A 60,948-nucleotide genomic window follows, 5' to 3' on the forward strand; every position below is an offset into this window, starting at 1 on the left:
AAGGAGAACAGGACTAACAGAGTGTCATTGTGTCAAGGAGAACAGGGCTAACAGAGTGTCATTGTGTCGAGCAGAACAGGACTAACAGAGTGTCATTGTGTCGAGGAGAACAGGGCTAACATAGTGTCATTGTGTCGAGCAGAACAGGACTAACAGAGTGTCATTGTGTCAAAGAGAACAGGACTAACAGAGTGTCATTGTGTCAAACAGAACAGGGCTAACAGAGTGTTATTGTGTCGAGCAGCACAGGACTAACAGAGTGTCATTGTGTCGAGCAGAACAGGGCTAACAGAGTGTCATTGTGTCGAGGAGAACAGGACTAACAGAGTGTCATTGTGTTGAGCAGAACAGGGCTAACAGAGTGTCATTGTGTCGAGGAGAACAGGGATAACAGAGTGTCATTGTGTCGAACAGAACAGGACTAACAGAGTGTCATTGTGTATGGATAACAGGTCTAACAGAGTGTCATTGTGTCGAGCAGAACAGGGCTAACAGAGTGTCATTGTGTCGAGCAGAACAGGACTAACAGAGTGTCATTGTGTCGAGCAGAACAGGACTAACAGAGTGTCATTGTGTCGAGCAGAACAGGGCTAACAGAGTGTCATTGTGTCGAGGAGAACAGGGCTAACAGAGTGTCATTGTGTCGAGCAGAACAGGGCTAACAGAGTGTCATTGTGTCGAGCAGAACAGGGCTAACAGAGTGTCATTGTGTCGAGCAGAACAGGACTAACAGAGTGTCATTGTGTCAAGGAGAACAGGACTAACAGAGTGTCATTGTGTCAAGGAGAACAGGACTAACAGAGTGTCATTGTGTCAAGGAGAACAGGGCTAACAGAGTGTCATTGTGTCGAGCAGAACAGGACTAACAGAGTGTCATTGTGTCGAGGAGAACAGGGCTAACATAGTGTCATTGTGTCGAGCAGAACAGGACTAACAGAGTGTCATTGTGTCGAACAGAACAGGGCTAACAGAGTGTCATTGTGTCGAGCAGAACAGGACTAACAGAGTGTCATTGTGTCGAGCAGAACAGGACTAACAGAGTGTCATTGTGTCGAACAGAACAGGACTAACAGAGTGTCATTGTGTCGAGCAGAACAGGGCTAACAGAGTGTCATTGTGTCGAGCAGAACAGGACTAACAGAGTGTCATTGTGTCGAGCAGAACAGGGCTAACAGAGTGTCATTGTGTCGAGCAGAACAGGGCTAACAGAGTGTCATTGTGTCGAGGAGAACAGGGCTAACAGAGTGTCATTGTGTCGAGCAGAACAGGGCTAACAGAGTGTCATTGTGTTGAGCAGAACAGGACTAACAGAGTGTCATTGTGTCGAGCAGAACAGGACTAACAGAGTGTCATTGTGTCGAGCAGAACAGGACTAACAGAGTGTCATTGTGTCGAACAGAACAGGGCTAACAGAGTGTCATTGTGTCGAGCAGAACAGGACTAACAGAGTGTCATTGTGTCGAGGAGAACAGGGCTAACAGAGTGTCATTGTGTCGAGCAGAACAGGACTAACAGAGTGTCATTGTGTCGAGCAGAACAGGGCTAACAGAGTGTCATTGTGTCGAGCAGAACAGGGCTAACAGAGTGTCATTGTGTCGAGGAGAACAGGGCTAACAGAGTGTCATTGTGTCGAGCAGAACAGGGCTAACAGAGTGTCATTGTGTCGAGCAGAACAGGGCTAACAGAGTGTCATTGTGTCGAGCAGAACAGGACTAACAGAGTGTCATTGTGTCAAGGAGAACAGGACTAACAGAGTGTCATTGTGTCAAGGAGAACAGGACTAACAGAGTGTCATTGTGTCAAGGAGAACAGGGCTAACAGAGTGTCATTGTGTCGAGCAGAACAGGACTAACAGAGTGTCATTGTGTCGAGGAGAACAGGGCTAACATAGTGTCATTGTGTCGAGCAGAACAGGACTAACAGAGTGTCATTGTGTCAAACAGAACAGGACTAACAGAGTGTCATTGTGTCAAACAGAACAGGGCTAACAGAGTGTTATTGTGTCGAGGAGAACAGGGCTAACATAGTGTCATTGTGTCGAGCAGAACAGGACTAACAGAGTGTCATTGTGTCGAACAGAACAGGGCTAACAGAGTGTCATTGTGTCGAGCAGAACAGGACTAACAGAGTGTCATTGTGTCGAGCAGAACAGGACTAACAGAGTGTCATTGTGTCGAACAGAACAGGACTAACAGAGTGTCATTGTGTCGAGCAGAACAGGGCTAACAGAGTGTCATTGTGTCGAGCAGAACAGGACTAACAGAGTGTCATTGTGTCGAGCAGAACAGGGCTAACAGAGTGTCATTGTGTCGAGCAGAACAGGGCTAACAGAGTGTCATTGTGTCGAGGAGAACAGGGCTAACAGAGTGTCATTGTGTCGAGCACAACAGGGCTAACAGAGTGTCATTGTGTCGAGCAGAACAGGGCTAACAGAGTGTCATTGTGTCGAGCAGAACAGGACTAACAGAGTGTCATTGTGTCAAGGAGAACAGGACTAACAGAGTGTCATTGTGTCAAGGAGATCAGGACTAACAGAGTGTCATTGTGTCAAGGAGAACAGGGCTAACAGAGTGTCATTGTGTCGAGCAGAACAGGACTAACAGAGTGTCATTGTGTCGAGGAGAACAGGGCTAACATAGTGTCATTGTGTCAAGGAGAACAGGACTAACAGAGTGTCATTGTGTCAAGGAGAACAGGACTAACAGAGTGTCATTGTGTCAAGGAGAACAGGGCTAACAGAGTGTCATTGTGTCGAGCAGAACAGGACTAACAGAGTGTCATTGTGTCGAGGAGAACAGGGCTAACATAGTGTCATTGTGTCGAGCAGAACAGGACTAACAGAGTGTCATTGTGTCAAACAGAACAGGACTAACAGAGTGTCATTGTGTCAAACAGAACAGGGCTAACAGAGTGTTATTGTGTCGAGCAGCACAGGACTAACAGAGTGTCATTGTGTCGAGCAGAACAGGGCTAACAGAGTGTCATTGTGTCGAGGAGAACAGGACTAACAGAGTGTCATTGTGTTGAGCAGAACAGGGCTAACAGAGTGTCATTGTGTCGAGGAGAACAGGGCTAACAGAGTGTCATTGTGTCGAACAGAACAGGACTAACAGAGTGTCATTGTGTATGGATAACAGGTCTAACAGAGTGTCATTGTGTCGAGGAGAACAGGGCTAACAGAGTGACATTGTGTCGAGGAGAACAGGGCTAACAGAGTGTCATTGTGTTGAGCAGAACAGGACTAACAGAGTGTCATTGTGTCAAGGAGAACAGGACTAACAGAGTGTTATTGTGTCGAGCAGAACAGGACTAACAGAGTGTCATTGTGTCGAGGAGAACAGGACTAACAGAGTGTCATTGTGTCGAGCAGAACAGGGCTAACAGAGTGTCATTGTGTCGAGCAGAACAGGGCTAACAGAGTGTCATTGTGTCGAGGAGAACAGGGCTAACAGAGTGTCATTGTGTCGAGCAGAACAGGACTAACAGAGTGTCATTGTGTCCAACAGAACAGGACTAACAGAGTGTCATTGTGTCGAGGAGAACAGGACTAACAGAGTGTCATTGTGTCGAGCAGAACAGGGCTAACAGAGTGTCATTGTGTCCAACAGAACAGGACTAACAGAGTGTCATTGTGTCGAGCAGAACAGGACTAACAGAGTGTCATTGTGTCGAGCAGAACAGGGCTAACAGAGTGTCATTGTGTCGAGCAGAACAGGACTAACAGAGTGTCATTGTGTCGAGCAGAACAGGACTAACAGAGTGTCATTGTGTCGTGCAGAACAGGGCTAACAGAGTGTCATTGTGTCGAACAGAACAGGACTAACAGAGTGTCATTGTGTATGGATAACAGGTCTAACAGAGTGTCATTGTGTCGAGGAGAACAGGGCTAACAGAGTGACATTGTGTCGAGCAGAACAGGGCTAACAGAGTGTCATTGTGTCGAGCAGAACAGGACTAACAGAGTGTCATTGTGTCGAGCAGAACAGGGCTAACAGAGTGTCATTGTGTCGAGCAGAACAGGGCTAACAGAGTGTCATTGTGTCGAGGAGAACAGGGCTAACAGAGTGTCATTGTGTCGAGCACAACAGGGCTAACAGAGTGTCATTGTGTCGAGCAGAACAGGGCTAACAGAGTGTCATTGTGTCGAGCAGAATAGGACTAACAGAGTGTCATTGTGTCAAGGAGAACAGGACTAACAGAGTGTCATTGTGTCAAGGAGATCAGGACTAACAGAGTGTCATTGTGTCAAGGAGAACAGGGCTAACAGAGTGTCATTGTGTCGAGCAGAACAGGACTAACAGAGTGTCATTGTGTCGAGGAGAACAGGGCTAACATAGTGTCATTGTGTCAAGGAGAACAGGACTAACAGAGTGTCATTGTGTCAAGGAGAACAGGACTAACAGAGTGTCATTGTGTCAAGGAGAACAGGGCTAACAGAGTGTCATTGTGTCGAGCAGAACAGGACTAACAGAGTGTCATTGTGTCGAGGAGAACAGGGCTAACATAGTGTCATTGTGTCGAGCAGAACAGGACTAACAGAGTGTCATTGTGTCAAACAGAACAGGACTAACAGAGTGTCATTGTGTCAAACAGAACAGGGCTAACAGAGTGTTATTGTGTCGAGCAGCACAGGACTAACAGAGTGTCATTGTGTCGAGCAGAACAGGGCTAACAGAGTGTCATTGTGTCGAGGAGAACAGGACTAACAGAGTGTCATTGTGTTGAGCAGAACAGGGCTAACAGAGTGTCATTGTGTCGAGGAGAACAGGGCTAACAGAGTGTCATTGTGTCGAACAGAACAGGACTAACAGAGTGTCATTGTGTATGGATAACAGGTCTAACAGAGTGTCATTGTGTCGAGGAGAACAGGGCTAACAGAGTGACATTGTGTCGAGGAGAACAGGGCTAACAGAGTGTCATTGTGTTGAGCAGAACAGGACTAACAGAGTGTCATTGTGTCAAGGAGAACAGGACTAACAGAGTGTTATTGTGTCGAGCAGAACAGGACTAACAGAGTGTCATTGTGTCGAGGAGAACAGGACTAACAGAGTGTCATTGTGTCGAGCAGAACAGGGCTAACAGAGTGTCATTGTGTCGAGCAGAACAGGGCTAACAGAGTGTCATTGTGTCGAGGAGAACAGGGCTAACAGAGTGTCATTGTGTCGAGCAGAACAGGACTAACAGAGTGTCATTGTGTCCAACAGAACAGGACTAACAGAGTGTCATTGTGTCGAGGAGAACAGGACTAACAGAGTGTCATTGTGTCGAGCAGAACAGGGCTAACAGAGTGTCATTGTGTCCAACAGAACAGGACTAACAGAGTGTCATTGTGTCGAGCAGAACAGGACTAACAGAGTGTCATTGTGTCGAGCAGAACAGGGCTAACAGAGTGTCATTGTGTCGAGCAGAACAGGACTAACAGAGTGTCATTGTGTCGAGCAGAACAGGACTAACAGAGTGTCATTGTGTCGTGCAGAACAGGGCTAACAGAGTGTCATTGTGTCGAACAGAACAGGACTAACAGAGTGTCATTGTGTATGGATAACAGGTCTAACAGAGTGTCATTGTGTCGAGGAGAACAGGGCTAACAGAGTGACATTGTGTCGAGGAGAACAGGGATAACAGAGTGTCATTGTGTTGAACAGAACAGGACTAACAGAGTGTCATTGTGTATGGATAACAGGTCTAACAGAGTGTCATTGTGTCGAGCAGAACAGGGCTAACAGAGTGTCATTGTGTCGAGGAGAACAGGGCTAACAGAGTGTCATTGTGTCGAGCAGAACAGGGCTAACAGAGTGTCATTGTGTCGAGCAGAACAGGGCTAACAGAGTGTCATTGTGTCGAGCAGAACAGGACTAACAGAGTGTCATTGTGTCAAGGAGAACAGGACTAACAGAGTGTCATTGTGTCAAGGAGAACAGGACTAACAGAGTGTCATTGTGTCAAGGAGAACAGGGCTAACAGAGTGTCATTGTGTCGAGCAGAACAGGACTAACAGAGTGTCATTGTGTCGAGGAGAACAGGGCTAACATAGTGTCATTGTGTCGAGCAGAACAGGACTAACAGAGTGTCATTGTGTCGAACAGAACAGGGCTAACAGAGTGTCATTGTGTCGAGCAGAACAGGACTAACAGAGTGTCATTGTGTCGAGCAGAACAGGACTAACAGAGTGTCATTGTGTCGAACAGAACAGGACTAACAGAGTGTCATTGTGTCGAGCAGAACAGGGCTAACAGAGTGTCATTGTGTCGAGCAGAACAGGACTAACAGAGTGTCATTGTGTCGAGCAGAACAGGGCTAACAGAGTGTCATTGTGTCGAGCAGAACAGGGCTAACAGAGTGTCATTGTGTCGAGGAGAACAGGGCTAACAGAGTGTCATTGTGTCGAGCAGAACAGGGCTAACAGAGTGTCATTGTGTTGAGCAGAACAGGACTAACAGAGTGTCATTGTGTCGAGCAGAACAGGACTAACAGAGTGTCATTGTGTCGAGCAGAACAGGACTAACAGAGTGTCATTGTGTCGAACAGAACAGGGCTAACAGAGTGTCATTGTGTCGAGCAGAACAGGACTAACAGAGTGTCATTGTGTCGAGCAGAACAGGGCTAACAGAGTGTCATTGTGTCGAGCAGAACAGGACTAACAGAGTGTCATTGTGTCGAGCAGAACAGGGCTAACAGAGTGTCATTGTGTCGAGCAGAACAGGGCTAACAGAGTGTCATTGTGTCGAGGAGAACAGGGCTAACAGAGTGTCATTGTGTCGAGCAGAACAGGGCTAACAGAGTGTCATTGTGTCGAGCAGAACAGGGCTAACAGAGTGTCATTGTGTCGAGCAGAACGGGACTAACAGAGTGTCATTGTGTCAAGGAGAACAGGACTAACAGAGTGTCATTGTGTCAAGGAGAACAGGACTAACAGAGTGTCATTGTGTCAAGGAGAACAGGGCTAACAGAGTGTCATTGTGTCGAGCAGAACAGGACTAACAGAGTGTCATTGTGTCGAGGAGAACAGGGCTAACATAGTGTCATTGTGTCGAGCAGAACAGGACTAACAGAGTGTCATTGTGTCAAACAGAACAGGACTAACAGAGTGTCATTGTGTCAAACAGAACAGGGCTAACAGAGTGTTATTGTGTCGAGGAGAACAGGGCTAACATAGTGTCATTGTGTCGAGCAGAACAGGACTAACAGAGTGTCATTGTGTCGAACAGAACAGGGCTAACAGAGTGTCATTGTGTCGAGCAGAACAGGACTAACAGAGTGTCATTGTGTCGAGCAGAACAGGACTAACAGAGTGTCATTGTGTCGAACAGAACAGGACTAACAGAGTGTCATTGTGTCGAGCAGAACAGGGCTAACAGAGTGTCATTGTGTCGAGCAGAACAGGACTAACAGAGTGTCATTGTGTCGAGCAGAACAGGGCTAACAGAGTGTCATTGTGTCGAGCAGAACAGGGCTAACAGAGTGTCATTGTGTCGAGGAGAACAGGGCTAACAGAGTGTCATTGTGTCGAGCACAACAGGGCTAACAGAGTGTCATTGTGTCGAGCAGAACAGGGCTAACAGAGTGTCATTGTGTCGAGCAGAACAGGACTAACAGAGTGTCATTGTGTCAAGGAGAACAGGACTAACAGAGTGTCATTGTGTCAAGGAGATCAGGACTAACAGAGTGTCATTGTGTCAAGGAGAACAGGGCTAACAGAGTGTCATTGTGTCGAGCAGAACAGGACTAACAGAGTGTCATTGTGTCGAGGAGAACAGGGCTAACATAGTGTCATTGTGTCAAGGAGAACAGGACTAACAGAGTGTCATTGTGTCAAGGAGAACAGGACTAACAGAGTGTCATTGTGTCAAGGAGAACAGGGCTAACAGAGTGTCATTGTGTCGAGCAGAACAGGACTAACAGAGTGTCATTGTGTCGAGGAGAACAGGGCTAACATAGTGTCATTGTGTCGAGCAGAACAGGACTAACAGAGTGTCATTGTGTCAAACAGAACAGGACTAACAGAGTGTCATTGTGTCAAACAGAACAGGGCTAACAGAGTGTTATTGTGTCGAGCAGCACAGGACTAACAGAGTGTCATTGTGTCGAGCAGAACAGGGCTAACAGAGTGTCATTGTGTCGAGGAGAACAGGACTAACAGAGTGTCATTGTGTTGAGCAGAACAGGGCTAACAGAGTGTCATTGTGTCGAGGAGAACAGGGCTAACAGAGTGTCATTGTGTCGAACAGAACAGGACTAACAGAGTGTCATTGTGTATGGATAACAGGTCTAACAGAGTGTCATTGTGTCGAGGAGAACAGGGCTAACAGAGTGACATTGTGTCGAGGAGAACAGGGCTAACAGAGTGTCATTGTGTTGAGCAGAACAGGACTAACAGAGTGTCATTGTGTCAAGGAGAACAGGACTAACAGAGTGTTATTGTGTCGAGCAGAACAGGACTAACAGAGTGTCATTGTGTCGAGGAGAACAGGACTAACAGAGTGTCATTGTGTCGAGCAGAACAGGGCTAACAGAGTGTCATTGTGTCGAGCAGAACAGGGCTAACAGAGTGTCATTGTGTCGAGGAGAACAGGGCTAACAGAGTGTCATTGTGTCGAGCAGAACAGGACTAACAGAGTGTCATTGTGTCCAACAGAACAGGACTAACAGAGTGTCATTGTGTCGAGGAGAACAGGACTAACAGAGTGTCATTGTGTCGAGCAGAACAGGGCTAACAGAGTGTCATTGTGTCCAACAGAACAGGACTAACAGAGTGTCATTGTGTCGAGCAGAACAGGACTAACAGAGTGTCATTGTGTCGAGCAGAACAGGGCTAACAGAGTGTCATTGTGTCGAGCAGAACAGGACTAACAGAGTGTCATTGTGTCGAGCAGAACAGGACTAACAGAGTGTCATTGTGTCGTGCAGAACAGGGCTAACAGAGTGTCATTGTGTCGAACAGAACAGGACAAACAGTGTCATTGTGTATGGATAACAGGTCTAACAGAGTGTCATTGTGTCGAGGAGAACAGGGCTAACAGAGTGACATTGTGTCGAGGAGAACAGGGATAACAGAGTGTCATTGTGTTGAGCAGAACAGGACTAACAGAGTGTCATTGTGTCAAGGAGAACAGGACTAACAGAGTGTTATTGTGTCGAGCAGAACAGGACTAACAGAGTGTCATTGTGTCGAGGAGAACAGGGCTAACAGAGTGTCATTGTGTCGAGCAGAACAGGGCTAACAGAGTGTCATTGTGTCGAGGAGAACAGGACTAACAGAGTGTCATTGTGTCGAGCAGAACAGGGCTAACAGAGTGTCATTGTGTCGAGCAGAACAGGGATAACAGAGTGTCATTGTGTCGAGCAGAACAGGACTAACAGAGTGTCATTGTGTCAAGGAGAACAGGGCTAACAGAGTGTCATTGTGTCGAGCAGAACAGGGCTAACAGAGTGTCATTGTGTCGAGGAGAACAGGGCTAACAGAGTGTCATTGTGTCGAGCAAAACAGGGCTAACAGAGTGTCATTGTGTCGAGCAGAACAGGGCTAACAGAGTGTCATTGTGTCGAGGAGAACAGGGCTAACACAGTGTCATTGTGTTGAGGAGAACAGGGCTAACAGAGTGTCATTGTGTCGAACAGAACAGGACTAACAGAGTGTCATTGTGTCAAGGAGAACAGGACTAACAGAGTGTTATTGTGTCGAGCAGAACAGGACTAACAGAGTGTCATTGTGTCGAGGAGAACAGGGCTAACAGAGTGTCATTGTGTCGAGCAGAACAGGGCTAACAGAGTGTCATTGTGTCGAGGAGAACAGGACTAACAGAGTGTCATTGTGTCGAGCAGAACAGGGCTAACAGAGTGTCATTGTGTCGAGCAGAACAGGGCTAACAGAGTGTCATTGTGTCGAGGAGAACAGGGCTAACAGAGTGTCATTGTGTTGAGGAGAACAGGACTAACAGAGTGTCATTGTGTCGAGGAGAACAGGACTAACAGAGTGTCATTGTGTCGAGCAGAACAGGACTAACAGAGTGTCATTGTGTCCAACAGAACAGGACTAACAGAGTGTCATTGTGTCGAGGAGAACAGGACTAACAGAGTGTCATTGTGTCGAGCAGAACAGGACTAACAGAGTGTCATTGTGTCGAGCAGAACAGGGCTAACAGAGTGTCATTGTGTCGAACAGAACAGGACTAACAGAGTGTCATTGTGTATGGATAACAGGTCTAACAGAGTGTCATTGTGTCGAGGAGAACAGGGCTAACAGAGTGACATTGTGTCGAGGAGAACAGGGATAACAGAGTGTCATTGTGTTGAGCAGAACAGGACTAACAGAGTGTCATTGTGTCAAGGAGAACAGGACTAACAGAGTGTTATTGTGTCGAGCAGAACAGGACTAACAGAGTGTCATTGTGTCGAGGAGAACAGGGCTAACAGAGTGTCATTGTGTCGAGCAGAACAGGGCTAACAGAGTGTCATTGTGTCGAGGAGAACAGGACTAACAGAGTGTCATTGTGTCGAGCAGAACAGGGCTAACAGAGTGTCATTGTGTCGAGCAGAACAGGGCTAACAGAGTGTCATTGTGTCGAGCAGAACAGGACTAACAGAGTGTCATTGTGTCAAGGAGAACAGGGCTAACAGAGTGTCATTGTGTCGAGCAGAACAGGGCTAACAGAGTGTCATTGTGTCGAGGAGAACAGGGCTAACAGAGTGTCATTGTGTCGAGCAGAACAGGGCTAACAGAGTGTCATTGTGTCGAGCAGAACAGGGCTAACAGTGTCATTGTGTCGAGGAGAACAGGGCTAACACAGTGTCATTGTGTTGAGGAGAACAGGGCTAACAGAGTGTCATTGTGTCGAACAGAACAGGACTAACAGAGTGTCATTGTGTCAAGGAGAACAGGACTAACAGAGTGTTATTGTGTCGAGCAGAACAGGACTAACAGAGTGTCATTGTGTCGAGGAGAACAGGGCTAACAGAGTGTCATTGTGTCGAGCAGAACAGGGCTAACAGAGTGTCATTGTGTCGAGGAGAACAGGACTAACAGAGTGTCATTGTGTCGAGCAGAACAGGGCTAACAGAGTGTCATTGTGTCGAGCAGAACAGGGCTAACAGAGTGTCATTGTGTCGAGGAGAACAGGGCTAACAGAGTGTCATTGTGTTGAGGAGAACAGGACTAACAGAGTGTCATTGTGTCGAGCAGAACAGGACTAACAGAGTGTCATTGTGTCCAACAGAACAGGACTAACAGAGTGTCTTTGTGTCGAGGAGAACAGGACTAACAGAGTGTCATTGTGTCGAGCAGAACAGGACTAACAGAGTGTCATTGTGTCGAGCAGAACAGGGCTAACAGAGTGTCATTGTGTCGAGCAGAACAGGACTAACAGAGTGTCATTGTGTCGAGCAGAACAGGACTAACAGAGTGTCATTGTGTCGAGGAGAACAGGGCTAACAGAGTGTCATTGTGTCAAGGAGAACAGGACTAACAGAGTGTCATTGTGTCGAGGAGAACAGGACTAACAGAGTGTCATTGTGTCGAGGAGAACAGGGCTAACAGAGTGTCATTGTGTCGAGGATTACAGGGCTAACAGAGTGTAATTGTGTCGAGGAGAACAGTACTAACAGAGTGTCATTGTGTCGAGGAGAACAGGACTAACAGAGTGTCATTGTGTCGAGTAGAACAGGACTAACAGAGTGTCATTGTGTCGAGGAGGACAGGGCTAACAGAGTGTCATTGTGTCAAGGATTACAGGGTTAACAGAGTGTTATTGTGTCGAGGAGAACAGGACTAACAGAGTGTTATTGTGTCAAGGAGAACAGGACTAACAGAGTGTTATTGTGTCAAGGAGAACAGGACTAACAGAGTGTTATTGTGTCAAGGAGAACAGGGCTAACAGAGTGTCATTGTGTCAAGGATTACAGGGCTAACAGAGTGTTATTGTGTCAAGGAGAACAGGACTAACAGAGTGTTATTGTGTCAAGGAGAACAGGACTAACAGAGTGTTATTGTGTCAAGGAGAACAGGACTAACAGAGTGTTATTGTGTCAAGGAGAACAGGACTAACAGAGTGTCATTGTGTCAAGGATTACAGGGCTAACAGAGTGTCATTGTGTCGAGGAGAACAGGACTAACAGAGTGTTATTGTGTCAAGGAGAACAGGGCTAACAGAGTGTTATTGTGTCAAGGAGAACAGGACTAACAGAGTGTTATTGTGTCAAGGAGAACAGGACTAACAGAGTGTCATTGTGTCGAGCAGAACAGGGCTAACAGAGTGTCATTGTGTCGAACAGAACAGGACTAACAGAGTGTCATTGTGTATGGATAACAGGTCTAACAGAGTGTCATTGTGTCGAGGAGAACAGGGCTAACAGAGTGACATTGTGTCGAGGAGAACAGGGCTAACAGAGTGTCATTGTGTTGAGCAGAACAGGACTAACAGAGTGTCATTGTGTCAAGGAGAACAGGACTAACAGAGTGTTATTGTGTCGAGCAGAACAGGACTAAAAGAGTGTCATTGTGTCGAGGAGAACAGGGCTAACAGAGTGTCATTGTGTCGAGCAGAACAGGGCTAACAGAGTGTCATTGTGTCGAGGAGAACAGGACTAACAGAGTGTTATTGTGTCAAGGAGAACAGGACTAACAGAGTGTTATTGTGTCAAGGAGAACAGGACTAACAGAGTGTTATTGTGTCAAGGAGAACAGGGCTAACAGAGTGTCATTGTGTCAAGGATTACAGGGCTAACAGAGTGTTATTGTGTCAAGGAGAACAGGGCTAACAGAGTGTTATTGTGTCAAGGAGAACAGGACTAACAGAGTGTTATTGTGTCAAGGAGAACAGGACTAACAGAGTGTTATTGTGTCAAGGAGAACAGGACTAACAGAGTGTTATTGTGTCAAGGAGAACAGGACTAACAGAGTGTCATTGTGTCAAGGATTACAGGGCTAACAGAGTGTCATTGTGTCGAGGAGAACAGGACTAACAGAGTGTTATTGTGTCAAGGAGAACAGGGCTAACAGAGTGTTATTGTGTCAAGGAGAACAGGACTAACAGAGTGTTATTGTGTCAAGGAGAACAGGACTAACAGAGTGTCATTGTGTCGAGCAGAACAGGGCTAACAGAGTGTCATTGTGTCGAACAGAACAGGACTAACAGAGTGTCATTGTGTATGGATAACAGGTCTAACAGAGTGTCATTGTGTCAAGGAGAACAGGGCTAACAGAGTGACATTGTGTCGAGGAGAACAGGGCTAACAGAGTGTCATTGTGTTGAGCAGAACAGGACTAACAGAGTGTCATTGTGTCAAGGAGAACAGGACTAACAGAGTGTTATTGTGTCGAGCAGAACAGGACTAACAGAGTGTCATTGTGTCGAGGAGAACAGGGCTAACAGAGTGTCATTGTGTCGAGCACAACAGGGCTAACAGAGTGTCATTGTGTCGAGGAGAACAGGACTAACAGAGTGTCATTGTGTCGAGCAGAACAGGGCTAACAGAGTGTCATTGTGTCGAGCAGAACAGGGCTAACAGAGTGTCATTGTGTCGAGGAGAACAGGGCTAACAGAGTGTCATTGTGTTGAGGAGAACAGGACTAACAGAGTGTCATTGTGTCGAGGAGAACAGGACTAACAGAGTGTCATTGTGTCGAGCAGAACAGGACTAACAGAGTGTCATTGTGTCCAACAGAACAGGACTAACAGAGTGTCATTGTGTATGGATAACAGGTCTAACAGAGTGTCATTGTGTCGAGGAGAACAGGGCTAACAGAGTGACATTGTGTCGAGGAGAACAGGACTAACAGAGTGTCATTGTGTCCAACAGAACAGGACTAACAGAGTGTCATTGTGTCGAGGAGAACAGGACTAACAGAGTGTCATTGTGTCGAGCAGAACAGGGCTAACAGAGTGTCATTGTGTCCAACAGAACAGGACTAACAGAGTGTCATTGTGTCGAGCAGAACAGGACTAACAGAGTGTCATTGTGTCGAGCAGAACAGGGCTAACAGAGTGTCATTGTGTCGAGCAGAACAGGACTAACAGAGTGTCATTGTGTCGAGCAGAACAGGACTAACAGAGTGTCATTGTGTCGTGCAGAACAGGGCTAACAGAGTGTCATTGTGTCGAACAGAACAGGACTAACAGTGTCATTGTGTATGGATAACAGGTCTAACAGAGTGTCATTGTGTCGAGGAGAACAGGGCTAACAGAGTGACATTGTGTCGAGGAGAACAGGGATAACAGAGTGTCATTGTGTTGAGCAGAACAGGACTAACAGAGTGTCATTGTGTCAAGGAGAACAGGACTAACAGAGTGTTATTGTGTCGAGCAGAACAGGACTAACAGAGTGTCATTGTGTCGAGGAGAACAGGGCTAACAGAGTGTCATTGTGTCGAGCAGAACAGGGCTAACAGAGTGTCATTGTGTCGAGGAGAACAGGACTAACAGAGTGTCATTGTGTCGAGCAGAACAGGGCTAACAGAGTGTCATTGTGTCGAGCAGAACAGGGATAACAGAGTGTCATTGTGTCGAGCAGAACAGGACTAACAGAGTGTCATTGTGTCAAGGAGAACAGGGCTAACAGAGTGTCATTGTGTCGAGCAGAACAGGGCTAACAGAGTGTCATTGTGTCGAGGAGAACAGGGCTAACAGAGTGTCATTGTGTCGAGCAAAACAGGGCTAACAGAGTGTCATTGTGTCGAGCAGAACAGGGCTAACAGAGTGTCATTGTGTCGAGGAGAACAGGGCTAACACAGTGTCATTGTGTTGAGGAGAACAGGGCTAACAGAGTGTCATTGTGTCGAACAGAACAGGACTAACAGAGTGTCATTGTGTCAAGGAGAACAGGACTAACAGAGTGTTATTGTGTCGAGCAGAACAGGACTAACAGAGTGTCATTGTGTCGAGGAGAACAGGGCTAACAGAGTGTCATTGTGTCGAGCAGAACAGGGCTAACAGAGTGTCATTGTGTCGAGGAGAACAGGACTAACAGAGTGTCATTGTGTCGAGCAGAACAGGGCTAACAGAGTGTCATTGTGTCGAGCAGAACAGGGCTAACAGAGTGTCATTGTGTCGAGGAGAACAGGGCTAACAGAGTGTCATTGTGTTGAGGAGAACAGGACTAACAGAGTGTCATTGTGTCGAGGAGAACAGGACTAACAGAGTGTCATTGTGTCGAGCAGAACAGGACTAACAGAGTGTCATTGTGTCCAACAGAACAGGACTAACAGAGTGTCATTGTGTCGAGGAGAACAGGACTAACAGAGTGTCATTGTGTCGAGCAGAACAGGACTAACAGAGTGTCATTGTGTCGAGCAGAACAGGGCTAACAGAGTGTCATTGTGTCGAACAGAACAGGACTAACAGAGTGTCATTGTGTATGGATAACAGGTCTAACAGAGTGTCATTGTGTCGAGGAGAACAGGGCTAACAGAGTGACATTGTGTCGAGGAGAACAGGGATAACAGAGTGTCATTGTGTTGAGCAGAACAGGACTAACAGAGTGTCATTGTGTCAAGGAGAACAGGACTAACAGAGTGTTATTGTGTCGAGCAGAACAGGACTAACAGAGTGTCATTGTGTCGAGGAGAACAGGGCTAACAGAGTGTCATTGTGTCGAGCAGAACAGGGCTAACAGAGTGTCATTGTGTCGAGGAGAACAGGACTAACAGAGTGTCATTGTGTCGAGCAGAACAGGGCTAACAGAGTGTCATTGTGTCGAGCAGAACAGGGCTAACAGAGTGTCATTGTGTCGAGCAGAACAGGACTAACAGAGTGTCATTGTGTCAAGGAGAACAGGGCTAACAGAGTGTCATTGTGTCGAGCAGAACAGGGCTAACAGAGTGTCATTGTGTCGAGGAGAACAGGGCTAACAGAGTGTCATTGTGTCGAGCAGAACAGGGCTAACAGAGTGTCATTGTGTCGAGCAGAACAGGGCTAACAGTGTCATTGTGTCGAGGAGAACAGGGCTAACACAGTGTCATTGTGTTGAGGAGAACAGGGCTAACAGAGTGTCATTGTGTCGAACAGAACAGGACTAACAGAGTGTCATTGTGTCAAGGAGAACAGGACTAACAGAGTGTTATTGTGTCGAGCAGAACAGGACTAACAGAGTGTCATTGTGTCGAGGAGAACAGGGCTAACAGAGTGTCATTGTGTCGAGCAGAACAGGGCTAACAGAGTGTCATTGTGTCGAGGAGAACAGGACTAACAGAGTGTCATTGTGTCGAGCAGAACAGGGCTAACAGAGTGTCATTGTGTCGAGCAGAACAGGGCTAACAGAGTGTCATTGTGTCGAGGAGAACAGGGCTAACAGAGTGTCATTGTGTTGAGGAGAACAGGACTAACAGAGTGTCATTGTGTCGAGCAGAACAGGACTAACAGAGTGTCATTGTGTCCAACAGAACAGGACTAACAGAGTGTCTTTGTGTCGAGGAGAACAGGACTAACAGAGTGTCATTGTGTCGAGCAGAACAGGACTAACAGAGTGTCATTGTGTCGAGCAGAACAGGGCTAACAGAGTGTCATTGTGTCGAGCAGAACAGGACTAACAGAGTGTCATTGTGTCGAGCAGAACAGGACTAACAGAGTGTCATTGTGTCGAGGAGAACAGGGCTAACAGAGTGTCATTGTGTCAAGGAGAACAGGACTAACAGAGTGTCATTGTGTCGAGGAGAACAGGACTAACAGAGTGTCATTGTGTCGAGGAGAACAGGGCTAACAGAGTGTCATTGTGTCGAGGATTACAGGGCTAACAGAGTGTAATTGTGTCGAGGAGAACAGTACTAACAGAGTGTCATTGTGTCGAGGAGAACAGGACTAACAGAGTGTCATTGTGTCGAGTAGAACAGGACTAACAGAGTGTCATTGTGTCGAGGAGGACAGGGCTAACAGAGTGTCATTGTGTCAAGGATTACAGGGTTAACAGAGTGTTATTGTGTCGAGGAGAACAGGACTAACAGAGTGTTATTGTGTCAAGGAGAACAGGACTAACAGAGTGTTATTGTGTCAAGGAGAACAGGACTAACAGAGTGTTATTGTGTCAAGGAGAACAGGGCTAACAGAGTGTCATTGTGTCAAGGATTACAGGGCTAACAGAGTGTTATTGTGTCAAGGAGAACAGGACTAACAGAGTGTTATTGTGTCAAGGAGAACAGGACTAACAGAGTGTTATTGTGTCAAGGAGAACAGGACTAACAGAGTGTTATTGTGTCAAGGAGAACAGGACTAACAGAGTGTCATTGTGTCAAGGATTACAGGGCTAACAGAGTGTCATTGTGTCGAGGAGAACAGGACTAACAGAGTGTTATTGTGTCAAGGAGAACAGGGCTAACAGAGTGTTATTGTGTCAAGGAGAACAGGACTAACAGAGTGTTATTGTGTCAAGGAGAACAGGACTAACAGAGTGTCATTGTGTCGAGCAGAACAGGGCTAACAGAGTGTCATTGTGTCGAACAGAACAGGACTAACAGAGTGTCATTGTGTATGGATAACAGGTCTAACAGAGTGTCATTGTGTCGAGGAGAACAGGGCTAACAGAGTGACATTGTGTCGAGGAGAACAGGGCTAACAGAGTGTCATTGTGTTGAGCAGAACAGGACTAACAGAGTGTCATTGTGTCAAGGAGAACAGGACTAACAGAGTGTTATTGTGTCGAGCAGAACAGGGCTAACAGAGTGTCATTGTGTCGAGGAGAACAGGACTAACAGAGTGTTATTGTGTCAAGGAGAACAGGACTAACAGAGTGTTATTGTGTCAAGGAGAACAGGACTAACAGAGTGTTATTGTGTCAAGGAGAACAGGGCTAACAGAGTGTCATTGTGTCAAGGATTACAGGGCTAACAGAGTGTTATTGTGTCAAGGAGAACAGGGCTAACAGAGTGTTATTGTGTCAAGGAGAACAGGACTAACAGAGTGTTATTGTGTCAAGGAGAACAGGACTAACAGAGTGTTATTGTGTCAAGGAGAACAGGACTAACAGAGTGTTATTGTGTCAAGGAGAACAGGACTAACAGAGTGTCATTGTGTCAAGGATTACAGGGCTAACAGAGTGTCATTGTGTCGAGGAGAACAGGACTAACAGAGTGTTATTGTGTCAAGGAGAACAGGGCTAACAGAGTGTTATTGTGTCAAGGAGAACAGGACTAACAGAGTGTTATTGTGTCAAGGAGAACAGGACTAACAGAGTGTCATTGTGTCGAGCAGAACAGGGCTAACAGAGTGTCATTGTGTCGAACAGAACAGGACTAACAGAGTGTCATTGTGTATGGATAACAGGTCTAACAGAGTGTCATTGTGTCAAGGAGAACAGGGCTAACAGAGTGACATTGTGTCGAGGAGAACAGGGCTAACAGAGTGTCATTGTGTTGAGCAGAACAGGACTAACAGAGTGTCATTGTGTCAAGGAGAACAGGAATAACAGAGTGTTATTGTGTCGAGCAGAACAGGACTAACAGAGTGTCATTGTGTCGAGGAGAACAGGGCTAACAGAGTGTCATTGTGTCGAGCACAACAGGGCTAACAGAGTGTCATTGTGTCGAGGAGAACAGGACTAACAGAGTGTCATTGTGTCGAGCAGAACAGGGCTAACAGAGTGTCATTGTGTCGAGCAGAACAGGGCTAACAGAGTGTCATTGTGTCGAGGAGAACAGGGCTAACAGAGTGTCATTGTGTTGAGGAGAACAGGACTAACAGAGTGTCATTGTGTCGAGGAGAACAGGACTAACAGAGTGTCATTGTGTCGAGCAGAACAGGACTAACAGAGTGTCATTGTGTCCAACAGAACAGGACTAACAGAGTGTCATTGTGTATGGATAACAGGTCTAACAGAGTGTCATTGTGTCGAGGAGAACAGGGCTAACAGAGTGACATTGTGTCGAGGAGAACAGGGCTAACAGAGTGTCATTGTGTTGAGCAGAACAGGACTAACAGAGTGTCATTGTGTCAAGGAGAACAGGACTAACAGAGTGTCATTGTGTCGAGGAGAACAGGACTAACAGAGTGTCATTGTGTCGAGCAGAACAGGGCTAACAGAGTGTCATTGTGTCGAGCAGAACAGGGCTAACAGAGTGTCATTGTGTCGAGGAGAACAGGGCTAACAGAGTGTCATTGTGTTGAGGAGAACAGGACTAACAGAGTGTCATTGTGTCGAGGAGAACAGGACTAACAGAGTGTCATTGTGTCGAGCAGAACAGGACTAACAGAGTGTCATTGTGTCCAACAGAACAGGACTAACAGAGTGTCATTGTGTCGAGGAGAACAGGACTAACAGAGTGTCATTGTGTCGAGCAGAACAGGACTAACAGAGTGTCATTGTGTCGAGCAGAACAGGGCTAACAGAGTGTCATTGTGTCGAGCAGAACAGGACTAACAGAGTGTCATTGTGTCGAGCAGAACAGGACTAACAGAGTGTCATTGTGTCGAGGAGAACAGGGCTAACAGAGTGTCATTGTGTCAAGGAGAACAGGACTAACAGAGTGTCATTGTGTCGAGGAGAACAGGACTAACAGAGTGTCATTGTGTCGAGGAGAACAGGGCTAACAGAGTGTCATTGTGTCGAGGATTACAGGGCTAACAGAGTGTCATTGTGTCGAGGAGAACAGGACTAACAGAGTGTCATTGTGTCGAGGAGAACAGGACTAACAGAGTGTCATTGTGTCGAGGAGAACAGGACTAACAGAGTGTCATTGTGTCGAGGAGAACAGGGCTAACAGAGTGTCATTGTGTCAAGGATTACAGGGCTAACAGAGTGTTATTGTGTCGAGGAGAACAGGACTAACAGAGTGTTATTGTGTCAAGGAGAACAGGACTAACAGAGTGTTATTGTGTCAAGGAGAACAGGACTAACAGAGTGTTATTGTGTCAAGGAGAACAGGGCTAACAGAGTGTCATTGTGTCAAGGATTACAGGGCTAACAGAGTGTTATTGTGTCAAGGAGAACAGGACTAACAGAGTGTTATTGTGTCAAGGAGAACAGGACTAACAGAGTGTTATTTTGTCAAGGAGAACAGGACTAACAGAGTGTTATTGTGTCAAGGAGAACAGGACTAACAGAGTGTCATTGTGTCAAGGATTACAGGGCTAACAGAGTGTCATTGTGTCGAGGAGAACAGGACTAACAGAGTGTTATTGTGTCAAGGAGAACAGGGCTAACAGAGTGTTATTGTGTCAAGGAGAACAGGACTAACAGAGTGTTATTGTGTCAAGGAGAACAGGACTAACAGAGTGTTATTGTGTCAAGGAGAACAGGACTAACAGAGTGTTATTGTGTCAAGGAGAACAGGACTAACAGAGTGTCATTGTGTCGAGGAGAACAGGACTAACAGAGTGTCATTGTGTCAAGAATTACAGGGCTAACAGAGTGTTATTGTGTCGAGGAGAACAGGACTAACAGAGTGTTATTGTGTCAAGGAGAACAGGACTAACAGAGTGTTATTGTGTCAAGGAGAACAGGGCTAACAGAGTGTCATTGTGTCGAGGAGAACAGGACTAACAGAGTGTTATTGTGTCAAGGAGAACAGGACTAACAGAGTGTCATTGTGTCGAGCAGAACAGGACTAACAGAGTGTCATTGATTCGAGGAGAACAGGGCTAACAGAGTGTCATTGTGTCAAGGATTACAGGGCTAACAGATTGTCATTATGGATGGATAACAGGTCTAACAGGGTGTCATTGTTACAGAATTGAAATCTGTGCTGAAATAGAGAGAAGAGCAAAGGGGAAAAGTAGAAGGGTGTAATGTCTTTGACTCACTCAGCTGACCCCAAGTTAAAGCAGTGTCTACAGCTCACCCTCTAATGATACTCATATGGTCTACAGCCCACCCTCTAATGATACTCATATGGTCTACAGCCCATCCTCTAATGATACTCATATTTACATTTACATTTAAGTCATTTAGCAGACGCTCTTATCCAGAGCGACTTACAAATTGGAAAGTTCATACATATTCATCCTGGTCCCCCCGTGGGAATTGAACCCTGGTCCCCCCGTGGGAATTGAACCCACAACCCTGGCGTTGCAAGCGCCATGCTCTACCAACTGAGCCACACGGGTTCACACGGGTTCATATGGTCTACAGCCCACCCTCTAATGATACTCATATGGTCTACAGCCCACCCTCTAATTATACTCATATGGTCTACAGCTCACCCTCTACTGATACTCATATGGTCTACAGCCCATCCTCTAATGATACTCATATGGTCTACAGCCCATCCTCTAATGATACTCATATGGTCTACAGCCCACCCTCTAATGATACTCATATGGTCTACAGCTCACCCTCTAATGATACTCATATGGTCTACAGCCCACCCTCTAATGATACTCATATGGTCTACAGCCCACCCTCTAATGATACTCATATGGTCTACAGCCCATCCTCTAATGATACTCATATGGTCTACAGCTCACCCTCTAATGATACTCATATGGTCTACAGCCCACCCTCTAATGATACTCATATGGTCTACAGCCCAGCCTCTAATGATACTCATATGGTCTACAGCCCATCCTCTAATGATACTCATATGGTCTACACCCCATCCTCTAATGATACTCACATGGTCTACAGCTCACCCTCTTTCTTCTCATTTCCTCAATAATCTCTTCTCTGCAACATTCTCTCTGCTTCCTCCTTATACTGGTGTCCTCTATATCCAATCAAATTAAAATTTCAATTTCTCTGTCGGCATGCCAACTCTGAATACCATAAAATTGTCTGAGCTCAAAAATCCTTGACACTCTTCTCCTACAAGTGTTTTACAAATCTCATACTACCAATTCTCATATGGGGTGCTGTACTAGGAAAATGTGATCCTTTCTGTTCTACAATTACGGAATGTATTGTTAGACAACGTAGAGGATAGCAGCCACTCTTGTCCTCTAGGTCCGTATGGAAGTCCCATTGACCTCCTTATGGACTAGGGGAATGTATAGAGGATGCAAACAAACATCTAACATGTTGAATCATCACCTTGCACACTTAATGCAAATAGGGATTCAACTATGCACTCTTCGGAAAAAAAGGTGCTATCTAGAATCTAAAAGGGTTCTTCAGCTTTTTTTGGTTCCAGGTAGAAACCGTTTGGGTTCTACGTAAAACCCTACATGGAACCCAAAAGGGTTCTACCTGGAACCAGAAAGGGTTCTCCTATGGGGATAGCTGAAGAACCCTTTTGGAACCCTTTTTTCTAACAGTACAGATAGAGAGCCAAGGTGCCATGTCAATGTGAAAACTGATATCCTGTTAGATGTCATCTAGCGTAGTAATGCTTTGTCATCCCTCTAGCCATCTCTCCCTCTAGCCATCTCTCCCTCTAGCCATCTCCCCCTCTAGCCATCTCTCCCTCTAGGCATCTCTCCCTCTAGCCATCTCTCCCTCTAGCCATCTCCCCCTCTAGCCATCTCTCCCTCTAGCCATCTCTCCCTCTAGCCATCTCTCCCTCTAGCCATCTCCCCCTCTAGCCATCTCCCCCTCTAGCCATCTCTCCCTCTCGCCATCTCTCCCTCTAGCCATCTCTCCCTCTAGCCATCTCCCCCTCTAGCCATCTCTCCCTCTAGCCATCTCTCCCTCTAGCCATCTCTCCCTCTAACCATCTCCCCCTCTAGCCATCTCTCCCTCTAGCCATCTCCCCCTCTAGCCATCTCCCCCTCTAGCCATCTCTCCCTCTCGCCATCTCTCCCTCTAGCCATCTCTCCCTCTAGCCATCTCTCCCTCTAGCCATCTCTCCCTCTAGCCATCTCCCCCTCTAGCCATCTCTCCCTCTAGCCATCTCTCCCTCTAGCCATCTCTCCCTCTTGCCATCTCCCCCTCTAGCCATCTCTCCCTCTAGCCATCTCCCCCTCTAGCCATCTCTCCCTCTAACCATCTCTCCTCTAGCCATCTCCCCCTCTAGCCATCTCTCCCTCTAACCATCTCCCCCTCTAGCCATCTCTCCCTCTAGCCATCTCCCCCTCTAGCCATCTCTCCCTCTCGCCATCTCTCCCTCTAGCCATCTCTCCCTCTAGCCATCTCTCCCTCTCGCCATCTCTCCCTCTAGCCATCTCTCCCTCTCGCCATCTCTCCCTCTAGCCATCTCTCCCTCTCGCCATCTCTCCCTCTAGCCATCTCCCCCTCTAGCCATCTCCCCCTCTAGCCATCTCTCCCTCTAGCCATCTCTCCCTCTCGCCATCTCTCCCTTTGGCCATCTCTCCCTCTAACCATCTCTCCCTCTAGCCATCTCCCCCTCTAGCCATCTCCCCCTCTAGCCATCTCCCCCTCTAGCCATCTCTCCCTCTCGCCATCTCTCCCTCTCGCCATCTCTCCCTCTAGCCATCTCTCCCTCTAGCCATCTCTCCCTCTAGCCATCTCTCCCTCTAGCCATCTCTCCCTCTAGCCATCTCTCCCTCTCGCCATCTCTCCCTCTCGCCATCTCTCCCTCTAGCCATCACTCCCTCTCGCCATCTCTCGCTCTCGCCGTCTCTCCCTCTAGCCAACTCTCCCTCTAGCCATCTCTCCCTCTAGCCATCTCTCCCTCTCGCCATCTCTCCCTCTCGCCATCTCTCCCTCTAGCCATCTCTCCCTCTCGCCATCTCTCCCTCTCGCCATCTCTCCCTCTAGCCATCTCTCCCTCTAGCCATCTCTCCCTCTCGCCATCTCTCCCTATCTCCATCTCTCCCTCTAGCCATCTCTCCTTCTCGCCCTCTCTCCCTCTCGCCATCTCTCCCTCTCGCCATCTCTCCCTCTAGCCATCTCTCCCTCTAGCCATCTCTCCCTCTCGCCATCTCTCCCTATCTCCATCTCTCCCTCTAGCCATCTCTCCTTCTCGCCCTCTCTCCTTCTCGCCATCTCTCCCTCTAGCCATCTCTCCCTCTAGCCATCTCTCCCTATAGCCATCTCTCCCTCTAGCCATCTCTCCCTCTAGCCATCTCTCCCTCTCACCATCTCTCCCTCTCCCTCTAGCCATCTCTCCCTCTAGCCATCTCTCCCTCTAGCCATGTCTCCCTCTAGCCATCTCTCCCTCTAGCCATCTCCCCCTCTAGCCATCTCTCCCTCTAGCCATCTCTCCCTCTAGCCATCTCTCCCTCTCGCCATCTCTCCCTCTCGCCATCTCTCCCTCTAGCCATCACTCCCTCTCGCCATCTCTCCCTCTCGCCATCTCTCCCTCTAGCCATCTCTCCCTCTAGCCATCTCTCCCTCTAGCCATCTCTCCCTCTCGCCATCTCTCCCTCTAGCCATCTCTCCCTCTAGCCATCTCTCCCTCTCGCCATCTCTCCCTCTCGCCATCTCTCCCTCTAGCCATCTCTCCCTCTAGCCATCTCTCCCTCTCGCCATCTCTCCCTATCTCCATCTCTCCCTCTAGCCATCTCTCCTTCTCGCCCTCTCTCCTTCTCGCCATCTCTCCCTCTAGCCATCTCTCCCTCTAGCCATCTCTCCCTATAGCCATCTCTCCCTCTAGCCATCTCTCCCTCTAGCCATCTCTCCCTCTCACCATCTCTCCCTCTCGCCTTCTCTCCCTCTAGCCATCTCTCCCTCTAGCCATCTCTCCCCCTAGCCACCTCTCCCTCTATTCATCTCTCCCTCTAGCCATCTCTCCCTCTAGCCATCTCTCCCTCTAACCATCTCTCCCTCTCGCCATCCTCCCTCTAGCCATCTCTCCCTCTAGCCATCTCCCCCTCTCGCCATCTCCATCTCTCCCTCTCGCCATTTCTCCCTCTCGCCATCTCTCCCTCTCCATCTCTCCCTATCGCCATCTCTCCCTCTAGCCATCTCTCCCTCTAGCCATCTCTCCCTCTCGCCATCTCCCTATCTCCATCTCTCCCCCTAGCCATCTCTCCCTCTCGCCATCTCCCTATCTTCATCTCTGCCTCTCGCCGTCTGACAGACAAACAGCACACCCCCTTATTTCTTTGTAGCCCAAAAACATCACAAACAGAAAGAAAGAAATCCCACATACACTCACCAACACAAATAACATGTTAGCTCCTGATCCTGTCTCCTTTAGTAACTCAACATTTCACATCATTCAGATATTTTTTCTTAAACGAGGGATTTTGTGAAAATATATTCCTTTTTTTTCATTGGTAGAGACGAGGGGGGTACAGGTACACGACACAAACTCATACAATCTCATACTCAGTTCACATTTTCCTGCTGGCTGCCAGTCAAAAATAAAAAACATTAAAAAAGGAAATATAAAGACCATGAACACAACCAGTCAGGATGTTTTCATCTGATTGTCAAACAAATCACTTGAAAAAGCAGTTGACCTTCGCACGTTCATTCAAAATAATTCTAGCATCCTAACAGAGAACTGTGCACCTGCCAACATTCCTTCAAATCAAATCAAATACAGGTAATGATGGCACAAGAGGGTAGGGCTGCCGTCTTATCGGCTCTTAACCAAAGTTAAGTGCAGTAGTTCGCACATTCAGTTTTGCGCGAATGCTGCCATCTATCCACGGTTTCTGGTTGGGGAAGGTTTTAATAGTCACATGGGTACAACATATCTTATACACTTCTTGATGAAATCAGTAACCGTCTCAGTGTACACCTCAATATTATTCTCGGAAACTACCCAGAACATATCCCAGTCCGTGTGATCAAAACAATCTTGAAGCGTGGATTTCGATTGGTCAGACCAGCGTTGAACAGTCCTTAGCACGGGTACTTCCTGTTTGAGTTTCTGACTATAGGAAGGGTGGAGCAAAATGGAGTCATGGTCAGATTTTCCAAAGGAGGGTGGGGGAGGGCTTTGTATGCATGAAGTTGGAATAACAATGGTTGAGTGTTCTTCCAGCACGAGTACTACAGTCGATATGCAGTCGATATGCAAAACTTTTCTTTGTTAAAATCCCCAGCTACAATAAATGCAGCCTCAGGATATACGGTTTACCGTTTGTATAAGGTCTAGGTAAGTTCCTTGAGGGCCGTCGTGGTATCGATTTGAGGGGGGATATACGGGGCTGTGACAATAACTGAAGAGAATTATCTTGGGAGATAATACGTTCGGCATTTGATTGTGAGGTATTCTAGGTCAGGTGAACAAAAGGACTTGAGTTTCTGTATGTTATCACAATCACACCAACAGTAGTTAATCGCCTTTCTTCCCCGAGAGTTCTTTATTCCTGTCTGTGTGATGTACTGAGAACCCAGCTGGCTGTATGGACAGGGACAGTATATCCAGAGAGAACCATTATTCCGTGAAACAGAGTATGGTACAGTCCCTGATGTCTATCTGGAAGGAGTTCCTCGCCCTGAGCTCATCTACTTTATTGTCCAGAGACTGAACATTACTCTGAAGTGGTGTATGGTGTGCATGCCTCCTGAGTCAGATTAGAAGTCCACTCCGAATACCTCTTCTCTGCCGGCGGTGACTTGGAGAAACCTCTGGGATAAGTTCAATTGTCCTGGAGTGTACGAACAAAGAATCCAATTCGGGAAAGTTGTATTCCTGGTCGTAATGCTGCTCTGATATCCAAAAGTTATTTCCAGCTGTATGTAATAACACAACAACAGCAAAAACGTCCTGGGCTAATATTGTAAGAAATACAAGCAGAGCTTCCATGTCTGTAGGCACCGTCTTACAATTAGCAAGTAGCTGAAACTATCTCACCAGAGGAAGCGCCTTTCTGTCTTACTATACACTCAGTAGGTATACCCATCTAGTACCGGTCGGACCAGTAGTTGTTGTGTAATGCATTTGTTTTATTTAATGACTTTATTATTTAATTCCAAGTCATAATCTCATCTCTGCTGTCTGACAAAAACACAATTTTGTAGTTCTTCAAAGTAAATAAGGCTTACTTTTATGATTGCTGCATACCAACTATAAACCCCTTTGATCATGTATTTTTAGGTAGAGATACCAAGCTAAGCAACATCTGCTCTCTATATCCCCTCATGATCGCGCATTATCTCTTCCGTAGCAGCCTAAAAGAAAGACAGACCGGACAGGTAGATCAGCAATGGATTATGGTCATTGTAGTTAATTACCACGTTTTATTCGCTAAACTATGTAGAATACGTGTAATAATGGAGCTGTGAGTCGGGAAGCAGGTGCAGGTGAAACATTTAATAAAACAACAAACCATGAATGAGACAATTCCATGTGGCTACACACCGGTGCAAAAGAATATTACCAACTGGTGAATGAAAATAAGAGGCTGACATATAAAGGGGAGGAAATTATGAAGGCAATGAAGTCCAGGTGTGAGTCATAATGATTAACAGGTGCGCGTAATGATGAAACCCAGGACCGTTGGTCGGCGACGTCGTATGCCAGAGGGGAGGAGCAGGAGAAGATGTGACAATACTGGACTGTTGGAAACTACAACTCTCTACTACATCGCAGAGTTCAGGCTGGATCTGATTTATCTCTAGAGAAACTGTGCATTGAGCTCACAGAAGAAAAAAACTAACAAATTCAAATAATTGAACCGATGTCGGTCAATTAGTTGTTCAAAAGCCGAAAAATAACAGAAATGTTGGTTAATAGCTCAGCACTAATGCAAATGTAAGTAAGATTTGAAATGATTATGTTTTAGTCAAATATTAGATATGTTTGGGCTTCTTGCGGTCAATTTGCAGTGTACAAATGATTTTTAATTATGTTCTGGCCCCGACCATCGCTCAAGGAAAAGAAAAAGATCGGTCCGCAGCTTAATCTAGTAATGATCCCTGGTTTAAGGGATATATCAGTGAAGAATTCGTCTTCCAGGGCAATATGTATTTCTGTACTCAGCCAGGGGGCAGAAGAATCATTTCTAAACAAACAGGATGGGGCGAAATGCTAGTGCCTGGAAATACAATTTAAACTTGTGTCCTCCTACGTCTTTCCCTCTTTGTTAATTTTGCCATAACTTGCCATATACTATACATTTCGTAACCTCACTATGAACTGTATCCCAATATCCAGAAGGGGGAGACATGGGAAGCATTGAACTATAGAAATTCAGCCATGGCAATATATTCATTTTGACAATTACTTATTCTGCCGGTTAAAGCAATTGGGATATTCCATCTACTGAGGCAGATTGAATTGATTGTAGAGTTCTGTTAAAGTTCTGGCGATGGTTTTAACAAAGAAAGAACATATATTTACCCCCAAATATTTAAAATGGGAAATATTGTAATTTATAAAATGATAAAACAAACAATTTTTTACTGGGTTTCATCTCTTGATGCATCCACATAAACCATTTCACATTTCACCTTTTAAAAACAAAACAATCAACTCATCAATGTGAAAAAAAAGTATCAAAGCCATAATGCTATATAATGTAATTACAGTATAATATTGCTGCACACCATCAGTGCCTGGTAGACTTGGATTTGAACTTAAAGTGAATGGCATTGTAGCAGATCCCCTCTAGAATGAGACTTCAAAGGTTCTTCCAGGACACCAATGTAATGTGGCCACAGCACAGCTACAAGAGTAGACAAACCAGCACAGCAAATATGGATGTACAGTACAGACAGTCGCAGAGTCTTTCTTGAGCATATAAACCCAGTGACATAATTATTGGCAAGGATATTGTCATGCTAAATTCGATTAGTAAAACCAATGAACAGCTGATTGCCAATCTGAACTGTGGCAGAAGCAAATAATCTGTTAAATATGAAAAGGAAAACCGTCCGGACAGGATACATGGACTGTGTACCAAATAACACCCTATTCCCTACATAGTGCATTACTATTGACCAGACTAGGGGCCCTGGTCAAACGTATTGCACTACATAGGGAATAATGTGCCATTTGGGATGCAAGCAGAGACTCCTTATCCGGATCCATTACAGTTTAATTATACAGCCTATTGTGCCCTTTCAAACTAGAGGAGGACGATATCCTCTTTATCTCTGTAGCGTTGATCAAACTTGCAGGAAGAGGAAGAAGGACTCACAGCGCTAGTTATCATAGAAGTAACATAAAAGCTGAAGTGAACTTGAGTGGATCCCCTGTATGATATTCAAAGTCTGAAGTATGAACCAGTCCTACATGACTTGACGGTGGTGGGTCTTCTTCACTGAGCAATATGACTTACAATAGAAGCCATACAGATGTTCTGTCTTCATTTGATCACTCTGTTGTTCCTGCACGGCAGGAAATGCAAACTTGTAGTGTATTCGGTTTTTTCAAAGGCTTCTAAAGTTTGTAATTTCCACTAAACATTTTAGACTTGATTTTCCCTAATGAAAAATGTGTCAACCCCTACAAGACATGTCCATTAATTATAATACACATAATAATTCACATTTCCTGTTGCTGCAGGATTATTGTCCTGCTGTGAGCAACGGATCAAATTAAGACAGAGCACATCTGTATGGAAGCTAAAGTAAACTTGAGTCTCCTGTTGTGTGATTTGATATTTAGACCTGAAGATCAAGGTGAGGTGATGATGGTGGTTCTCTTCTTTCAGAATGTATCCACGTTGTCAAGGGCAGACCTAAACATTGTCTACATGGTTGTGTATAAGGCTAAAACCAATATCTAATTTAAAATGGCTGTAATGATTGAGGCAGAAGCCATTATATTCACTTGAGCAGCTTCTTGATCCTTTATCCCACACATGCATGTACGCACACACACACCCACGCACCCGCACACTGGTCTCATCATATCTCGATCAGACTCTCCTCCTCCTCAGGTTCTGGCTCGGCTGCGGGAGCTGGCTCCTCGCTCTCCACCTTCTGTCCTTCTGCCTCCTGGGATTCTGCCTCCTGGGATTCTGCCTCCTGGGATTCTGCCTCCTGGGATTCTGCCTCCTGGGATTCTGCCTCCTGGGATTCTGCCTCCTGTCCTTCTGCCTCCTGTCCTTCTGCCTCCTGGGATTCTGCCTCCTGGGATTCTGCCTCCTGGGATTCTGACTCCTGTCCTTCTGACTCTGTCCTTCCAGGCCGGTAGACAAAGTAGTACTCCTTGAGGGGCTGACTGTGGTGGAGACTGGACTTGATAGTGAGGGGGAACTCCTCAGGGGCCAGGGGTTGGTGGTGGCCCTCCACCAGCACACTCAGGCTGTAAAATAGAATATAACAGAATATAACAGAATAGAATTGAACAGAACAGAACAGAACAGAACAGAACAGAACATACCAGAATACAACATAATATAATATAATAGAATAGAACAGAACAAAACCGAATAGAATAGAATAGAATATAATAGACTTGAACATAACAGAATACAACATAATAGAATAGAACAGAACAAAACAGAATAGAATAGAATAGAATGGAATATAATTGAACATAACAGAATACAACATAATAGAATAGAACAGAACAAAACAGAATATACCAATATAACAGAATAGAAGAGAACAGAATAGAACAGTAATCAACAGAATATAACAGAACAGAATAGAATAGAACATAATATAATGGAATAGAATACAACAGAACACAATACAACAGAATACAACAGAATAGAATGGAACAGAACAGAATATACTATAATATAATAGAACAGAAGTGAACATAATAGAACAGAATACAACAGAATATAATAGAAAATAATAAAATTGAATAGAATACAACAGAATACAACAGAATATAACAGAACAAAATAGAATAGAATGTAATATAACAGAATAGAATGGAATAGATTAGAACAGAATAGAATAGAATGCAATAAATAGTTTATTTTCATTTTGTGAGACAGGGTCAGCATAAACATATTGGCATGCACAGGGTCAGCCACGGAGCAACGCCCCTGGATGGAGAGAGCTGTTTTGGAGTGGTTAAGTGCCTTATTCAAGGGCACAACGGCAGGAGATTGTACCTGTAGGACTCTGGCTCTGCCACCTCAAACTTGTCAGCACACTGGGCACACAGGTCCTGGGCTGTGGTGTTGGGGCGGACCCTCAGGGTCTTATTGTTAAACCCCGCCTCCAGGAATGACACGTTGATGAAGTCCTGCAACGGAACAGAGCAGAAAGAGGACATGAAATATCATATAACAATTTGTTTTATTGTCAACATAATGGCAATACAATTTCAAAGAATACTGATATAGTCATAATGATAAAATATCAAAATACTGCAGTGACATTTTCTATTCTATTACTCTGAGTCCAGCCTGACTGGACAACCGTGCCTAGTTCAGGGGGGGTCTCCTTTCCAACCTTAACCCTAACTCTAACCCTAGCTCTAGCTCTAGCTATATTCCTAACCATAACCTTAACCCTAACCCCATCTTTAGCTATATCCCTAACCCTAACCCTAACCTAGCCTTAACCCTAACCCTAGCTCTAGCTACATTCCTAACCCTAACCTAACCTTAACCCTTAACCCTAACCCTAGCTCTAGCTATATCCCTATCCCTAACCTAGCTTTAAACCTTAATCTTTATCCTTAACCCTTATCCCTAACCTTTATCCCTAACCCTTAATCCTTATCCCACCTTACCCCTAACCCTTATGCCTAACACATATCCCTATCCCTAACCCTAATCCTAACTCTGGCCTTAACCCCAACCCGTATCCCTAACCCTAACCCTCTGTGTGTGCTACCCTAGTGGTACTGACCTGAACAGATGAACGTGACACGCTGGCTTTGTTCAGGGTGCGTCTCTTCTCCCAGCGGTGGATAGAGTTCTGGATCTCCAGACTGAGCTGCCGTGTCACCACCTGCTTCTCATAGTTCTTTATGTGCTCCAACACTCCATACGTAGTCGTCAGGTAGTAGGAGCCTGGTGACACACACAAGATAGTCATCATTATGAGGCACATACACTGCATATAACCTTGGTACTATGTGTGCATCAGTGCTGTTATGTGTGTGTTTGTATGTGTGTGTGTGTGTGTGTGTGTGTGTGTGTGCGTGGATCGAATTTAGTTTGTCCCTACCCTCTCCTAGCTGCAGTGCAGGGTCCATCAGCTCCATCATGTACTCCACATCCAGTAGCAGGAAGGCCATGTTGCACCTGGCCAGGACGTACATCAGCACCGGGAGGAAGTCATCTGCACCATGGGCTCTCCCTGCTGGAAACGTCAACCACCATCTTAGTCAGTTCACCTGACACTCAGGTATTTGTGAGGCAGTAATGATCAATCAACATCAACTTCAATCTCCTCTCTCGGTCAGGTATTTGTAGACACTGGTGTCGTCCGGCAGTAATAATCAATCATTATCAAAGTCAATCTGCGCTCGTAAACTAGCCCTGATTTTCATGCTTCATGACTTTCGTTTGGAGATAGTGGAGTCCTAATTAAAAAGAGGCTTGGGAGGATGGCATCGTGAGACAACTCTTACGCTAACAAACAACATGACAAAGTTCATTATAATTCAACCACCAAAATCTGCCCAGCAACAAAGACGGCTCCTCACCTGGACAGCCTATAGACATGGATTCATAGATGATCTTGCAGGTCTTAAGGAGCAGATCAATCTTCTTCTGAGGGGAGTATTCCTGGTGGAGGGTCATCAACTTCAGCTGGATCTAAGATAGATGGACGGACGGACGGACATATGGATGGATAGATGGATGTACTTTGTTAATTCCTGACGTGAAATTCATGTCATACAGCAGCAGACAAAACCCACACTGTACAAGACAAAAACAGAATGCAGGGTCAGGGGCCATGTTAAGGTGAGTGCCCCGGTCAACAGTAAAGCACTACATAGGAACCATTAAGGGACCATTTCAGATGCAGCCCATTACTGTCTACCTTCTCCATGACAGGGGTCTCTGGGACGCTGGTGGAGATCCCCAGTTCTGTGGTGGTGGTACCCAGGACGACACTCTGGTTCTCCCTCAGTCTCTTCAGACAGCCATCCCTGGCGTGGATGTCTTTCAGGCCTGAATACACAGCCTCCCTCAGAGGCTTCAGCATAGCCTTACACAGGGCAGCCTCAATAATCACCTCTGGAGAGGAACACGACAAAACACACTGGTTAGAAATCAGTGGGCACCATTTCTAGTTGAGAAGAGAGCTTGTTGCAGGCAGCTACGTATTGATTTGACTTTAACTTAGATTCCCTGTCTACTCTATGCGCTCTGACTAAGTTCTTTCTGCCTGCAGTTATAGTTCTTTCTGGACAAAAGATAACCAAATGTTTATTACTTTAGTCTGAATACGATCCCCACTTGAATATATACAGTATTTATACGTACACTGTGTAAGAAAACCTGACATTCAGCATTCATGCTGGAGGAAAAATAAGTTATTATATTTAAGCAGTAAGGCCAGAGGGGGTGTGGTATATGGCCAATATACCACAACTAAGGGACGTTCTTAGGCGCGACGTGGCATCTGGACATAGCACTTAGCCGTGGAATATTGGCCATATATCAAAACCCCCCGAGGTGCCTTATTACTATTATAAACTGGTTACCAATATAATTAGAGCAGTAAAAATAAATGTTTTGTCATATGGTCTGATATACCACGGCTGTCAGCCAATCAGCATTCAGGGCTCAACCCACCCAGTTGATAATAATCCATTGACGCACCCGTGCGTCCATCTAAGTAACGTAATTTAAAAAAATCCCCAACAAATTATGCAAAATGCATCATACAAGGATGATTTCTGTATTTTCAAAGTTACATATCTTGAAAACTTGATTGCTGACAAGCAAAACATTTGTCAACAATAAACTAATGAAACAAATATCAAAATATCGTTCTTGGGTGGAGTTTATCTTTAATCTAGAGTTTTTTGCATGGGTTGTGTCTCAATCCACCACATCCGCCTACACTATATTTACAAAACTATGTGGACATCCCTTCAAATTAGTGGATTTGGCTATTTCAGCCACACCCGTTACTGACAAGTGTACACATCCACGCAAATGTCTGCCCTGCTAGAGCTGCCCCGGTCAACTGTAAGTGCTGTTATTGTGAAGTGGCAATGTCTAGGAGCAACAACAGCTCAGCGTGAAATGGTAGACCACACAAGCTAACAGAACAGGACCGTTGAGTGCTGAAATGCGTAAAAATCTTTGGTTGCAACACTCACTACCGAGTTCCAAACTACCACTGGAAGCAACGTCAGCACAATAACTTTTTGTCTGGAGCATCATGAAATGGGTTTCTATGGCTAAGCAGCCGCACACAAGCCTAAGATCACCATGCGCAATGCCAAGCGTCGGCTGGAGTGGTGTAAAGCTCATTGCCATTGGACTCTGGAGCAGTGGAAACTTGTTCTCTGCAGTGATGAATCTCGTTTCACCATCTGGCAGTCCGACAGACTAATCTGGGTTTGGCGGAGGCAAGGAGAATGCTACCTGCCCGAATGCGTAGTGCCAACTGTAGAGGTTGGTGGAGAAGGATGGTCTGGTGCTGTTTTTGATGTTTCGGGCTAGGCCCCTTAGTTCCAGTGAAGGGACATCTTAACGCTACAGCATACAATGACATTCTAGACAATTCTGTGCTTCCAACTTTGTGGCAACAGTTTGGGGAAGGCCCTTTCCTGTTTCAGCATGACAACGCCCTCGTGCACAAAGCAAGGTCCGTACAGAAATTGTTTGCCGAGATTGATCTGGAAGAACTTGACTGGCCTGCACAGAGCCCTTACCTCACCTTTGGGATGATTTGGAATGCCGACTGCGAGCCAGACCTAATCGCCCAACATCAATGTGCCCGACCTCACTAATGCTCTTGTGGCTGAATGGAAGCAAGTCCCCGCAGTAATGTTCCAACATCTAGTGAAAAGCCTTCCCAGAAGAGGGGAGGCTGTTATAGCAGCAAAGGGGGGACCAACTCCATATTAATGCCCATGATTTTGGAATGAGATGTTCGACGAAAAGGTGTCCACATACTTTTGGTCATGTAGTGTATGTCGGCTTATTAGAATATTATCCTCACTTGCATATATACTGCATTTATATGTAAGAAAACCTGACATCCAGCATTCACGGTGGAGGCCAAATAAGTTTGATATTAAACGCAATTCAACCATCAAAATGTTAACAGTGACAACCCTCATAAACAACCATGTTGTCTGTCCCTGTTGTAATTTCACAGGTGTCACTAGAAAGTCTCATTTCCAATGCACACAGCGAAGACTGTGATATACAACTGTCTCCTGTTTGACAGTAAATAAGGGGAACATGTCACACATGTTAATTTGAAGATTAGTGAGAACTGAAGCATTCATGTGATAGAAAGTGTTCATGTGTACGTACACACGACTGTAAGTCGCTTTGGATAAAAGTGTCTGCTAATGGAATGTATTATTACTATTATTAAGTTATTTATATAGCCACGGCCAAGTAGAAACTGTATCAGACAAATAAAATGTTACTTTTTTTTGGGGGGGGGGTGTCTCAAAATAAGGAGCAAGAGGAACTCAGTATTTTGAGTGTGTAAAGAGTCTTGAAAATGGTGTGTCTAACGCTGTGTATTGACAGATGCATGTTGAGTATATCAAGGAGAATTAAGCATGCCCAGGGAATCGAACCCAGAATCCTTCCATTGCAACGCTATGCTCTACTAACTGCAGTAACTCCAAGATTACAACTGCTAGACTATGTTACTGTATCTAGCCTCTAATTAGACTGTATCTCACCTAATTTGTCCTCTGTGTAGATGTTGGGCTCCAGTAGGTTCTGTAGCTCAGTGCTCTGGATGAGGTAACTCTTCAGCTGGGTCATCATCTGCCTGATCTCCTGCAGCAGCTCAGTGCTGGAGCTGTGCTTCCCCATGGTCTCCAGGATATACACCCTGGGGTCAGATACATACATTGATTAGTACATCAAGGGTGTCCAAATCGATTACAAAATTAGGGACATTGAACAAATGTAAATTACATTTTCCATTGGCCATTAGACAGAGATATGAACAAGATTCAGTTGTGAGTCAAAATATGTGTGACCCTAATCAGCCCTAGCAACCATCAACTAAGCGATTCTGAAACATCTGTGTTGAACGGATCTTCTACCTGTAGTCCTTCACCAGGGTGCCGAAGTAGGAGCTCCCGTCCCTGGACAGCTCTAGGATTCTCTTCTGGAGCTTGTGGTCGATGTTCATGAAGTTAGTGAACACGCTGGAGAGGCGGTGCTTGGCTCGGTCCAGCATGATGGTAGGGGTCCTCTTCATCGACACCTGGAGGTTATTATTGATTTTGAATGATAAGTGTTTTATTTTGATTGTGTTACAGGAAAATGTCATACAGATTCACATACAGTAACAAAGTCACAGAGGCAATTTAATGGGTACAGAAATGAAGCTTTTAGTTAGGTTACTGTATGATGTTAGTTATACAGTTCGTAATAATGTTAAATGGGAAGTTAAGGGGACTTCCTGGTGAAATAAATCAATTAAGATATATGAACCTTGGTGTTGTTGGTCCCACCGGTCCCTACAGCCCTGCTGGCCACAGTGTCAGCCTCCTCCTCTGTACTGCTGGTAGAGTAGGAGTCATGTTCCAGGGCAGGGAAGACAGCTTCACCATCAGGGGAGTACAAGGACACATCTATCCCCCTGGCCTCCCCCACGGGGATGGAGGTCGGCCTCGAGGCAGGCGAGGTGGTGCTGGAGTTCTGGGGGGTATCAGATGATGAATTGATTGACAGATGTCCTCCACTTATCACATTTCGGGAGAGAGGACTGGTGGGCGTGAACTGAGAGGGTTTCTTCTTCCTGGGAGGCGGGACTGGATGTGCGGCCCTCTTCGTCAGTGGGGCTGTAGCCACGGTAACAACCTCACAGATGTTTGAAGCCCTTGATGTCCCTTTGTTCTGCAGTGTCTCTGTCTCACCAGCATGGGATTCCACTCCTAACTTCTCCTCTGCCATGTTAGTGGTGTTATCGATGCAGACCAGTGAAGCAACAGGCACTGGACCAACACCGCCCTCCTGTCCCGGGATTGAGGGACGGTTCTCTGAGGGTTTCCGCCGAAGGGGTACGAGTGGTATCCTGTGTGGGGGTGGTCGGGGTGCTGGGTGTTTCTGTCCTGTTGTTCCTCCGTGCGGTGACAGTGGCTGTAGAGGCTGAGTAGCTGCTACTGAGTCAGTAACAGTAACTGACATCGCTTTCTCCAAGACGAGTTGAGAAGCAGCTCCCTCTCCCTCAGTGTCTTTGCTGCTGTCTCCTTCCACTTTCTGACCTGCTGCCTTGGCTATTACTATTCGCGGTGGCGGTGGAGACCTGGGGGAGACACTTTCCCCTCTGGCACCCTGCTTAGCCCCCTGTGACAGAATCAAGCCCTCTGGGACATTTGGGGGCCTGGGTGGGGGGCGTTTGAACTTGGGGGGTACCTGCACCTGCACCAGGCCTGGGGTGTTCAGACTCTGGCTCCTGTGGATGGGAACTGGGACGAGGGTGGCGGCCTCCAGGCTGCTGCAGTACTCCTCGATGAAGATGGGGTTGATGTACCACAGACGGTCATTACTTTTCCCGGTGGACAGCTGGATTTCACAGGACGAACTGCTGTGGTCCTGACCCTGGTCATCACGTTTGACCATTTCTGAGGCGCTGTGAAGCTGAGAACCCCAGAAATCTGTGAGGAGAAAGAAATAGTTCATTGTGATTACAGAGAACATTTCAAAGTAATGCTTTATTTCTGTGTGCTGGTGATCTTTTTCATAGAGGTGAGAAAGAAAGAGTTACCAGTCCACCACCAGTAAGAGTTACCAGTCCACCATCAGTAAGAGTTACCAGTCCACCACCAGTAAGAGTTACCAGTCCACCACCAGTAAGAGTTACCAGTCCACCATCAGTAAGAGTTACCAGTCCACCACCAGTAAGAGTTACCAGTCCACCATCAGTAAGAGTTACCAGTCCACCACCAGTAAGAGTTACCAGTCCACCACCAGTAAGAGTTACCAGTCCACCATCAGTAAGAGTTACCAGTCCACCACCAGTAAGAGTTACCAGTCTACCACCAGTAAGAGTTACCAGTCCACCATCAGTAAGAGTTACCAGTCCACCACCAGTAAGAGTTACCAGTCCACCACCAGTAAGAGTTACCAGTCCACCACCAGTAAGAGTTACCAGTCCACCACCAGTAAGAGTTACCAGTCCACCATCAGTAAGAGTTACCAGTCCACCATCAGTAAGAGTTACCAGTCCACCACCAGTAAGAGTTACCAGTCTACCACCAGTAAGAGTTACCAGTCCACCATCAGTAAGAGTTACCAGTCCACCACCAGTAAGAGTTACCAGTCTACCACCAGTAAGAGTTACCAGTCTACCACCAGTAAGAGTTACCAGTCCACCATCAGTAAGAGTTACCAGTCCACCACCAGTAAGAGTTACCAGTCTACCACCAGTAAGAGTTACCAGTTTACCACTAGTAAGAGTTACCAGTCCACCACCAGTAAGAGTTACCAGTCTACCACCAGTAAGAGTTACCAGTCTACCACCAGTAAGAGTTACCAGTCTACCACCAGTAAGAGTTACCAGTCCACCACCAGTAAGAGTTACCAGTCCACCACCAGTAAGAGTTACCAGTCTACCACCAGTAAGAGTTACCAGTCTACCACCAGTAAGAGTTACCAGTCTACCACCAGTAAGAGTTACCAGTCTACCATCAGAAAGAGTTACCAGTCCACCATCACTAGGGCTGAACTCTGACACTATTATCGTCAGATAATTATATTTTTATTTTCACAAAATAACCAGCTTTATCAAAGACAACTGGTTGATGATGAGCGATCAGTATTCACAATGCAGAGAGGAACTAAATACATTAGACTATAAAGGGATCTTTGTTCTATGATTAATTGGGAGGGGTTTGTTTCATAGCTATTAAAGGAGGAAGCTAGCCCATATAGCGCGCACACACACACACACACACACACACACACACACACACACACACACACACACACACACACTGTACTTGTGCGTGTGACATTAAAACTTGAAACAAACACACAGTCCACACACTCACTCACGCTGTTGAGACACTTCACCTCCATTTCACTCACAGGGTCTTTCTCTAGTCAACCTTGCCTGAAAGTGATATAATGACATGCTACAGAGGTGTTCAGAATGTCCCACTACCTACCTGAGCCTAATGTCGATATCATCTCTATATCTTCGTACTTGGTTGCTTGGACGATGATCTGAGGCAACCTCAGGGTGCAGGGTAGAATATCCCTGGAAGATAATTAATCACATCATTATTAATTTATTATAAAAAATATTTTCAAGGGCGAGATGTAGGATCTTCATTTGATCAGCCTGTTGCAGGAGAACATTCCTGTAATTCAGGACATTTTAAACTTGTAGTGTATTTGAGGTTGAAAAAGGCTTCTGAAGTTTCTAATTTCCACTTTGAAATTTCAGACTTGATTTTCCCTTATGAAATATGTATCAACCCCTACTAAAATGTCCATGAATTATAATCCACATAATAATTCACACTTGCTGTTACTGCAGGATTATTTTCCTGCTGTATCAAACTGGCTCAAATTAAGATCCTACATCTGTAGGATCTGCAGGATAGTCTTGTCTTACCGGCTGACACAGTAGATACTACAGGATACTATATGTTGAACTACAGGATCTGATGGGGATAGTCTTGTCTTACCGGCTGACACAGTAGAAGGCGATGAGTTTGAAGATGTTGTCAAAGACCAGAACAGACCCTTCCAGGTAGATCACTGGTAGAGGAGGGAGAGGGTGTTATAACACAATATTATATGAATACTGACATTCTACATCAGAATGATCTCTTAGTCATGCAGTAGAGATAGATTGGGACCGAGAGGTTGCACACATGATTCAAGAGATGAAACTGCAAACATACTTTTCAACAGATTTTCTCTCTCTCTCTCACTCTCTCTCTCTCTCTCTCTCTCTCTCTCTCTCTCTCTCTCACTCACTCACTCACTCACTCACTCACACACACACATCCCTATGCTGTGACCAGGGTCTGGTGAGCTCAAAGTATCAGGAAGTCCTGTAGTGTCAACATCCAGCACAAGACAGGAAGCTTGTGGTCACACAGCACCCTCACCCTCCCACCCATCTCCCCCACAGGAGTCATACATAGAGCTTGTCACATAGAGCAGCTGTGTGGATGGATGGACTAGCATAATGTGTTCTGTATGTGTAGATGGATGGGCTAGCATCACGTGTTCTGTGTGTGGATTGATGGATGGGCTAGCATTACGTGTTCTGTGTGTGGTTTGATGGATGGGCTAGCATCACGTGTTCTGTGTGTGGTTTGATGGATGGGCTAGCATCACGTGTTCTGTGTGTGGTTTGATGGATGGGCTAGCATCACGTGTTCTGTGTGTGGTTTGATGGATGGGCTAGCATCACGTGTTCTGTGTGTGGTTTGATGGATGGGCTAGCATCACGTGTTCTGTGTGTGGTTTGATGGGCGGGCTAGCATCACGTGTTCTGTGTGTGGTTTGATGGATGGGCTAGCATCACGTGTTCTGTGTGTGGTTTGATGGATGGGCTAGCATCACGTGTTCTGTGTGTGGGTTGATGGATGGGCTAGCATCACGTGTTCTGTGTGTGGTTTGATGGATGGGCTAGCATCACGTGTTCTGTGTGTGGTTTGATGGATGGGCTAGCATCACGTGTTCTGTGTGTGGTTTGATGGATGGGCTAGCATCACGTGTTCTGTGTGTGGTTTGATGGATGGGCTAGCATCACGTGTTCTGTGTGTGGGTTGATGGATGGGCTAGCATCACGTGTTCTGTGTGTGGTTTGATGGATGGGCTAGCATCACGTGTTCTGTGTGTGGTTTGATGGGCGGGCTAGCATCACGTGTTCTGTGTGTGGTTTGATGGATGGGCTAGCATCACGTGTTCTGTGTGTGGTTAGATGGATGGGCTAGCATCACGTGTTCTGTGTGTGGTCTGATGGATGGGCTAGCATCACGTGTTCTGTGTGTGGTCTGATGGATGGGCTAGCATCACGTGTTCTGTGTGTGGTTTGATGGATGGGCTAGCATCACGTGTTCTGTGTGTGGTTTGATGGGCGGGCTAGCATCACGTGTTCTGTGTGTGGTTTGATGGATGGGCTAGCATCACGTGTTCTGTGTGTGGTTTGATGGGCGGGCTAGCATCACGTGTTCTGTGTGTGGTTTGATAGATGGGCTAGCATCATGTGTTCTGTTTGTGTAGATGGATGGATGGACTACCACCATGTGTTCTGTGTGTGTAGATAGATGGGCTAGCATCATGTGTTCTGTGTGTAGATAGATGGGCTAGCATCACGTGTTCTGTGTGTGGTTTGATGGATGGACTAAAATCATGTGTTCTGTGTGTGTGGATAGATGGGCTAGCATCATGTGTTCTGTGTGTGTGGATAGATGGGCTAGAATCATGTGTTCTGTGTGTGGATTGATGGATGGGCTAGCGTCATGTGTTCTGTGTGTGGATTGATGGATGGCGTAGCAGGACTGATGGCTGTAACACAGATAGTCCCCATACTTTTTTACCACAGACTGTTCACCAGGATCTGAGGACAGGGCACAGACATTTCAGTGGGAGACTGTTGAGGCTTAGGGTTAGGATAGATCCAGTTACAAGCCTGGATTTATCCTAACCCTATATAGACCTTCTCTGGTTAGGATACTCACGTGACTTCTCCTCCTTAATCAGAACATCCTGGACCTGAAGCTCCTCCTGCTTGTCAGATACACATACTGACAGCACCATGGATTTCTGGTCGGGGCTTTTACGCACTAAAAATATCTGTGGGTACACAAAGTAATGCTTTAAATATCTATTATCATACAACAAATATACATGAGGAAATCTTTCAAAGATGGCTGCCCCTACATGTGTTTTGTAAGTATTTTTGATGAGTATGTGACCAATGAATGAGTGTGTAAACGATTTGTACAGCTACATCACAGTTGGTCGGCTGCAGAACAGTCGACCACAGATACATCATGTGCCTATGTGTTTGTGTAAAGAACATGTTAGTAACTCTCACCCCAGGGATTTCTTTCTTCAGTATGAGTGTGGTCCTCTCCTGGGCCATACCCAGCTGCAACCACACCGGGCAAGTTTTGATCAGTTTCTCCAGGATACTGATGCTAGGTCGTGGGGCTGTGGCTTGGGTTGGAGATGGGGCTGGTGATGAGGCCGAAGCTGGGGCGGGCTTGGGAGCTAGAGGGACTAGTGGGGAGGGTAGAGGGGGGGAGGAGGACTTCATGGATAGAAGTGGGGGTCTGGGGAGTGCTGGAGAGGAGGGTTTGGCTATCGAGTGAGGGTGAGGTACGGGGGGTCTCGGCTGGTGTGGACCAGAGAGTTTTCGACGTGCTGAGGGTCTAGGAAGAGGGGGTGAGGAGATCTTTGAGAAAGGAGGAACACGGGGAGACGGAGGTACAGAGGGTTTTGAGAGAGGAGGAATGGGGGGAGTGGACAGAGGGGGTTTTGCTATAGGAGGTACGTGGGGAGAAGAGATAGGAAGTGAGGAGGGTTTTGAGATGGGAGCTACAGTGGGAGCAGAGATGAGCATAGATGAGGGATTTGGGACCGGCTGAGATGAAGGTGCTGGTAGGGTTAGTTCTGAAGAGGAGAGCTCTGGGACTAAAGAGGACAAATGTAAGGGGAGGGGAGGAGCAGAGACATCCAGGATGTCAGGAAGGGGGAGTGTAGAGGGCTCTGAGACTTGAGGGGGTACTGGTGTGGGGAGGGGAGGAGTAGATGTCTCTGGGACATCAGGTACCAGGGGTGTGGGGAGTGGGGGAGTTGAGGTCTCTAAGACTTGAGGGGGTAGTGATGTGACAAGGGTGGACGTAGAGATGTCCGGGACATCGGGGACTAGGGTTCTGGATAAGGGGGGAGTGCATTCCTTAGGGACAGCGGCATTGGGGACATCAGTTGTGTCAGTGGCATCAATGGCCAAGTCAATTTGAGAAGGGAGTGGTTCAGAAGCTGAATGAAGGGGCGGTGTGGGTGAGGAGGGTGAGGAGGGTATGAGGGGTGAAGGGAGGAGGTGGGAGGAGTCCAGGTAGACAGGTGGAGCGGGGTCAGTTGGGTCAGGGGGAGTTGGGTCAGGGGGTGGGGGGGGTTTGGAAGGGAGAGTGGGAGGAGCCATCAGGGGTGGTCCTGAGGAGAGGGCAGGTCTGGGAGGGGGGAATAGTGCTGTTGATCCTGAAGAAAAAGCAGGGGTGAGGGGGGTTCTAGGTGGGGAGCGAGGCTCAGCATTCACCCTATAGAGAGAGATGAGAGATATGAGAGAAAGATAGGAAAGAGAGAGAGAAAGACTAAAATAATGTTGTTCGAAAAAAGGGTCCAGCTGCCAGGACCACAAATATAAATTCCATCTAGACACAGTTGCCCTGGAGCAGGTATTCCCGAACTGAGGCACGCGCAATGCTATCGGGGGTACACCAAATAAAATTGTGATTCACATTTTTTTAGATTTAAGAAAATATTTTCAAACAGTACATTTATATTTTCCAATGGGGCTATACATTTGGGTGAGGTTTTTTTCTCACCTGAGTAGCCTCATTTCACTGCCAAAAATAAAATTAAACCATCTAGTGTTCAGCGAAATAACAACACAATGTTAAATACAGGTAGCCTTGTCAAATAATTAACATCCAATCACATTAACCGTTACTCTCTCGCGGGAAACCTTCACTCACGCAGACATTTACAAAAGAAACATGACAATTTGAAAAATAAGCCACCGGAGTTTTTTGAGCAAGAAAAAAGACAACTTTCGAGTATAAGACATGTATAAAAGCAACAGATACCATTAATAAGAAGGGGCTAGAAGCGTCTTATAAGGTGAGCTACCAAGTGGCTAGGACAGGCAAGCCCCATACTATTGTGGAGGACTTAATTCTTCCTGCTGCCGCGGATATGGCTGAGACAATGCTGGGGGGAAAGGCCCCAAAAAACTTTCCCGACAATTCCTTCATCAAACAACACTGTTTCACGACGCATCAGTGACATGGCAGGAGATGTTTTGAAACAATTACTGCTTCGCATACAAGCCAGTGATTTCTATGCGTTACAGCTGGATGAGTCAACAGACGTGGCATCATTGTATGATTGTACGATTGTTTGTGTGCAAATGAACTCAAGCTTACGGACAATGTCAAATGTGATATAGCGAAGCACCTGAGTGAGTTGGGTGCGCAATTACGCAAGTACTTTCCCGAAACGGATGACACAAACAACTGGATTCCTTATCCCTTTCATGCCCTGCCTCCAGTCCACTTACCGATATCTGAACAAGAGCCTCATCGAAAATTTTATTTAATCAGAAGCCACTGCCAGATTTCTGGATTGGGCTGCGCTCAGAGTTTCTTGCCTTGGCAAATCACGCTGTTAAGACACTGATGCCCATTGCAACCAAGTACCTATGTGAGAGTGGATTCTCGGCCCTCACTAGCATGAAAACTAAATACAGGCACAGACTGTGTGTGGAAAACGATTTAAGACTGAGACTCTCTCAAATACAACCCAACATTTCAGAGTTATGTGCATCCTTTCAAGCACACCCTTCTCATTAACCTGTGGTGAGTATTTCCCAATATTTGTTGAACAATTAAGGTTTTATATGTAACATGGCTAAATAAAGAGCAACATTATTGATTGTTACTATATTACATTTTGTGCCCTTTGTCACTTCCCACGAGCCGGGTTATGAGAAAAACTCACACTCATTATTATGTTTAATAAATGTATTGTTTAGTGTGTGTGGCAGGCTTACAATGATGGCAAAAAACAACATTTGAGAGTGCGCTGACCCTGGCGCTAGAGGGGGTATGCAGCTGGAGGTTGAATGTTTGAAGGGGTACGGGAAGCTGTGAACGATCTGAGAGACAAGGCAAGGACCTTCTATACCATCAAAAGGAACATAACATTTGACATACCAATTAGGATCTGGCTAAAAATACTTGAATCATTTATAGAACTCCTTGCCCTTTATGGTTGTGAGGTCTGGGGTCTGCTCATCAACCAAGAATTCACAAAATGGGAAAACAATAAATTGAGACTCTGCATGCAGAATTCTGCTAAAATATCCTCTGTGTACAACGTAAAACACCAAATAATGCATGCAGAGCAGAATTAGGCTGATACCCACTAATGATCAAAATCCAGAAAAAAGCCGTTAAATTCTACAATCACCTAAAAGGAAACAATTCCCAAACCTTCCATAACAAAGCCGTCACCTACAGAGAGATGAACCTGGAGAAGAGTCCCCTAAGCAAGCTGGTCCTGGGGCTCTGTTCACAAACACAAACAGACCCCACAGAGCCCCAGGACAGCAACACAATTAGACCAAACCAAATCATTAGAAAACAAAAAGATAATTACTTGACATATTGGAAAGAAATAACAAAAAAAACTGAGCAAACTAGCATGATATTTGACCCTAAACAGAGAGTACACACCGGCAGAATAGTGGCACAGTGGCACCACTGTGACTGACCCAAAAATATGGAAAGCTTTGACTATGTACAGATTGAGTGAGCATGGCCTTGCTGTTGAAAGAGGCTGCTGTAGGCAGACCTGGCTCTCAAGAAAATACAAGCTATATGCACACTGCACACAAAATGAGCTGCACTTCCTAACCTTCGTCCAAATGTATGACCATATTAGAGATGCATATTTCCCTCAGATTATACAGACCCACAAAGAATTTGAAAACAAACCCTGTTTTGATCAACTACTATATCTACCGGGTGAAATACCACAGTGTGCCATCACAGCAGAAATATTTCTGAGGAACAAACACAATTGTAAATACAACCCATATTTATCTTTATTTATTTTCTCTTTTGTACATCATTACAAAACTGTATATAGCCATAAAATGACATTTGAAATGTCTCTATTCCTTTGGAACTTTTGTGAGTATTATGTTTACTGTTTATTTTTGATTGTTTATTTCACTTGTTTTATCTATTTCACTTGCTTAAGCAATGTTAAAATACGTTTCCCATGTAAGTAAAGCCCTTTGAATTGAATTGAATTGAATTGAGAGAGAGACAGAGAGAGAGATAGAAAGAGGGATAGAGATAGAGAGAGACCGAGGGAGAGCGAGAGAGACAGAGAGGAAGAGAAAAAGAGAGACAGAGAGGGAGAGACTGCTATTCTTTCTTTTTGCAACATGAAATCACTATCAGTTAGCATGTGGAACATTCAGGGCCTAAACTCATCAACCTTTGGACTGAAGAGTTTAGCACTGGAGTTCAACAAAAATCTGCAGGAGACATGGTTTAAGGCTGACATTGTCACTCACTGTCCCACAGGCTACAGAGAGGTAATTGTGCCATCACAGAAACACAGCTTTGTCAATAGAGGCAGAGACTCTGGAGGACTGATCATTTGGTACAAATCCGAACTACGAAATCAAATTGATCCCCTAAAAATGGGTAAATATCACATTTGGTTAAAACTGAAAAAAGAACTTGTACTGACAAAAAAATATGTGTTCCTTTGCGCAATATATATCCCCCTCAGAATCCCCATATTACTCAGAGGAGATCTTCCCCACCCTTGAGGAAGAGACGTGCCATTTCCAGGCCCAGGGAAACGTGCTCATCTGTGGGGACACAAATGCGCGCACAGGAACACACTGATCTAACGAGCACACAAGGGGACAGCTTTATTACAGGCCATACTGTTTCTAACTGTCTTTATCTCCCCCATAGAAACAACAGTCACAGCACCGTCAACAACAACGGAAGGGATCTGTTGCAGCTCTGTAGAAGCCTGGGTCTGTACTTTGTCAATGGTAGGTTACGGGGGGACTCTTTGGGGAGATTCACCTACTGCTCACCTCCTGGCCACAGTACAGTAGACTATATGATTACAGACATTGACCCTTTCTCTCTCAGCTCATTCACTGTCAAGCCACTAACACCTCTGTCTGATCACAGCCAAATTACATTGTTCCTCAAAAGAACAGACATGGAAACAACCACACATTCACAGCCCAGTAAGCTGTACAACATCAGACATTCATACAGATGGGCCCAAAACAGCACAGAAGAATACCAGAAAGCAACCTGGAACCAAAATATCCAAACACTCTTAGATAACTTTATGGATACCACATTCACTCACAATAAAGAAGGCATCAATCTAGCAGTACAAAACATCAACTATATATTCAGGCAAACAGCAAAAGAAGCACAATTGAAATTGATAAAAAACAAAACAAAAAAGATCACAGATGACAACTGGTTTGATGCAGATTGTAAAATTATAAGGAAAAAACTTAGAACACTATCCAACCAAAAGCACAGAGACCCAAATAATGGTGAATTACGCCTTCATTACTGTGAGACTTTAAAACTCTATAAACGTACACTCAGAACCAAAAAAGCACAGTACAACAGCAAGCAGCTGACACTAATTTAGGAGTCCATAAACACAAACAACTTCTGGCAAAATTGTGAAAAACGCAGAACAATGCCAAATTCATGAGCAGTTGAATGGATTCGAAAAAGCTATAAAGGACAATCAAAATCCATTGGACTCCCATATTACTGACCAGGAGCTCTATAAGAAACTTCAGGCCCTCAAATTTAAAAAGCATGCAGACCTGATGGCATCCTAAATGAGATGCTCAAACTCACTAGTGCAGCATTAAAATTGGCAAGAAAATAACGGAATTCTTTAACTGGGGGGGGGGGCTTTGCCTGCAATCTGAGCCCTGCACTCTTCAATATTTACATCAACGAATTGGCCACTATTCTAGAAAAATCCTCAGCCCCTGGTGTTAGTCTCCACAATTCAGAGGTTAAATACCTACTCTTCGCAGATGACCTATGCCTGCTGTCACCCACAGCACATGGCCTACAGCAGAGCCTGGACCTGCTACAGCAGTTCTGCCAGACCTGGGCCCTAAAATAACGATTTTCCAGAGAAGATCCAGATCTCAGGGAATTAGACCAAAGTGCTCAATTGGTACAAAATATATGGAGTACTGCACACACTACAATTACTTAGGTTTAAAAATAAGCTGAACTGGACACCTTAATGAGGCAGTGAATGAACTGTGGCAGAAAGCACGCAGGGCATTCTACGCCATTAAAAAACAAATTCAAATTGAAATACCTATTAACATTTGGCTAAACCTAATTGAATATGTAATTGAACCAATTGCACTTTATGGCAGCGAGGTGTGGGGTCCACTTGCAAAACAAGATTTCATCAAATGGGACAAACACCCCATTGAAACCCAGAGTTCTGTAAGATTCTCCTACATGTCCAGGGGAAAACTACAAACAATGAGCGCATGGCAGAATTAGGCCAATATCCACTAATAATAAAAACTAAAAAAAGAGCAATTCAGTTTTGGAAACATCTAAAATACAGTGACCCGCTCTCATATCATTACCAAACCCTGCAATGCCAAAAGAAAAGAGTCCCCTCATCCAGCTGGTCCTGGGGCTGAGTTCACAAACTTGTTCTACTAACACACTAAAGCCTCAGGACCAGAACATCCAATCAATCAGAATAAAACAAATTACAACACAGTCAAAACAAAACTACATTCCTCATTGGGAAACACAAACACAAAGCAAAATGCAGTGCTATCTGCCCTAAATGGACAGTACACCGCGGATAAATATTTGGCCATGGTTACTGATCAAAACCTTAGAGAAACCTTGACAAAGTACAGGCTCAGTGAACACAGCCTTGCCATTGAGAAGGGTAGACACAGGAAAACCTGGCTCCCTGTAGAGGAAAGGCTGTGCAACCACCGCACAACAGCAGAACCTGAGACAGAGCTGCATTTCCTGACAAAATGTGAAAAATATAAAACAATTAGAGTGTCATTTCGCCAAATTTGAAACCCTTATTCAAGGTTTCAAAGACCTCTCTGATGAGAGTAGGCTACCCGTCCTGTTGAGGGAGGATGCAGAGAGCTGTGGGTTGGCAGCGCACTACATTGCTGCCTGCCATAAGTTGAGGGACAGTGTCTGACAGACCAATCAACCTGCACATGTACTCTACTGAATGCTTATTGTTATTGTTGAATGTATGGTTATTTTGACCCTAGATTATTGTTGTTACTGTTGTCCTGTTGACAATTTGGATTCTCATTATTTTATATTGTAAATATCCAAAGTAAGCTTTGGCAAAATACACATTGTTACGTCGTGCCAATAAAGCAAATTGAATTGAATTGAATTGAGAGAAAGAGGGATAGAGAAAGAGAGAGAGACAGAAAGAGAGAGAGAGAGGGGGGGAGAGAGAGAGAGAGCGAGAAAGGGAGAGAGAGAGCGACAGAGGGAGGGAGAGAGAGAGAGAGAGAGAGAGAGAGAGAGAGAAAGGGAGAGAGAGAGAGACAGAGAGGGAGATAGAGAGAGAGAGAGAGAGAGGAAGAGAGGGAGAGATCATGAAAAATCTGTTCATGTGTGGGGCCATGTGTTTTGGATAATTATGCCACCTGACCTGGATTGTCACCTGACCTGGACCTCTATTTAAAGCCTTTTCAACAAACTGTCACCTTTTCTTTTTATGTCAGATGGACAGCACCATCCTCAGACAATTGATTTCATTTTGGTGGAGTTCTCATTTCTGGAAAAGGTTTAAAATGAAGGTAAAAATCGAGGTCATGTGACGTGACATCCCAAATCACAGGGCCCTCCATCATATATGCCGGTCTCATTCCTTTCCGGTTTGGAACATTTTCCTTCATTCTCAGCAGATTCAGTTAATCTAGAAATCAATTTTCCTCCGAAGCTGCTTTCTCCTTGCTTTCATTTCTACCCAGTCCTGGCAGGGGTTTCTCAACCCAATTTTACATTTTCTGTGCAATATAGCTTGGGGGTAAATGTATACTATTTACTTGGATCCACGGCCGAGTCATACCAAAGACTGTACAAATGGAACCTGGTGCATCCCTGTTTGGTACTCAGCAGTAGGGAGATAGATTGGGTGTAAGGCCCTGTGATAGATTAGCATCCAGGGGCTGTACTTATACACTGAGTATACTAAACAGTAAGAATATTCCTAATACTGAGCCCCCCCCCCCCCCCCCCTACACACAGGGAACTGTTGAGCATTAAAACAACAGCAGCGTTGCAGTTCTTGACACAAACCGGTGCGTCCTTCACCTACTACCATACTCCGTTAAAAGGCACTTACATACACAATCCATGTCTCAATTGTCTCAAGACTTAAAAATCCTTCTTCAACCTGTCTCCTCCCCTTCGTCTACACTGATTGAAGTGGATTTAACAAGTGACATGAATAAGGGATCATAGCTTTCACCTGGATTCAACTGGTCAGTCTATGTCATGGAAAAAGCAGGTGTTTTTAATGTTGTATACTCAGTGTACATCAAGCTGACTCACGTCTCACTACAGAAACAGAAGATTGGCTCCTATGATCCATTCCGGCTCACACAAGCCATGGCTCGTGCAAGATTAACACTGTTTGCTTTGAAACTATCATCTTGCCAAGGGTGAGTTATCTTTGGCATAAGCTTGAAAAAGTTAGGATTGTTTAAAAAATAAAGAATACAATCAAAAAAGGTTGTTGAAGTAGAAGGCCTTATCTTTGATTTAGTGACCTTGAGCCCAGAGTTACACAGACTAAACTCCTGTCCATTTGTTTGTTTTTACATACCAGACCCAACTGACCTTGTAGTACAGAGTTAGAGCCACAGAACTCTTGGGCAATTCCATGCCAGTGGGAGAAGGAAATATTTTCGGGTATCTCAAATTGATCTGGAAATTCTCACATATAAATTTCATTAGGAGGAAGGATGTTGGACATGCCCGTACTCCATATATTAGAGCACACTATAAGGAGTATAATGGCTCCAAGACGGTGTCTGTATCATGTACGGTTGACAGATCATAGGGTCTGACAGTATAATGACTCCAAGACGTTGTCTGTATCATGTACGGTTGACAGATCATAGGGTCTGACAGTATAATGACTCCAAGACGTTGTCTGTATCATGTACGGTTGACAGATCATAGGGTCTGACAGTATAATGACTCCAAGACGTTGTCTGTATCATGTACGGTTGACAGATCATAGGGTCTGACTGTATAATGACTCCAAGACGTTGTCTGTATCATGTACGGTTGACAGATCATAGGGTCTGACAGTATAATGACTCCAAGACGTTGTCTGTATCATGTACGGTTGACAGATCATAGGGTCTGACTGTATAATGACTCCAAGACGTTGTCTGTATCATGTACGGTTGACAGATCATAGGGTCTGACAGTATAATGACTCCAAGACGCTGTCTGTATCATGTACGGTTGACAGATCATAGGGTCTGACAGTATAATGACTCCAAGACGTTGTCTGTATCATGTACGGTTGACAGATCATAGGGTCTGACTGTATAATGACTCCAAGACGTTGTCTGTATCATGTACGGTTGACGGATTATAGGGTCTGACAGTATAATGACTCCAAGACGTTGTCTGTATCATGTACGGTTGACAGATCATAGGGTCTTACAGGAGACACGTCTAAAAATGACCTAAAATTGCCACTTTCATAAGGATTTTCTCACAAATGGTTTGTGATACAAATATAAAAAACATGTAAAACATCCTTCCTCCCAATTAAGTTTCTATGTGAGAATTGTCATAACAATCTGAGATACAAAAACATTTTCTGCTACCGCTGGCGTGGACCAGTTAGAGGCTCTAAGCCCATTCTAGATATTATATTTCTATGGTTGGAACAGAGTTTGTTTCTTCATACCCAGTAGATGCTCCGGTCTCCTGAGAGAGAACAGCTGTTTTGATCATTCTGTCGTTCGGACTCCAAACTCTTTCCTAAAGTCCGTCTTCAAAGCAACCCCCTCCGTCAGTTACACACAAGTCCACTAGAACAATCCATGTTGGTAGACTGAGAACTCCTCCATGTCCTTGGATCCGTTCTCATCTCCTTTTTCTATCTCACACTGTGTTCCTCTCTATCTTTATTTTTCACACTCTAGTTTTCAAAAAGTTTGGTGACAGAAAAAGTATTCTCTCTCTCTCTGACTCTTTCTTTCCCCCTCCACTCTTTCTGTGTGTCTCTACTTCCTGTCTCTCTGAGCGGCGTTGCTTTCAGGAAGAGGTAGACCAGTGTGGTCAGCCTGCCGCCCTCCTCTCCTCCACTCCTCTCCTCCACTCCTCCCCCCTTCACACAGCTAGCCTTCAGGTCTGCCAAGAAGATCACAGATCTCCTAAAAAAACGGTTCTAGATCTAGACCCTCCCTCTCTTTCTCCTCTTCTTGTCCCACTGCTCTTTCTCACACACACACTTGGTAGTTATTCTCTCTCTCTCTCTTTCTCTCTCTTTCTCTCTCTCTCTCGCTCTCTCTAACACACTTGGCAGTTCTTTTCTCTCTTTCACACACTTGGTAGTACTTCTCTCTCTCACTCACACTTGTTAGTTATTCTCTCTGTCTCTCTCTCTCTCGCCCAATTCAATTCAATTCAAGGGGCTTCATTGGCATGGGAAACATATGTTAACATTGCCAAAGCAAGTGAAGTAGATAATATAGAAAAGTGAAATAAACAATAAAAATTTACAGTAAACATTACACTCACAGAAGAGTTTAAAGAATAAAGACATTTCAAATGTAATATTATGTATATATACAGTGTTGTAACGATGTGCAAATGGTTAAAGTACAAAAGGGAAAATAAATAAACATTAATATGGGTTGTATTTACAATGGTGTTTGTTCTTCACTGGTTGCCCTTTTCTTGTGCAACAGGTCACAAATATTGCTGCTGTGATGGCACACTGTGGTATTTCACCCAGTAGATATGGGAGTTGATCAAAATCGGGTTTGTTTTTCGTATTCTTTGTGGGTCTGTGTAATCTGAGGGAAAGATGTGTCTCTAATATGGTCATACATTTGGCAGGAGGTTAGGAAGAGCAGCTCAGTTTCCACCTCATTTTGTGGGCAGTGTGAACATAGCTTGTCTTCTCTCTAGGTCTGCCTCCGGCGGCCTTTCTCAATAGCAAGGCTATGCTCACTGAGTCTGTATATAGTCAAAGCTTTACTTAAGTTTGGGGTCAGTCACAGTGGTCAGGTATTCTGCCACTGTGAACTCTCTGTTTAGAGCCAAATAGCATTCTAGTTTGCTCAGTTTTTTGTTAATTCTTTCCAATGTGTCAAGTAATTATCTTTTTGTTTTCTCATGATTTGCTTGGGTCTAATTGTGCTGCTGTCCTGGGGCTCTGTGGGGTGTGTTTGTGTTTGTGAACAGAGCCCCTAGACCAGCTTGCTTAGGGGACTCTTCTCCAGGTTCATCTCTCTGTAGGTAATGGCTTTGTTATGGAAGGTTTGAGAATCGCTTTCTTTTAGGTGGTTGTAGAATTTAAAAGCTCTTTTCTGGGTGTTGATCATTAGCGGGTGTTTTGCCTGCATTATTTGTTGTTTTACGATGTACACAGAGGATATTTTTTGCAGAATTCTGCATGCAGAGTCTCAGTTTGGTGTTTGTCCCATTTTGTGAATTATTGGTTGGTGAGCGGACCCCAGACCTCACAACCATATAGGGCAATGGGTTCTATAACTGATTCAAGTATTTTTTGCTAGAATTTTATGTTCCTTTCGATGTTGTAGTTGGCCCTTGCCTTGTCTCTCAGATCGTTCACAGCTTTGTGAAAGTTACCTGTGGCGCTGATGTTAGGCCGAGGTATGTATATTTTTTTGTGTGCTCTAGGGCAACTGTGTCTAGATGGAATTCGTTTTCGTGGTCCTGGCAACTTGACCTTTTTTGGAACATCATTAATTTTGTCTTACTGAGATTTACTGTCAGGGCCCAGGTCTGACAGAATCTGTGCAGAAGATCTAGATGCTGCTGTAGGCCCTCCTTGGTTTGGGACCGAAGCACCAGATCATCAGCAAACAGTAGACATTTGACTTCAGATTCTAGTAGGGTGAGGCCGGGTGCTGCACACTGTTCTAGTACCCTCACCAATTCATTGATATATATGTTGAAGAGGATGGGGTTTAAGCTACGTCCCTGTGTCACCCCACGGCCCTGTGGAAAGAAAGGTGTGTGTTTTTTAGCCAATTTTAACCGCACACTTGTTGCTTGTGAACATGGATTTTATAATGTTGTATATTTTTTACCCATCACCACTTTCCATCAATATATCAGGCCCTCATGCCAAATTGTGTCAAACTTTTTGGAAATCAACAATCCATGAAAATACTTTGTTTTTGGTCTGTTTGTTTGTCAATTAGGGTGTGCAAGGTCATCACGTGGTCTGTCGTACAATCATTTGGTAAAAAGACAATTTGACATTTGCTGAGTGCATTGTTTTCACTGAGGAAATGTATGGGTCTGATGTTAATGATAATTCAGAGGATTTTCCCAAGGTTGCTGTTGACGCAAATCCCACAGTAGATATTGGGGTTAAATTTGTCTCCACTTTTGTGGATTGGGGTGATCGGACCTTGTTTCAAATATTGGGAAATATGCCAGAGCTGAGGGTGATGTTAAAGAATTTTAGTATAGCCAATTGGAATTTGTGGTCTGTATATTTTATCATTTCATTTAGGATGCCATCAACCCCACAGGCCTTTTTGGGTTGGGGGGGTTTGTATTTTGTCCTGAAGTTCATTCAATGTAATTGGAGAATCCAGTGGGTTCTGGTAGTCTTTAATAGTTGATTCTTAGATTTGTAATTGATCAGGTATATGTTTTTGCTGTTTGTTTTTTGTTATAGAGCCAAAAAGATTAGAGAAGTGGTTTATCCATACATTTCCATTTTGGATAGATAACTCTTCGTGTTTGTCACGTTCCTGACCTATTTCTGTTAGTTTGTTGTATGTGTTAGTTGGTCAGGACGTGAGTTTGGGTGGGCATTCTATGTTGTCTGTTTCTATTTTGGTTTAAGGGTTGCCTGGTATGGCTCTCAATTAGAGGCAGGTGTTTGGCGTTCCTCTAATTGAGAGTCATATTTAGGTAGGTTGTTTCACAGTGTTCATTGTGGGTGGTTGTCTCCTGTGTCAGTGTTTGTCGCACCATACGGGACTGTTCGGTATGTTTGTTTTTTCGGTTTATGTAGTCTGTTCCTGTTTCATGCGTTCTTCGTTATATGTAAGTTCTTATGTTCAGGTGCGTCTACGTCGTTTGTTGTTTTTGTAATTTTCCAAGTGTTTTTCGTGTTCGTCTTCGTATGTAAATAAATTCATTATGTCAACATACCTTGCTGCGCATTGGTCTTCCGATTGTTTGTTTAGAGTTTTCCAATTTTCCCAGAAGTGGTTAGATTCTATGGATTCTTCAAATACATTGAGCTGATTTCTGACGTGCTGTTCTGTCACGCCCTGGCCTTAGTATTCTTTGTTTTTCTTTATTATTTTAATTAGGTCAGGGTGTGACATGGGGAATGTTTGTGTTTTGTTGGTTTTGGGTGATTATATGGTAAAGGGGGTGTTGGGTGTAGTGTATGGGTTTGTGTTGAGTGCATGTGTCTAGCGTTGTCTATGTTGGTTTAGTTGTCTAGGAGAGTCTATGGTTGCCTGAATGAGTTCCCAATTAGAGACAGCTGATTTCTGTTGTCTCTGATTGGGAGCCATATTTAGGGTAGCCATGGGCTTTCATGTGATGTGGGTAATTGTCTATGTGATACGTTTGTAGCCTGTGTGTGCACATCGTTATTTAGCTTCACGATCGTTTATTGTTTTGGTTAGTTCGTAAGTGTGTTTGTTTCGTTTTGCCTTCTTCATCAATAAAAGGAGATGGCTTATTTTCCTACTGCTGCGTTTTGGTCCGTCTCTCCCCCACACGATCGTGACAGAATTACCCACCAACATCGGATCAAGCGGGATGTAAAGCGGCAACAGGACCCACCTACACAGGATTCTTGGACATGGGAGGAGATACTGGATGGTAAGGGGCCGTGGGCACAACCGGGAGAATATCGCCTCCCTCGTGAAGAGCTGGAGGCAGCGAAAGCCGAGAGGAGGCGATATGAGGAGGCAGCACGGAAGCAAGGCTGGAGACCCGTGAGTAATACCCAAAAATTTCTTGGGGAGGGGCTCATGGGGAGTGTGGCGAGTCCAGATGGGAGAACTGCGTCAACTTCCCGTGCTACCCGTGAGGACTCTAAGAGGGAACCTGAGCCAGTCGGGCTGATATTGGAGGTGAGCAATGGGAATGATACAGAGACTGTTAAGGATTTATTGGGGAGGTTGGAAGAGAGTGAAATGAGGGAGCTGCTGTGTTGGTGCGTGAGGCACAAGATCCACCTGACAGAGCGTGTGCGGGATGTGAGGTTACCTGAGTCAGCTCTCCATACTCGTCCTGATGTGCGTGCTAACCGTCTGGGAATGACAGTCCCACGAACCAGGCCTCCTGTACGCCTCCCTAGTCCTGCACCTCCTGTATTAGCCCCACATACTAACTCTTCTGTGACAGTCCCCAGCCCAGTACCACCAGTGCCTCCTCCACGCACTAGCCCTATGGTGCGTGTCTCCAGCCCTTTACCACCAGTGCCTAAATCATGCACCAAGCCTCCTGTGTGTCCCCAGAGTCCTGTGCGTCCTGTTGCTGCTTCCCGCACTAGCCCTGAGATGCGTGTCCCCAGTCCGGTACCACCAGTTCCGGCACCACGCACTAGGCCTAATGTGCGCTCCCAGGGTCCAGTATGCCCTGTTCCTTCTCCCCGCACTAGCCCTGAGATGCGTGTCCCCAGCCCGGTACCACCAGTTCCGGCACCACGCACCAGGCCTACAGTGCGCCTCAGCCGGTCAGAGGCTGCCGTCTGCACAGCGATGCCTGAACTGCCCGTCTACCCAGAGCCATCTGAGCCATCCGTCTACCCAGCACCATCTGAGCCATCCGTCTACCCAGCGCCATCTGAGCCATCCGTCTACCCAGCGCCATCTGAGCCATCCGTCTACCCAGCGCCATCTGAGCCATCCGTCTACCCAGCGCCATCTGAGCCATCCGTCTACCCAGCGCCATCTGAGCCATCCGTCTACCCAGCGCCATCTGAGCCATCCGTCTGCCCCGAGCCGTCAGAGCCGCCCGTCTGTCCCGAGCCGTCAGAGCCGTTCGTCAGTCAGGAGCCGCTAGAGCCATTCGTCAGACAGGATCTGCCAGAGCCGCCAACCAGACAGGATCTGCCAGAGCCGCCAACCAGACAGGATCTGCCAGAGCCGCCAACCAGACAGGATCTGCCAGAGCCGCCAACCAGACAGGATCTGCCAGAGCCGCCAACCAGACAGGATCTGCCAGAGCCGCCAACCAGACAGGATCTGCCAGAGCCGCCAACCAGACAGGATCTGCCAGAGCCGCCAACCAGACAGGATCTGCCAGAGCCGCCAACCAGACAGGATCTGCCAGAGCCGCCAACCAGACAGGATCTGCCAGAGCCGCCAACCAGACAGGATCTGCCAGAGCCGCCAACCAGACAGGATCTGCCAGAGCCGCCAACCAGACAGGATCTGCCAGATCCGTCAGTCAGCCATGAGCAGCCAGATCCGTCAGCTAGCCATGAGCAGCCAGATCCGTCAGCTAGCCATGAGCAGCCAGATCCGTCAGCCAGCCATGAGCAGCCAGATCCGTCAGCCAGCCATGAGCAGCCAGATCCGTCAGCCAGCCATGAGCAGCCAGATCCGTCAGCCAGCCATGAGCAGCCAGATCCGTCAGCCAGCCATGAGCAGCCAGATCCGTCAGCCAGCCATGAGCAGCCAGATCCGTCAGCCAGCCATGAGCAGCCAGATCCGTCAGCCAGCCATGAGCAACCAGATCCGTCAGCCAGCCATGAGCAGCCAGATCCGTCAGCCAGCCATGAGCAGCCAGATCCGTCAGCCAGCCATGAGCAGCCAGATCCGTCAGCCAGCCATGAGCAGCCAGATCCGTCAGCCAGCCATGGGCCGTCCCTCAGTCCGGAGCTGCAGTCCCTCAGTCCGGAGCTGCAGTTCCTCAGTCCGGAGCTGCCCCTTATCCTGGTGCTGCCCCTTATCCTGGTGCTCTCCCTTACCCTGGTACTGCCCCTTAGTCCGGAGCTGCCCCTTAGTCCGGAGCTGCCCCTTAGTCCGGAGCTGCCCCTTAGTCCGGAACTGCCCCTTAATTCAGTGGGGTTAATGTGGAGGGGGGTCATTTGGAGGAAGCTAAGGAGGCGGTTAGTGACTGTGGTGGGGTGGGGACCACGACCAGTGCCGGAGCCGCCACCGCGGAAGGAAGCCCACCCAGACCCTCCCCTAGACTGTGTAATGGTGCGCCCGGAGTTCGCACCTTAAGGGGGGGGTTATGTCACGCCCTGGCCTTAGTATTCTTTGTTTTTCTTTATTATTTTAGTTAGGTCAGGGTGTGACATGGGGAATGTTTGTGTTTTGTTGGTTTTGGGTGATTATATGGTAAAGGGGGTGTTGGGTGTAGTGTATGGGTTTGTGTTGAGTGCATGTGTCTAGCGTTGTCTATGTTGGTTTAGTTGTCTAGGAGAGTCTATGGTTGCCTGAATGAGTTCCCAATTAGAGACAGCTGATTTCTGTTGTCTCTGATTGGGAGCCATATTTAGGGTAGCCATGGGCCTTCATGTGATGTGGGTAATTGTCTATGTGATACGTTTGTAGCCTGTGTGTGCACATCGTTATTTAGCTTCACGATCGTTTATTGTTTTGGTTAGTTCGTAAGTGTGTTTGTTTCGTTTTGCCTTCTTCATCAATAAAAGGAGATGGCTTTTTTGGTCCGTCAATCCTCCACACGATCGTGACATGTTCCTTCTTTTTCCGTAGTGTATTTCTGTATTGTTTTAGGGATTCACCATAGTCAAGGCGTTTGCTCAGGTTTTCTGGGTCTCTATTTTATTGGTTGGATAGGTTTCTCCATTTCTTTCTTAGGTTTTTGCATTCTTCATCAAACAATTTGTCATTGTTGTTAATCTTTCCAAGATTGTCGACTTGAAAAACAAATCTTTTATATACTGTTTAGGTTTTCTACTGCCAAGTTTACACCTTCACTATTACAGTGAAACATTTTGTCCAGGAAATTGTCTAGAAGGGATTGAATTTGTTGTTGCCTAATAGATTTTTTTGTAGATTTCCACATTACTTTCCTTCCATCTATAGCATTTCTTAATCTTATTCAGTTCCTTTGGCTTTGATGGCTCATGATTGAGCAAAGCTCTGTTCAAGTAGAATGTGATTGTGGTGTGATCTGATAGGGGTGTCAGTCGACTGCCTGTGACCGCTCCAAGAGACTTTGGGTTGAGGTCAGTGATAAAGTAGTCTACAGTCTACAGAAAACTACAGTTTTCTCTGAGATAATTTCCTTGTTCATTTCTGGACAGATGTAAAATGTTCCTGTTTGGACTAATTTTATAGAGTGGGTTAGCTATATACCAAATTAGCATATTCCCCTGAGAAGCTTCCCTGTTTCACCTGGTAGATTGGTGGATGGGACTACCAGCTCTCTGTAACCTAGAGGGCAACCAGTGGGTCCGTCTCCTTTATACCATGTTTCTTGTAGGATGACAATGTGTATATTTCCAATTTCTTTTATAGTCTGGGATCCTGCTCTTTAGGCCAAAGGCAGATGACCTCCAATCCTGTTATTATCCAGGATGAGATAGTAAAAGCTTTGTGTTCTATATTGTTTAGTGTTCTTCTCTCTCTCTCTCTCTCTCTCACACACACACTTGATAGTTCTCTCTCTCACACACTCAGTAGTTTCTCTCTCTCTTTTTTTCTCTTTCTCCCTCCCTCTCTCCCTCCCTCTCTCTTTCTCTCTCTCTCACTCACTCATACATACATGGTAGTTCTCTCTGTCTCTCTCTCATGCACACGTAGTTCCTCAACGGTCAAGTCTTCTTTTCTCTGGAAGGATTCTGGAGACTAAAAATAAATTACATCTTGCTCTGGGTTCATATGTAGAACAATGTGTGTTTTACAGTGTTACATCTTGATCTGGGTTCATATGTAGATAAATGTGTGTTTTACAGTGTTAATCTTGATCTGGGTTCATATGTAGAACAATGTGTGTTTTACAGTGTTACATCTTGCTCTGGGTTCATATGTAGATAAATGTGTGTTTTACAGTGTTACATCTTGATCTGGGTTCATATGTAGATAAATGTGTGTTTTACAGTGTTACATCTTGCTCTGGGTTCATATGTAGAATAATGTGTGTTTTAACTGTTAACCTCCTCCCCATATAGTCCCTTTGGTGCTTAAACAGATCCAGATGCTGACCAGCTTTACTCCCCCCTCACACCCAGACCCGGGGAATGTAGGGTACTATAGCATGTGGTCGGTTTAGTGCACAATGGCATTCTTACCCCCCCCCCCCCCCCCCCCCCCCCCCACACACACACACACACAACTGAATTGTTCCATTTTACTCTATTCGCCCCGTTTCACACCGTAGTTCATTTTGGATGCGGGTTACCCAGTCTCCACTCCTCATCTCAATCCCTACTTCTCAACAAACCTGCCCATAGAAGTATTGTATTTGAATCTTCATAGAATAATTGTATGGAACTTATTGGAGTTTCAGCCAGTGCAATTACTTTGGCTGTTTGAGTGAGCAGTCACTGAAAATCTAGACAAAATCTGCACAAATGCTTTTCCTCTTTTTGTTTATCTAAAGCAACCGAGCGTAACAAAGCAGGTGCTTCCTGTTAGTGGAGTGTGTGACCCCTGCTGGGCAGTGGATTTGAGAGAGCGAGAGAGAAAGAGAAAGGGGGGACCTTGACTTTTGACACTCTTTATTGAGACATCCACACAGAAACAGAGATACAAAGGCAGAGAGAAAATGAGAGAAGGAAAGATAGTGTGAAAGATAGGAAAGAGTGTGTGAGACATACTATACTTATTGTGTACATAACCGCGGGTAGTAGGGGTGCTACAGCACTCCCTGAATTTTATTTTTTTATATTTTATTTTTTTAAACATTGGGGAACACAAAAGTAGTGCACTGTGCCTTTACTAGTATTAGTGGACCTATATAGAAGTCTGTACTGCAGGCAACAACAACAAAACATGTAGTTGTATAATTAAGAACAATATCTTGCAAGATTTAATAGTTGGAATTGTAAGAGTTGTTGCCCTGTCCCTTTCTTTCCGATTTTCATTCTAATGGAATCCAGAAAGATCAAAATGCTGTACTCAAACAGTTACATCAAAAGGTGCAAAGTTATGGGCAAAGACTCAAAACATCCACAT

The 60,948-nt window shown here is 45.5% G+C and overlaps 1 protein-coding gene across 1 annotated transcript; it reads right to left on the reverse strand.

Moving 5' to 3' along the window:
* Positions 1-27,005: 27,005 nt before the first annotated feature.
* On the reverse strand, positions 27,006-51,991 carry rin3 (Ras and Rab interactor 3). The gene is made up of 14 exons (XM_055865309.1): positions 51,525-51,991; positions 41,800-43,024; positions 41,441-41,555; positions 39,431-39,503; positions 38,906-38,997; positions 36,228-37,393; positions 35,834-35,997; positions 35,462-35,616; positions 32,620-32,816; positions 32,279-32,390; positions 31,798-31,932; positions 31,477-31,640; positions 30,732-30,865; positions 27,006-29,965 (listed from the first exon to the last, which is right to left on the reverse strand). The coding sequence occupies exons 1-14, from the start codon at positions 51,569-51,571 to the stop codon at positions 29,566-29,568; spliced, it is 4,179 nt and encodes a 1,392-aa protein (XP_055721284.1). The 5' UTR covers positions 51,572-51,991; the 3' UTR covers positions 27,006-29,565.
* Positions 51,992-60,948: the final 8,957 nt, after the last annotated feature.

This window comes from Salvelinus fontinalis, chromosome 16, assembly GCF_029448725.1.
Source record: "Salvelinus fontinalis isolate EN_2023a chromosome 16, ASM2944872v1, whole genome shotgun sequence".
Classification (NCBI taxonomy): domain Eukaryota; kingdom Metazoa; phylum Chordata; class Actinopteri; order Salmoniformes; family Salmonidae; genus Salvelinus; species Salvelinus fontinalis.

Excerpts from the sequence above, each read along its gene's own strand:
- rin3 (XM_055865309.1), bottom strand. The coding sequence starts at position 51,571 with ATGATCAAAACAGCTGTTCTCTCTCAGGAGACCGGAGCATCTACTGG. Across the intron at positions 32,817-35,461 it reads CTACACAGAGGACAAATTAG|AGGTGATTATTGAGGCTGCC; the intron begins GTGAGATACAGT and ends GTTCCTCTCCAG. Across the intron at positions 30,866-31,476 it reads TGTCACGTTCATCTGTTCAG|GACTTCATCAACGTGTCATT; the intron begins GTCAGTACCACT and ends GTTCCGTTGCAG.